Raw genomic sequence first — 72,089 nt, 5'->3', positions numbered from 1 at the left:
CGTTCTTACAGTAGGTACTGTAGGTTTAGCACACACACACACGTTGTACCTACAGTAGGTACTGTAGGTTTAGCACACACACACACACGTTGTACCTACAGTAGGTACTGTAAGTTTACTGTAGGTACTGTAGGTTTAGCACACACACGTTGTACCTACAGTAGGTACTGTAGGTTTAGCACACACACGTTGTACCTACAGTAGGTACTGTAGGTTTAGCACAAACACGTTGTACCTACAGTAGGTACTGTAGGTTTAGCACACACACGTTGTAGCTACAGTAGGTACTGTAGGTTTAGCAAACACACGTTGTACCGACAGTAGGTAATGTAGGTTTAGCACACACACGTTGTACCTACAGTAGGTACTGTAGGTTTAGCACATACACGTTGTACCTACAGTAGGTACTGTAGGTTTAGCACACACACGTTGTACCTACAGTAGGTACTGTAGGTTTAGCACACACACGTTGTGCCTACAGTAGGTACTGTAGGTTTAGCACACACACGTTCTTACAGTAGGTACTGTAGGTTTAGCACACACACGTTGTACCTACAGTAGGTACTGTAGGTTTAGCACACACACGTACCTACAGTAGGTACTGTAGGTTTAGCACACACACGTTGTACCTACAGTAGGTAATGTAGGTTTAGCACACACACGTTGTACCTACAGTAGGTACTGTAGGTTTAGCACACACACGTTGTACCTACAGTAGGTACTGTAGGTTTAGCACACACACGTTGTAGCTACAGTAGGTACTGTAGGTTTAGCAAACACACGTTGTACCGACAGTAGGTAATGTAGGTTTAGCACACACACGTTGTACCTACAGTAGGTACTGTAGGTTTAGCACATACACGTTGTACCTACAGTAGGTACTGTAGGTTTAGCACACACACGTTGTACCTACAGTAGGTACTGTAGGTTTAGCACACACACGTTGTGCCTACAGTAGGTACTGTAGGTTTAGCACACACACGTTCTTACAGTAGGTACTGTAGGTTTAGCACACACACGTTGTACCTACAGTAGGTACTGTAGGTTTAGCACACACACGTACCTACAGTAGGTACTGTAGGTTTAGCACACACACGTTGTACCTACAGTAGGTAATGTAGGTTTAGCACACACACGTTGTACCTACAGTAGGTACTGTAGGTTTAGCACACACACGTTGTATCTACAGTAGGTACTGTAGTAGGTACTGTAGGTTTAGCACACACACGTTGTGCCTATAGTAGGTACTGTAAGTTTAGCACACACACGTTCTTACAGTAGGTACTGTAGGTTTAGCACACACACGTTGTACCTACAGTAGGTACTGTAGGTTTAGCACACACACGTTGTACCTACAGTAGGTACTGTAGGTTTAGCACACACACACACGTTGTACCTACAGTAGGTACTGTAGGTTTAGCACACACACGTTGTACCTACAGTAGGTACTGTAGGTTCAGCACACACACGTTGTACATACAGTAGGTACTTTAGGTTTAGCACACACACGTTGTACCTACAGTAGGTACTGTAGGTTTAGCACACACACGTTCTTACAGTAGGTACTGTAGGTTTAGCACACACACGTTGTACCTACAGTGGGTACTGTAGGTTTAGCACACACACGTTGTACCTACAGTGGGTACTGTAGGTTTAGCACACAAACGTTGTACCTACAGTGGGTACTGTAGGTTTAGCACACACACGTTGTACCTACAGTAGGTACTGTAGGTTTAGCACACACACGCTGTACCTACAGTAGGTACTGTAGGTTTAGCACACACACGCTGTACCTACAGTAGGTACTGTAGGTTTAGCACACACACGTTGTGCCTACAGTAGGTACTGTAGGTTTAGCACACACACGTTGTGCCTACAGTAGGTACTGTAGGTTTAGCACATACACGTTGTACCTACAGTAGGTACTGTAGGTTTAGCACACACACGTTGTACCTACAGTAGGTACTGTAGGTTTAGCACACACACGTTGTGCCTACAGTAGGTACTGTAGGTTTAGCACACACACGTTCTTACAGTAGGTACTGTAGGTTTAGCACACACACGTTGTACCTACAGTAGGTACTGTAGGTTTAGCACACACACGTACCTACAGTAGGTACTGTAGGTTTAGCACACACACGTTGTACCTACAGTAGGTAATGTAGGTTTAGCACACACACGTTGTACCTACAGTAGGTACTGTAGGTTTAGCACACACACGTTGTATCTACAGTAGGTACTGTAGTAGGTACTGTAGGTTTAGCACACACACGTTGTGCCTATAGTAGGTACTGTAAGTTTAGCACACACACGTTCTTACAGTAGGTACTGTAGGTTTAGCACACACACGTTGTACCTACAGTAGGTACTGTAGGTTTAGCACACACACGTTGTACCTACAGTAGGTACTGTAGGTTTAGCACACACACACACGTTGTACCTACAGTAGGTACTGTAGGTTTAGCACACACACGTTGTACCTACAGTAGGTACTGTAGGTTCAGCACACACACGTTGTACATACAGTAGGTACTTTAGGTTTAGCACACACACGTTGTACCTACAGTAGGTACTGTAGGTTTAGCACACACACGTTCTTACAGTAGGTACTGTAGGTTTAGCACACACACGTTGTACCTACAGTGGGTACTGTAGGTTTAGCACACACACGTTGTACCTACAGTGGGTACTGTAGGTTTAGCACACAAACGTTGTACCTACAGTGGGTACTGTAGGTTTAGCACACACACGTTGTACCTACAGTAGGTACTGTAGGTTTAGCACACACACGCTGTACCTACAGTAGGTACTGTAGGTTTAGCACACACACGCTGTACCTACAGTAGGTACTGTAGGTTTAGCACACACACGTTGTGCCTACAGTAGGTACTGTAGGTTTAGCACACACACGTTGTGCCTACAGTAGGTACTGTAGGTTTAGCACACACACGTTGTGCCTACAGTAGGTACTGTAGGTTTAGCACACACACGTTGTGCCTACAGTAGGTACTGTAGGTTTAGCACACACACGTTGTGCCTACAGTAGCTACTGTAGGTTTAGCACACATACGTTGTACCTACAGTAGGTACTGTAGGTTTAGCTCACACACTTTATACCTACAGTAGGTACTCTAGGTTTAGCACACACACGTTGTACCTACAGTAGGTACTGTAGGTTTAGCACACACGTTGTACCTACAGTAGGTACTGTAGGTTTAGCACACACACACACACGTTGTGCCTACAGTAGGTACTGTAGGTTTAGCACACACACGTTGTACCTACAGTAGGTACTGTAGGTTTAGCACACACACGTTGTGCCTACAGTAGGTACTGTAGGTTTAGCACACACACACGTTCTTACAGTAGGTACTGTAGGTTTAGCACACACACTTTGTACCTACAGTAGGTACTGTAGGTTTAGCACACACACACACGTTGTGCCTACAGTAGGTACTGTAGGTTTAGCACACACACGTTGTACCTACAGTAGGTACTGTAGGTTTAGCACACACACGTTGTACCTACAGTAGGTACTGTAGGTTTAGCACACACACGTTCTTACAGTAGGTACTGTAGGTTTAGCACACACACGTTGTACCTACAGTAGGTACTGTAGGTTTAGCACACACACACACGTTGTGCCTACAGTAGGTACTGTAGGTTTAGCACACACACACACGTTGTGCCTACAGTAGGTACTGTAGGTTTAGCACACACACGTTGTACCTACAGTAGGTACTGTAGGTTTAGCACACACACGTTGTGCCTACAGTAGGTACTGTAGGTTTAGCACACTCACGTTCTTACAGTAGGTACTGTAGGTTTAGCACACACACGTTGTGCCTACAGTAGGTACTGTAGGTTTAGCACACACACGTTGTGCCTACAGTAGGTACTGTAGGTTTAGCACACACACGTTGTGCCTACAATAGGTAATGTAGGTTTAGCACACACACACACGTTGTACCTACAGTAGGTACTGTAGGTTTAGCACACACACACTTTGTACCTACAGTAGGTACTGTAGGTTTAGCACACACACACACACATTGTACCTACAGTAGGTACTGTAGGTTTACTGTAGGTACTGTAGGTTTAGCACACACACGTTGTACCTACAGTAGGTACTGTAGGTTTAGCACACACACGTTGTACCTACAGTAGGTACTGTAGGTTTAGCACAAACACGTTGTACCTACAGTAGGTACTGTAGGTTTAGCACACACACGTTGTACCTACAATAGGTACTGTAGGTTTAGCACACACACGTTCTTACAGTAGGTACTGTAGGTTTAGCACACACACGTTGTACTTACAGTACGTACTGTAGGTTTAGCACACACACGTTGTAGCTACAGTAGGTACTGTAGGTTTAGCAAACACACGTTGTACCGACAGTAGGTAATGTAGGTTTAGCACACACACGTTGTACCTGCAGTAGGTACTGTAGGTTTAGCACATACACGTTGTACCTACAGTAGGTACTGTAGGTTTAGCACACACACGTTGTACCTACAGTAGGTACTGTAGTTTTAGCAGCACACACGTTGTGCCTACAGTAGGTACTGTAGGTTTAGCACACACACGTTCTTACAGTAGGTACTGTAGGTTTAGCACACACACGTTGTACCTACAGTAGGTACTGTAGGTTTAGCACACACACGTACCTACAGTAGGTACTGTAGGTTTAGCACACACACGTTGTACCTACAGTAGGTAATGTAGGTTTAGCACACACACGTTGTACCTACAGTACGTACTGTAGGTTTAGCACACACACGTTGTACCTACAGTAGGTACTGTAGGTTTAGAACAAACACGTTGTACCTACAGTAGGTACTGTAGGTTTAGCACACACAAGTTGTACCTACAATAGGTACTGTAGGTTTAGCACACACACGTTCTTACAGTAGGTACTGTAGGTTTAGCACACACACGTTGTACCTACAGTAGGTACTGTAGGTTTAGCACACACACAAACGTTGTGCCTACAGTAGGTACTGTAGGTTTAGCACACACACACACGTTGTACCTACAGTAGGTACTGTAGGTTTAGCACACACACGTTGTACCTACAGTAGGTACTGTAGGTTTAGCACACACACGTTGTACCTACAGTAGGTACTGTAGGTTTAGCACACACACGTTGTACCTACAGTAGGTACTGTAGGTTTAGCACACACACGTTGTACCTACAGTAGGTACTGTAGGTTTAGCACACACACGTTCTTACAGTAGGTACTGTAGGTTTAGCACACACACGTTGTACCTACAGTGGGTACTGTAGGTTTAGCACACACACGTTGTACCTACAGTGGGTACTGTAGGTTTAGCACACACACGTTGTACCTTCAGTGGGTACTGTAGGTTTAGCACACACACGTTGTACCTACAGTAGGTACTGTAGGTTTAGCACACACACGCTGTACCTACAGTAGGTACTGTAGGTTTAGCACACACACGCTGTACCTACAGTAGGTACTGTAGGTTTAGCACACACACGTTGTGCCTACAGTAGGTACTGTAGGTTTAGGACACACACGTTGTGCCTACAGTAGGTACTGTAGGTTTAGCACACACACGTTGTGCCTACAGTAGGTACTGTAGGTTTAGCACACACACGTTCTTACAGTAGGTACTGTAGGTTTAGCACACACACACACGTTGTACCTACAGTAGGTAATGTAGGTTTCGCACACACACACACGTTGTATCTACAGTAGGTACTGTAGGTTTAGCACACATACACACCTTGTACCTACAGTAGGTACTGTAGGTTTAGCTCACACACGTTGTACCTACAGTAGGTACTGTAGGTTTAGCACACACACGTTGTACCTACAGTAGGTACTGTAGGTTTAGCTCACACACGTTGTACCTACAGTAGGTACTGTAGGTTTAGCACACACACGTTGTACCTACAGTAGGTACTGTAGGTTTAGCACACACACGTTGTGCCTACAGTAGGTACTGTAGGTTTAGCACACACACGTTCTTACAGTAGGTACTGTAGGTTTAGCACAAACACGTTGTACCTACAGTAGGTACTGTAGGTTTAGCACACACACGTTGTACCTACAGTAGGTACTGTAGGTTTAGCACACACACACACGTTGTACCTACAGTAGGTACTGTAGGTTTCGCACACACACACACGTTGTACCTACAGTAGGTACTGTAGGTTTAGCACACATACACACCTTGTACCTACAGTAGGTACTGTAGGTTTAGCTCACACACGTTGTACCTACAGTAGGTACTGTAGGTTTAGCACACACACGTTGTAACTACAGTAGGTACTGTAGGTTTAGCACACACACGTTGTGCCTACAGTAGGTACTGTAGGTTTAGCACACACACGTTCTTACAGTAGGTACTGTAGGTTTAGCACAAACACGTACCTAGAGTAGGTACTGTAGGTTTAGCACACACACGTTGTACCTACAGTAGGTACAGTAGGTTTAGCACACACACGTTCTTACAGTAGGTACTGTAGGTTTAGCACACACACGTTGTACCTACAGTAGGTACTGTAGGTTTAGCACACACACGTTGTACCTACAGTAGGTACTGTAGGTTTAGCACACACACGTTGTACCTACAGTAGGTACTGTAGGTTTAGCACACACACGTTGTACCTACAGTAGGTACTGTAGGTTAAGCACACACACGTTGTGCCTATAGTAGGTACTGTAGGTTTAGCACACACAAGTGGTGCCTACAGTAGGTACTGTAGGTTTAGCACACACACGTTGTACCTACAGTAGGACCTGTAGGTTTAGCACACACACGTTGTGCCTACAGTAGGTACTGTAGGTTTAGCACACACACACACGTTGTGCCTACAGTAGGTACTGTAGGTTTAGCACACACACACACGTTGTGCCTACAGTAGGTACTGTAGGTTTAGCACACACACACACGTTGTGCCTACAGTAGGTACTGTAGGTTTAGCACACACACGTTGTACCTACAGTAGGTACTGTAGGTTTAGCACACACACGTTGTACCTACAGTAGGTACTGTAGGTTTAGCACACACACGTTGTACCTACAGTAGGTACTGTAGGTTTAGCACACACACGTTGTACCTACAGTAGGTACTGTAGGTTTAGCACACACACGTTGTACCTACAGTAGGTACTGTAGGTTTAGCACACACACGTTGTACCTACAGTAGGTACTGTAGGTTTAGCACACACACGTTGTACCTACAGTAGGTACTGTAGGTTTAGCACACACACGTTCTTACAGTAGGTACTGTAGGTTTAGCACACACACGTTGTACCTACAGTAGGTACTGTAGGTTTAGCACACACACGTTGTACCTACAGTGGGTACTGTAGGTTTAGCACACACACGTTGTACCTACAGTAGGTACTGTAGGTTTAGCACACACACGTTGTACCTACAGTAGGTACTGTAGGTTTAGCACACACACGTTCTTACAGTAGGTACTGTAGGTTTAGCACACACACGTTGTACCTACAGTAGGTACTGTAGGTTTAGCACACACACGTTCTTACAGTAGGTACTGTAGGTTTAGCACACACACGTTGTACCTACAGTAGGTACTGTAGGTTTAGCACACACACGTTGTGCCTACAGTAGGTACTGTAGGTTTAGCACACACACGTTGTGCCTACAGTAGCTCCTGTAGGTTTAGCACACACACGTTCTTACAGTAGGTACTGTAGGTTTAGCACACACACACACGTTGTACCTACAGTAGGTACTGTAGGTTTCGCACACACACACACGTTGTACCTACAGTAGGTACTGTAGGTTTAGCACACATACACACCTTGTACCTACAGTAGGTACTGTAGGTTTAGCTCACACACGTTGTACCTACAGTAGGTACTGTAGGTTTAGCACACACACGTTGTACCTACAGTAGGTACTGTAGGTTTAGCTCACACACGTTGTACCTACAGTAGGTACTGTAGGTTTAGCACACACACGTTGTACCTACAGTAGGTACTGTAGGTTTAGCACACACACGTTGTGCCTACAGTAGGTACTGTAGGTTTAGCACACACACGTTCTTACAGTAGGTACTGTAGGTTTAGCACAAACACGTTGTACCTACAGTAGGTACTGTAGGTTTAGCACACACACGTTGTACCTACAGTAGGTACTGTAGGTTTAGCACACACACACACGTTGTACCTACAGTAGGTACTGTAGGTTTCGCACACACACACACGTTGTACCTACAGTAGGTACTGTAGGTTTAGCACACATACACACCTTGTACCTACAGTAGGTACTGTAGGTTTAGCTCACACACGTTGTACCTACAGTAGGTACTGTAGGTTTAGCACACACACGTTGTACCTACAGTAGGTACTGTAGGTTTAGCACACACACGTTGTGCCTACAGTAGGTACTGTAGGTTTAGCACACACACGTTCTTACAGTAGGTACTGTAGGTTTAGCACAAACACGTTGTACCTACAGTAGGTACTGTAGGTTTAGCACACACACGTTCTTACAGTAGGTACTGTAGGTTTAGCACACACACGTTGTACCTACAGTAGGTACTGTAGGTTTAGCACACACACGTTGTACCTACAGTAGGTACTGTAGGTTTAGCACACACACGTTGTACCTACAGTAGGTACTGTAGGTTTAGCACACACACGTTGTACCTACAGTAGGTACTGTAGGTTTAGCACACACACGTTGTACCTACAGTAGGTACTGTAGGTTAAGCACACACACGTTGTGCCTATAGTAGGTACTGTAGGTTTAGCACACACAAGTGGTGCCTACAGTCGGTACTGTAGGTTTAGCACACACACGTTGTACCTACAGTAGGACCTGTAGGTTTAGCACACACACGTTGTGCCTACAGTAGGTACTGTAGGTTTAGCACACACACACACGTTGTGCCTACAGTAGGTACTGTAGGTTTAGCACACACACACACGTTGTGCCTACAGTAGGTACTGTAGGTTTAGCACACACACACACGTTGTGCCTACAGTAGGTACTGTAGGTTTAGCACACACACGTTGTACCTACAGTAGGTACTGTAGGTTTAGCACACACACGTTGTACCTACAGTAGGTACTGTAGGTTTAGCACACACACGTTGTACCTACAGTAGGTACTGTAGGTTTAGCACACACACGTTGTACCTACAGTAGGTACTGTAGGTTTAGCACACACACGTTGTACCTACAGTAGGTACTGTAGGTTTAGCACACACACGTTGTACCTACAGTAGGTACTGTAGGTTTAGCACACACACGTTGTACCTACAGTAGGTACTGTAGGTTTAGCACACACACGTTGTACCTACAGTAGGTACTGTAGGTTTAGCACACACACGTTGTACCTACAGTAGGTACTGTAGGTTTAGCACACACACGTTGTACCTACAGTGGGTACTGTAGGTTTAGCACACACACGTTGTACCTACAGTAGGTACTGTAGGTTTAGCACACACACGTTGTACCTACAGTAGGTACTGTAGGTTTAGCACACACACGTTCTTACAGTAGGTACTGTAGGTTTAGCACACACACGTTGTACCTACAGTAGGTACTGTAGGTTTAGCACACACACAGACACGTTGTGCCTACAGTAGGTACTGTAGGTTTAGCACACACACACACGTTGTGCCTACAGTAGGTACTGTAGGTTTAGCACACACACGTTGTACCTACAGTAGGTACTGTAGGTTTAGCACACACACGTTGTACCTACAGTAGGTACTGTAGGTTTAGCACAAACACGTTGTACCTACAGTAGGTACTGTAGGTTTAGCACACACACGTTGTACCTACAATAGGTACTGTAGGTTTAGCACACACACGTTCTTACAGTAGGTACTGTAGGTTTAGCACACACACGTTGTACCTACAGTAGGTACTGTAGGTTTAGCACACACACGTCGTAGCTACAGTAGGTACTGTAGGTTTAGCAAACACACGTTGTACCGACAGTAGGTAATGTAGGTTTAGCACACACACGTTGTACCTACAGTAGGTACTGTAGGTTTAGCACACACACGTTGTACCTACAGTAGGTACTGTAGGTTTAGAACAAACACGTTGTACCTACAGTAGGTACTGTAGGTTTAGCACACACACGTTGTACCTACAATAGGTACTGTAGGTTTAGCACACACACGTTCTTACAGTAGGTACTGTAGGTTTAGCACACACACGTTGTACCTACAGTAGGTACTGTAGGTTTAGCACACACACGTTGTAGCTACAGTAGGTACTGTAGGTTTAGCAAACACACGTTGTACCGACAGTAGGTAATGTAGGTTTAGCACACACACGTTGTACCTACAGTAGGTACTGTAGGTTTAGCACATACACGTTGTACCTACAGTAGGTACTGTAGGTTTAGCACACACACGTTGTACCTACAGTAGGTACTGTAGGTTTAGCACACACACGTTGTGCCTACAGTAGGTACTGTAGGTTTAGCACACACACGTTCTTACAGTAGGTACTGTAGGTTTAGCACACACTCGTTGTACCTACAGTAGGTACTGTAGGTTTAGCACACACACGTTGTACCTACAGTAGGTACTGTAGGTTTAGCACACACACGTTCTTACAGTAGGTACTGTAGGTTTAGCACACACACGTTGTGCCTATAGTAGGTACTGTAGGTTTAGCACACACACGTTGTGCCCACAGTAGGTACTGTAGGTTTAGCACACACACGTTCTTACAGTAGGTACTGTAGGTTTAGCACACACACGTTGTACCTACAGTAGGTACTGTAGGTTTAGCACACACACTTTGTACCTACAGTAGGTACTGTAGGTTTAGCACACACAGATACGTTGTGCCTACAGTAGGTACTGTAGGTTTAGCACACACACACACGTTGTACCTACAGTAGGTACTGTAGGTTTAGCACACACACGTTGTACCTACAGTAGGTACTGTAGGTTTAGCACACACACGTTCTTACAGTAGGTACTGTAGGTTTAGCACACACACGCTGTACCTACAGTAGGTACTGTAGGTTTAGTACACACACGCTGTACCTACAGTAGGTACTGTAGGTTTAGCACACACACGTTGTGCCTACAGTAGGTACTGTAGGTTTAGCACACACACGTTGTGCCTACAGTAGGTACTGTAGGTTTAGCACACACACGTTGTGCCTACAGTAGGTACTGTAGGTTTAGCACACACACGTTCTTACAGTAGGTACTGTAGGTTTAGCACACACACACACGTTGTACCTACAGTAGGTACTGTAGGTTTCGCACACACACACACGTTGTACCTACAGTAGGTACTGTAGGTTTAGCACACATACACACCTTGTACCTACAGTAGGTACTGTAGGTTTAGCTCACACACGTTGTAACTACAGTAGGTACTGTAGGTGTAGCACACACACGTTGTACCTACAGTAGGTACTGTAGGTTTAGCACACACACGTTGTGCCTACAGTAGGTACTGTAGGTTTAGCACACACACGTTCTTACAGTAGGTACTGTAGGTTTAGCACAAACACGTTGTACCTACAGTAGGTACTGTAGGTTTAGCACACACACGTTGTACCTACAGTAGGTACTGTAGGTTTAGCACACACACGTTCTTACAGTAGGTACTGTAGGTTTAGCACACACACGTTGTACCTACAGTAGGTACTGTAGGTTTAGCACACACACGTTGTACCTACAGTAGGTACTGTAGGTTTAGCACACACACGTTGTACCTACAGTAGGTACTGTAGGTTTAGCACACACACGTTGTACCTACAGTAGGTACTGTAGGTTTAGCACACACACGTTGTACCTACAGTAGGTACTGTAGGTTTAGCACACACACGTTGTACCTACAGTAGGTACTGTAGGTTTAGCACACACACACACGTTGTGCCTACAGTAGGTACTGTAGGTTTAGCACACACACACACGTTGTGCCTACAGTAGGTACTGTAGGTTTAGCACACACACGTTGTACCTACAGTAGGTACTGTAGGTTTAGCACACACACGTTGTACCTACAGTAGGTACTGTAGGTTTAGCACACACACGTTGTACCTACAGTAGGTACTGTAGGTTTAGCACACACACGTTGTACCTACAGTAGGTACTGTAGGTTTAGCACACACACGTTGTACCTACAGTAGGTACTGTAGGTTTAGCACACACACGTTCTTACAGAAGGTACTGTAGGTTTAGCACACACACGTTGTACCTACAGTAGGTACTGTAGGTTTAGCACACACACGTTGTACCTACAGTGGGTACTGTAGGTTTAGCACACACACGTTGTACCTACAGTAGGTACTGTAGGTTTAGCACACACACGTTGTACCTACAGTAGGTACTGTAGGTTTAGCACACACACGTTCTTACAGTAGGTACTGTAGGTTTAGCACACACACGTTGTACCTACAGTAGGTACTGTAGGTTTAGCACACACACACACACGTTGTGCCTACAGTAGGTACTGTAGGTTTAGCACACACACACACGTTGTGCCTACAGTAGGTACTGTAGGTTTAGCACACACACGATGTACCTACAGTAGGTACTGTAGGTTTAGCACACACATGTTGTGCCTACAGTAGGTACTGAAGGTTTAGCACACAGACGTTCTTACAGTAGGTACTGTAGGTTTAGCACACACACGTTGTGCCTACAGTAGGTACTGTAGGTTTAGCACACACACGTTGTGCCTACAGTAGGTACTGTAGGTTTAGCACACACACGTTGTGCCTACAATAGGTAATGTAGGTTTAGCACACACAAACGTTGTACCTACAGTAGGTACTGTAGGTTTAGCACACACACGTTGTACCTACAGTAGGTACTGTAGGTTTAGCACACACACACACATGTTGTACCTACAGTAGGTACTGTAGGTTTACTGTAGGTACTGTAGGTTTAGCACACACACGTTGGACCTACAGTAGGTACTGTAGGTTTAGCACACACACGTTGTACCTACAGTAGGTACTGTAGGTTTAGCACAAACACGTTGTACCTACAGTAGGTACTGTAGGTTTAGCACACACACGTTGTACCTACAATAGGTACTGTAGGTTTAGCACACACACGTTCTTACAGTAGGTACTGTAGGTTTAGCACACACACGTTGTACCTACAGTAGGTACTGTAGGTTTAGCACACACACGTCGTAGCTACAGTAGGTACTGTAGGTTTAGCAAACACACGTTGTACCGACAGTAGGTAATGTAGGTTTAGCACACACACGTTGTACCTACAGTAGGTACTGTAGGTTTAGCACATACACGTTGTACCTACAGTAGGTACTGTAGGTTTAGCACACACACGTTGTACCTACAGTAGGTACTGTAGGTTTAGCACACACACGTTGTGCCTACAGTAGGTACTGTAGATTTAGCACAAACACGTTGTACCTACAGTAGGTACTGTAGGTTTAGCACACACACGTTGTACCTACAGTAGGTACTGTAGGTTTAGCACACACACGTTCTTACAGTAGGTACTGTAGGTTTAGCACACACACGTTGTACCTACAGTAGGTACTGTAGGTTTAGCACACACACGTTGTGCCTACAGTAGGTACTGTAGGTTTAGCACACACACGTTCTTACAGTAGGTACTGTAGGTTTAGCACAAACACGTTGTACCTACAGTAGGTACTGTAGGTTTAGCACACACACACACGTTGTGCCTACAGTAGGTACTGTAGGTTTAGCACACACACGTTCTTACAGTAGGTACTGTAGGTTTAGCACACACACGTTGTACCTACAGTAGGTACTGTAGGTTTAGCACACACACGTTGTACCTACAGTAGGTACTGTAGGTTTAGCACACACACATTGTACCTACAGTAGGTACTGTAGGTTTAGCACACACACGTTGTACCTACAGTAGGTACTGTAGGTTTAGCACACACACGTTGTACCTACAGTAGGTACTGTAGGTTTAGCACACACACGTTGTACCTACAGTAGGTACTGTAGGTTTAGCACACACACGTTGTGCCTACAGTAGGTACTGTAGGTTTAGTACACACAAGTGGTGCCTACAGTAGGTACTGTAGGTTTAGCACACACACGTTGTACCTACAGTAGGAACTGTAGGTTTAGCACACACACGTTGTGCCTACAGTAGGTACTGTAGGTTTAGCACACACACACACGTTGTGCCTACAGTAGGTACTGTAGGTTTAGCACACACACACGTTGTGCCTACAGTAGGTACTGTAAGTTTAGCACACACACACACGTTGTGCCTACAGTAGGTACTGTAGGTTTAGCACACACACGTTGTACCTACAGTAGGTACTGTAGGTTTAGTACACACACGTTGTACCTACAGTAGGTACTGTAGGTTTAGCACACACACGTTGTGCCTACAGTAGGTACTGTAGGTTTAGCACACACACGTTCTTACAGTAGGTACTGTAGGTTTAGCACAAACACGTTGTACCTACAGTAGGTACTGTAGGTTTAGCACACACACGTTGTACCTACAGTAGGTACTGTAGGTTTAGCACACACACGTTCTTACAGTAGGTACTGTAGGTTTAGCACACACACGTTGTACCTACAGTAGGTACTGTAGGTTTAGCACACACACGTTGTGCCTACAGTAGGTACTGTAGGTTTAGCACACACACGTTGTGCCTACAGTAGGTACTGTAGGTTTAGCACACACAAGTGGTGCCTACAGTAGGTACTGTAGGTTTAGCACACACACGTTGTACCTACAGTAGGAACTGTAGGTTTAGCACACACACACACGTTGTGCCTACAGTAGGTACTGTAGGTTTAGCACACACACACACGTTGTGCCTACAGTAGGTACTGTAGGTTTAGCACACACACACACGTTGTGCCTACAGTAGGTACTGTAGGTTTAGCACACACACGTTGTACCTACAGTAGGTACTGTAGGTTTAGCACACACACGTTGTACCTACAGTAGGTAATGTAGGTTTAGCACACACACGTTGTGCCTACAGTAGGTACTGTAGGTTTAGCACACACACGTTCTTACAGTAGGTACTGTAGGTTTAGCACACACACACACGTTGTACCTACAGTAGGTACTGTAGGTTTCGCACACACACACACGTTGTACCTACAGTAGGTACTGTAGGTTTAGCACACATACACACCTTGTACCTACAGTAGGTACTGTAGGTTTAGCTCACACACGTTGTAACTACAGTAGGTACTGTAGGTGTAGCACACACACGTTGTACCTACAGTAGGTACTGTAGGTTTAGCACACACACGTTGTGCCTACAGTAGGTACTGTAGGTTTAGCACACACACGTTCTTACAGTAGGTACTGTAGGTTTAGCACAAACACGTTGTACCTACAGTAGGTACTGTAGGTTTAGCACACACACGTTGTACCTACAGTAGGTACTGTAGGTTTAGCACACACACGTTCTTACAGTAGGTACTGTAGGTTTAGCACACACACGTTGTACCTACAGTAGGTACTGTAGGTTTAGCACACACACGTTGTACCTACAGTAGGTACTGTAGGTTTAGCACACACACGTTGTACCTACAGTAGGTACTGTAGGTTTAGCACACACACGTTGTACCTACAGTAGGTACTGTAGGTTTAGCACACACACGTTGTACCTACAGTAGGTACTGTAGGTTTAGCACACACACGTTGTACCTACAGTAGGTACTGTAGGTTTAGCACACACACACACGTTGTGCCTACAGTAGGTACTGTAGGTTTAGCACACACACACACGTTGTGCCTACAGTAGGTACTGTAGGTTTAGCACACACACGTTGTACCTACAGTAGGTACTGTAGGTTTAGCACACACACGTTGTACCTACAGTAGGTACTGTAGGTTTAGCACACACACGTTGTACCTACAGTAGGTACTGTAGGTTTAGCACACACACGTTGTACCTACAGTAGGTACTGTAGGTTTAGCACACACACGTTCTTACAGTAGGTACTGTAGGTTTAGCACAAACACGTTGTACCTACAGTAGGTACTGTAGGTTTAGCACACACACACACGTTGTGCCTACAGTAGGTACTGTAGGTTTAGCACACACACGTTCTTACAGTAGGTACTGTAGGTTTAGCACACACACGTTGTACCTACAGTAGGTACTGTAGGTTTAGCACACACACGTTGTACCTACAGTAGGTACTGTAGGTTTAGCACACACACGTTGTACCTACAGTAGGTACTGTAGGTTTAGCACACACACACACGTTGTGCCTACAGTAGGTACTGTAGGTTTAGCACACACACACACGTTGTGCCTACAGTAGGTACTGTAGGTTTAGCACACACACGTTGTACCTACAGTAGGTACTGTAGGTTTAGCACACACACGTTGTACCTACAGTAGGTACTGTAGGTTTAGCACACACACGTTGTACCTACAGTAGGTACTGTAGGTTTAGCACACACACGTTCTTACAGTAGGTACTGTAGGTTTAGCACAAACACGTTGTACCTACAGTAGGTACTGTAGGTTTAGCACACACACACACGTTGTGCCTACAGTAGGTACTGTAGGTTTAGCACACACACGTTCTTACAGTAGGTACTGTAGGTTTAGCACACACACGTTGTACCTACAGTAGGTACTGTAGGTTTAGCACACACACGTTGTACCTACAGTAGGTACTGTAGGTTTAGCACACACACGTTGTACCTACAGTAGGTACTGTAGGTTTAGCACACACACGTTGTACCTACAGTAGGTACTGTAGGTTTAGCACACACACGTTGTACCTACAGTAGGTACTGTAGGTTTAGCACACACACGTTGTACCTACAGTAGGTACTGTAGGTTTAGCACACACACGTTGTGCCTACAGTAGGTACTGTAGGTTTAGTACACACAAGTGGTGCCTACAGTAGGTACTGTAGGTTTAGCACACACACGTTGTACCTACAGTAGGAACTGTAGGTTTAGCACACACACGTTGTGCCTACAGTAGGTACTGTAGGTTTAGCACACACACACACGTTGTGCCTACAGTAGGTACTGTAGGTTTAGCACACACACACGTTGTGCCTACAGTAGGTACTGTAAGTTTAGCACACACACACACGTTGTGCCTACAGTAGGTACTGTAGGTTTAGCACACACACGTTGTACCTACAGTAGGTACTGTAGGTTTAGCACACACACGTTGTACCTACAGTAGGTACTGTAGGTTTAGTACACACACGTTGTGCCTACAGTAGGTACTGTAGGTTTAGCACACACACGTTCTTACAGTAGGTACTGTAGGTTTAGCACAAACACGTTGTACCTACAGTAGGTACTGTAGGTTTAGCACACACACGTTGTACCTACAGTAGGTACTGTAGGTTTAGCACACACACGTTCTTACAGTAGGTACTGTAGGTTTAGCACACACACGTTGTACCTACAGTAGGTACTGTAGGTTTAGCACACACACGTTGTACCTACAGTAGGTACTGTAGGTTTAGCACACACACGTTGTGCCTACAGTAGGTACTGTAGGTTTAGCACACACACGTTGTGCCTACAGTATGTACTGTAGGTTTAGCACACACAAGTGGTGCCTACAGTAGGTACTGTAGGTTTAGCACACACACGTTGTACCTACAGTAGGAACTGTAGGTTTAGCACACACACACACGTTGTGCCTACAGTAGGTACTGTAGGTTTAGCACACACACACACGTTGTGCCTACAGTAGGTACTGTAGGTTTAGCACACACACACACGTTGTGCCTACAGTAGGTACTGTAGGTTTAGCACACACACGTTGTACCTACAGTAGGTACTGTAGGTTTAGCACACACACGTTGTACCTACAGTAGGTACTGTAGGTTTAGCACACACACGTTGTGCCTACAGTAGGTACTGTAGGTTTAGCACACACACGTTCTTACAGTAGGTACTGTAGGTTTAGCACACACACACACGTTGTACCTACAGTAGGTACTGTAGGTTTCGCACACACACACACGTTGTACCTACAGTAGGTACTGTAGGTTTAGCACACATACACACCTTGTACCTACAGTAGGTACTGTAGGTTTAGCTCACACACGTTGTAACTACAGTAGGTACTGTAGGTGTAGCACACACACGTTGTACCTACAGTAGGTACTGTAGGTTTAGCACACACACGTTGTGCCTACAGTAGGTACTGTAGGTTTAGCACACACACGTTCTTACAGTAGGTACTGTAGGTTTAGCACAAACACGTTGTACCTACAGTAGGTACTGTAGGTTTAGCACACACACGTTGTACCTACAGTAGGTACTGTAGGTTTAGCACACACACGTTCTTACAGTAGGTACTGTAGGTTTAGCACACACACGTTGTACCTACAGTAGGTACTGTAGGTTTAGCACACACACGTTGTACCTACAGTAGGTACTGTAGGTTTAGCACACACACGTTGTACCTACAGTAGGTACTGTAGGTTTAGCACACACACGTTGTACCTACAGTAGGTACTGTAGGTTTAGCACACACACGTTGTACCTACAGTAGGTACTGTAGGTTTAGCACACACACGTTGTACCTACAGTAGGTACTGTAGGTTTAACACACACACACACGTTGTGCCTACAGTAGGTACTGTAGGTTTAGCACACACACACACGTTGTGCCTACAGTAGGTACTGTAGGTTTAGCACACACACGTTGTACCTACAGTAGGTACTGTAGGTTTAGCACACACACGTTGTACCTACAGTAGGTACTGTAGGTTTAGCACACACACGTTGTACCTACAGTAGGTACTGTAGGTTTAGCACACACACGTTGTACCTACAGTAGGTACTGTAGGTTTAGCACACACACGTTCTTACAGTAGGTACTGTAGGTTTAGCACACACACGTTGTACCTACAGTAGGTACTGTAGGTTTAGCACACACACGTTGTACCTACAGTGGGTACTGTAGGTTTAGCACACACACGTTGTACCTACAGTAGGTACTGTAGGTTTAGCACACACACGTTGTACCTACAGTAGGTACTGTAGGTTTAGCACACACACGTTCTTACAGTAGGTACTGTAGGTTTAGCACACACACGTTGTACCTACAGTAGGTACTGTAGGTTTAGCACACACACACACACGTTGTGCCTACAGTAGGTACTGTAGGTTTAGCACACACACACACGTTGTGCCTACAGTAGGTACTGTAGGTTTAGCACACACACGATGTACCTACAGTAGGTACTGTAGGTTTAGCACACACATGTTGTGCCTACAGTAGGTACTGAAGGTTTAGCACACAGACGTTCTTACAGTAGGTACTGTAGGTTTAGCACACACACGTTGTGCCTACAGTAGGTACTGTAGGTTTAGCACACACACGTTGTGCCTACAGTAGGTACTGTAGGTTTAGCACACACACGTTGTGCCTACAATAGGTAATGTAGGTTTAGCACACACAAACGTTGTACCTACAGTAGGTACTGTAGGTTTAGCACACACACGTTGTACCTACAGTAGGTACTGTAGGTTTAGCACACACACACACATGTTGTACCTACAGTAGGTACTGTAGGTTTACTGTAGGTACTGTAGGTTTAGCACACACACGTTGGACCTACAGTAGGTACTGTAGGTTTAGCACACACACGTTGTACCTACAGTAGGTACTGTAGGTTTAGCACAAACACGTTGTACCTACAGTAGGTACTGTAGGTTTAGCACACACACGTTGTACCTACAATAGGTACTGTAGGTTTAGCACACACACGTTCTTACAGTAGGTACTGTAGGTTTAGCACACACACGTTGTACCTACAGTAGGTACTGTAGGTTTAGCACACACACGTCGTAGCTACAGTAGGTACTGTAGGTTTAGCAAACACACGTTGTACCGACAGTAGGTAATGTAGGTTTAGCACACACACGTTGTACCTACAGTAGGTACTGTAGGTTTAGCACACACACGTTGTACCTACAGTAGGTACTGTAGGTTTAGCACACACACGTTGTGCCTACAGTAGGTACTGTAGATTTAGCACAAACACGTTGTACCTACAGTAGGTACTGTAGGTTTAGCACACACACGTTGTACCTACAGTAGGTACTGTAGGTTTAGCACACACACGTTCTTACAGTAGGTACTGTAGGTTTAGCACACACACGTTGTACCTACAGTAGGTACTGTAGGTTTAGCACACACACGTTGTGCCTACAGTAGGTACTGTAGGTTTAGCACACACACGTTCTTACAGTAGGTACTGTAGGTTTAGCACAAACACGTTGTACCTACAGTAGGTACTGTAGGTTTAGCACACACACGTTGTACCTACAGTAGGTACTGTAGGTTTAGCACACACACGTTCTTACAGTAGGTACTGTAGGTTTAGCACACACACGTTGTACCTACAGTAGGTACTGTAGGTTTAGCACACACACGTTGTACCTACAGTAGGTACTGTAGGTTTAGCACACACACGTTGTACCTACAGTAGGTACTGTAGGTTTAGCACACACACGTTGTACCTACAGTAGGTACTGTAGGTTTAGCACACACACGTTGTACCTACAGAAGGTACTGTAGGTTTAGCACACACACGTTGTGCCTACAGTAGGTACTGTAGGTTTAGCACACACACGTTGTGCCTACAGTAGGTACTGTAGGTTTAGTACACACAAGTGGTGCCTACAGTAGGTACTGTAGGTTTAGCACACACACGTTGTACCTACAGTAGGAACTGTAGGTTTAGCACACACACGTTGTGCCTACAGTAGGTACTGTAGGTTTAGCACACACACACACGTTGTGCCTACAGTAGGTACTGTAGGTTTAGCACACACACACGTTGTGCCTACAGTAGGTACTGTAAGTTTAGCACACACACACACGTTGTGCCTACAGTAGGTACTGTAGGTTTAGCACACACACGTTGTACCTACAGTAGGTACTGTAGGTTTAGCACACACACGTTGTGCCTACAGTAGGTACTGTAGGTTTAGCACACACACGTTCTTACAGTAGGTACTGTAGGTTTAGCACAAACACGTTGTACCTACAGTAGGTACTGTAGGTTTAGCACACACACGTTGTACCTACAGTAGGTACTGTAGGTTTAGCACACACACGTTGTGCCTACAGTAGGTACTGTAGGTTTAGCACACACACGTTGTACCTACAGTAGGTACTGTAGGTTTAGCACACACACGTTGTACCTACAGTAGGTACTGTAGGTTTAGCAAACACACATTGTACATACAGTAGGTACTGTAGGTTTAGCACACACACGTTGTGCCTACAGTAGGTACTGTAGGTTTAGCACACACACGTTGTGCCTACAGTAGGTACTGTAGGTTTAGCACACACAAGTGGTGCCTACAGTAGGTACTGTAGGTTTAGCACACACACGTTGTACCTACAGTAGGAACTGTAGGTTTAGCACACACACACACGTTGTGTCTACAGTAGGTACTGTAGGTTTAGCACACACACCCACGTTGTGCCTACAGTAGGTACTGTAGGTTTAGCACACACACACACGTTGTGCCTACAGTAGGTACTGTAGGTTTAGCACACACACGTTGTACCTACAGTAGGTACTGTAGGTTTAGCACACACACGTTGTACCTACAGTAGGTACTGTAGGTTTAGCACACACACGTTGTGCCTACAGTAGGTACTGTAGGTTTAGCACACACACGTTCTTACAGTAGGTACTGTAGGTTTAGCACAAACACGTTGTACCTACAGTAGGTACTGTAGGTTTAGCACACACACGTTGTACCTACAGTAGGTACTGTAGGTTTAGCACACACACGTTCTTACAGTAGGTACTGTAGGTTTAGCACACACACGTTGTACCTACAGTAGGTACTGTAGGTTTAGCACACACACGTTGTACCTACAGTAGGTACTGTAGGTTTAGCACACACACGTTGTACCTACAGTAGGTACTGTAGGTTTAGCACACACACGTTGTACCTACAGTAGGTACTGTAGGTTTAGCACACACACGTTGTACCTACAGTAGGTACTGTAGGTTTAGCACACACACGTTGTACCTACAGTAGGTACTGTAGGTTTAGCACACACACGTTGTGCCTACAGTAGGTACTGTAGGTTTAGCACACACAAGTGGTGCCTACAGTAGGTACTGTAGGTTTAGCACACACACGTTGTACCTACAGTAGGAACTGTAGGTTTAGCACACACACGTTGTGCCTACAGTAGGTACTGTAGGTTTAGCACACACACACACGTTGTGCCTACAGTAGGTACTGTAGGTTTAGCACACACACACACGTTGTGCCTACAGTAGGTACTGTAGGTTTAGCACACACACACACGTTGTGCCTACAGTAGGTACTGTAGGTTTAGCACACACACGTTGTACCTACAGTAGGTACTGTAGGTTTAGCACACACACGTTCTTACAGTAGGTACTGTAGGTTTAGCACACACACGTTGTACCTACAGTAGGTACTGTAGGTTTAGCACACACACGTTGTACCTACAGTAGGTACTGTAGGTTTAGCACACACACGTTGTACCTACAGTAGGTACTGTAGGTTTAGCACACACACGTTGTACCTACAGTAGGTACTGTAGGTTTAGCACACACACGTTGTACCTACAGTAGGTACTGTAGGTTTAGCACACACACGTTGTACCTACAGTAGGTACTGTAGGTTTAGCACACACACACACGTTGTGCCTACAGTAGGTACTGTAGGTTTAGCACACACACACACGTTGTGCCTACAGTAGGTACTGTAGGTTTAGCACACACACGTTGTACCTACAGTAGGTACTGTAGGTTTAGCACACACACGTTGTACCTACAGTAGGTACTGTAGGTTTAGCACACACACGTTGTACCTACAGTAGGTACTGTAGGTTTAGCACACACACGTTGTACCTACAGTAGGTACTGTAGGTTTAGCACACACACGTTGTACCTACAGTAGGTACTGTAGGTTTAGCACACACACGTTCTTACAGTAGGTACTGTAGGTTTAGCACACACACGTTGTACCTACAGTAGGTACTGTAGGTTTAGCACACACACGTTGTACCTACAGTGGGTACTGTAGGTTTAGCACACACACGTTGTACCTACAGTAGGTACTGTAGGTTTAGCACACACACGTTGTACCTACAGTAGGTACTGTAGGTTTAGCACACACACGTTCTTACAGTAGGTACTGTAGGTTTAGCACACACACGTTGTACCTACAGTAGGTACTGTAGGTTTAGCACACACACACACACGTTGTGCCTACAGTAGGTACTGTAGGTTTAGCACACACACACACGTTGTGCCTACAGTAGGTACTGTAGGTTTAGCACACACACGTTGTACCTACAGTAGGTACTGTAGGTTTAGCACACACATGTTGTGCCTACAGTAGGTACTGAAGGTTTAGCACACAGACGTTCTTACAGTAGGTACTGTAGGTTTAGCACACACACGTTGTGCCTACAGTAGGTACTGTAGGTTTAGCACACACACGTTGTGCCTACAGTAGGTACTGTAGGTTTAGCACACACACGTTGTGCCTACAATAGGTAATGTAGGTTTAGCACACACAAACGTTGTACCTACAGTAGGTACTGTAGGTTTAGCACACACACGTTGTACCTACAGTAGGTACTGTAGGTTTAGCACACACACGTTCTTACAGTAGGTACTGTAGGTTTAGCACACACACGTTGTACCTACAGTAGGTACTGTAGGTTTAGCACACACACGTTGTGCCTACAGTAGGTACTGTAGGTTTAGCACACACACGTTCTTACAGTAGGTACTGTAGGTTTAGCACAAACACGTTGTACCTACAGTAGGTACTGTAGGTTTAGCACACACACGTTGTACCTACAGTAGGTACTGTAGGTTTAGCACACACACGTTCTTACAGTAGGTACTGTAGGTTTAGCACACACACGTTGTACCTACAGTAGGTACTGTAGGTTTAGCACACACACGTTGTACCTACAGTAGGTACTGTAGGTTTAGCACACACACGTTGTACCTACAGTAGGTACTGTAGGTTTAGCACACACACGTTGTACCTACAGTAGGTACTGTAGGTTTAGCACACACACGTTGTACCTACAGTAGGTACTGTAGGTTTAGCACACACACGTTGTACCTACAGTAGGTACTGTAGGTTTAGCACACACACGTTGTGCCTACAGTAGGTACTGTAGGTTTAGTACACACAAGTGGTGCCTACAGTAGGTACTGTAGGTTTAGCACACACACGTTGTACCTACAGTAGGAACTGTAGGTTTAGCACACACACGTTGTGCCTACAGTAGGTACTGTAGGTTTAGCACACACACACACGTTGTGCCTACAGTAGGTACTGTAGGTTTAGCACACACACACGTTGTGCCTACAGTAGGTACTGTAAGTTTAGCACACACACACACGTTGTGCCTACAGTAGGTACTGTAGGTTTAGCACACACACGTTGTACCTACAGTAGGTACTGTAGGTTTAGCACACACACGTTGTACCTACAGTAGGTACTGTAGGTTTAGCACACACACGTTGTGCCTACAGTAGGTACTGTAGGTTTAGCACACACACGTTCTTACAGTAGGTACTGTAGGTTTAGCACAAACACGTTGTACCTACAGTAGGTACTGTAGGTTTAGCACACACACGTTGTACCTACAGTAGGTACTGTAGGTTTAGCACACACACGTTCTTACAGTAGGTACTGTAGGTTTAGCACACACACGTTGTACCTACAGTAGGTACTGTAGGTTTAGCACACACACGTTGTACCTACAGTAGGTACTGTAGGTTTAGCACACACACGTTGTACCTACAGTAGGTACTGTAGGTTTAGCACACACACGTTGTACCTACAGTAGGTACTCTAGGTTTAGCACACACACGTTGTGCCTACAGTAGGTACTGTAGGTTTAGCACACACACGTTGTGCCTACAGTAGGTACTGTAGGTTTAGCACACACAAGTGGTGCCTAGAGTAGGTACTGTAGGTTTAGCACACACACGTTGTACCTACAGTAGGAACTGTAGGTTTAGCACACACACACACGTTGTGCCTACAGTAGGTACTGTAGGTTTAGCACACACACACACGTTGTGCCTACAGTAGGTACTGTAGGTTTAGCACACACACACACGTTGTGCCTACAGTAGGTACTGTAGGTTTAGCACACACACGTTGTACCTACAGTAGGTACTGTAGGTTTAGCACACACACGTTGTACCTACAGTAGGTACTGTAGGTTTAGCACACACACGTTGTGCCTACAGTAGGTACTGTAGGTTTAGCACACACACGTTCTTACAGTAGGTACTGTAGGTTTAGCACAAACACGTTGTACCTACAGTAGGTACTGTAGGTTTAGCACACACACGTTGTACCTACAGTAGGTACTGTAGGTTTAGCACACACACGTTCTTACAGTAGGTACTGTAGGTTTAGCACACACACGTTGTACCTACAGTAGGTACTGTAGGTTTAGCACACACACGTTGTACCTACAGTAGGTACTGTAGGTTTAGCACACACACGTTGTACCTACAGTAGGTACTGTAGGTTTAGCACACACACGTTGTACCTACAGTAGGTACTGTAGGTTTAGCACACACACGTTGTACCTACAGTAGGTACTGTAGGTTTAGCACACACACGTTGTACCTACAGTAGGTACTGTAGGTTTAGCACACACACGTTGTGCCTACAGTAGGTACTGTAGGTTTAGCACACACAAGTGGTGCCTACAGTAGGTACTGTAGGTTTAGCACACACACGTTGTACCTACAGTAGGAACTGTAGGTTTAGCACACACACGTTGTGCCTACAGTAGGTACTGTAGGTTTAGCACACACACACACGTTGTGCCTACAGTAGGTACTGTAGGTTTAGCACACACACACACGTTGTGCCTACAGTAGGTACTGTAGGTTTAGCACACACACACACGTTGTGCCTACAGTAGGTACTGTAGGTTTAGCACACACACGTTGTACCTACAGTAGGTACTGTAGGTTTAGCACACACACGTTGTACCTACAGTAGGTACTGTAGGTTTAGCACACACACGTTGTACCTACAGTAGGTACTGTAGGTTTAGCACACACACGTTGTACCTACAGTAGGTACTGTAGGTTTAGCACACACACGTTCTTACAGTAGGTACTGTAGGTTTAGCACACACACGTTGTACCTACAGTAGGTACTGTAGGTTTAGCACACACACGTTGTACCTACAGTGGGTACTGTAGGTTTAGCACACACACGTTGTACCTACAGTAGGTACTGTAGGTTTAGCACACACACGTTGTACCTACAGTAGGTACTGTAGGTTTAGCACACACACGTTCTTACAGTAGGTACTGTAGGTTTAGCACACACACGTTGTACCTACAGTAGGTACTGTAGGTTTAGCACACACACACACACGTAGTGCCTACAGTAGGTACTGTAGGTTTAGCACACACACACACGTTGTGCCTACAGTAGGTACTGTAGGTTTAGCACACACATGTTGTACCTACATTAGGTACTGTAGGTTTAGCACACACATGTTGTGCCTACAGTAGGTACTGAAGGTTTAGCACACAGACGTTCTTACAGTAGGTACTGTAGGTTTAGCACACACACGTTGTGCCTACAGTAGGTACTGTAGGTTTAGCACACACACGTTGTGCCTACAGTAGGTACTGTAGGTTTAGCACACACACGTTGTGCCTACAATAGGTAATGTAGGTTTAGCACACACACACGTTGTACCTACAGTAGGTACTGTAGGTTTAGCACACACACACGTTGTACCTACAGTAGGTACTGTAGGTTTAGCACACACACACACACGTTGTACCTACAGTAGGTACTGTAGGTTTACTGTAGGTACTGTAGGTTTAGCACACACACGTTGGACCTACAGTAGGTACTGTAGGTTTAGCACACACACGTTGTACCTACAGTAGGTACTGTAGGTTTAGCACAAACACGTTGTACCTACAGTAGGTACTGTAGGTTTAGCACACACACGTTGTACCTACAATAGGTACTGTAGGTTTAGCACACACACGTTCTTACAGTAGGTACTGTAGGTTTAGCACACACACGTACCTACAGTAGGTACTGTAGGTTTAGCACACACACGTCGTAGCTACAGTAGGTACTGTAGGTTTAGCAAACACACGTTGTACCGACAGTAGGTAATGTAGGTTTAGCACACACACGTTGTACCTACAGTAGGTACTGTAAGTTTAGCACATACACGTTGTACCTACAGTAGGTACTGTAGGTTTAGCACACACACGTTGTACCTACAGTAGGTACTGTAGGTTTAGCACACACACGTTGTGCCTACAGTAGGTACTGTAGGTTTAGCACAAACATGTTGTACCTACAGTAGGTACTGTAGGTTTAGCACACACACGTTGTACCTACAGTAGGTACTGTAGGTTTAGCACACACACGTTCTTACAGTAGGTACTGTAGGCTTAGCACACACACGTTGTACCTACAGTAGGTACTGTAGGTTTAGCACACACACGTTGTACCTACAGTAGGTACTGTAGGTTTAGCACACACACGTTGTACCTACAGTAGGTACTGTAGGTTTAGCACACACACGTTGTACCTACAGTAGGTACTGTAGGTTTAGCACACACACGTTGTACCTACAGTAGGTACTGTAGGTTTAGCACACACACGTTGTACCTACAGTAGGTACTGTAGGTTTAGCACACACACGTTGTGCGTACAGTAGGTACTGTAGGTTTAGCACACACAAGTGGTGCCTACAGTAGGTACTGTAGGTTTAGCACACACACGTTGTACCTACAGTAGGAACTGTAGGTTTAGCACACACACGTTGTGCCTACAGTAGGTACTGTAGGTTTAGCACACACACACACGTTGTGCCTACAGTAGGTACTGTAGCTTTAGCACACACACACACGTTGTGCCTACAGTAGGTACTGTAGGTTTAGCACACACACACACGTTGTGCCTACAGTAGGTACTGTAGGTTTAGCACACACACGTTGTACCTACAGTAGTTACTGTAGGTTTAGCACACACACGTTGTACCTACAGTAGGTACTGTAGGTTTAGCACACACACGTTGTACCTACAGTAGGTACTGTAGGTTTAGCACACACACGTTGTACCTACAGTAGGTACTGTAGGTTTAGCACACACGTTCTTACAGTAGGTACTGTAGGTTTAGCACACACACGTTGTACCTACAGTAGGTACTGTAGGTTTAGCACACACACGTTGTACCTACAGTGGGTACTGTAGGTTTAGCACACACACGTTGTACCTACAGTAGGTACTGTAGGTTTAGCACACACACGTTGTACCTACAGTAGGTACTGTAGGTTTAGCACACACACGTTCTTACAGTAGGTACTGTAGGTTTAGCACACACACGTTGTACCTACAGTAGGTACTGTAGGTTTAGCACACACACACACACGTTGTGCCTACAGTAGGTACTGTAGGTTTAGCACACACACACACGTTGTGCCTACAGTAGGTACTGTAGGTTTAGCACACACACGTTGTACCTACAGTAGGTACTGTAGGTTTAGCACACACACGTTGTGCCTACAGTAGGTACTGTAGGTTTAGCACACACACGTTGTGCCTACAGTAGGTACTGTAGGTTTAGCACACACACGTTGTGCCTACAATAGGTAATGTAGGTTTAGCACACACACACACGTTGTACCTACAGTAGGTACTGTAGGTTTAGCACATACACACACACACGTTGTACCTACAGTAGGTACTGTAGGTTTACTGTAGGTACTGTAGGTTTAGCACACACACGTTGGACCTACAGTAGGTACTGTAGGTTTAGCACACACACGTTGTACCTACAGTAGGTACTGTAGGTTTAGCACAAACACGTTGTACCTACAGTAGGTACTGTAGGTTTAGCACACACACGTTGTACCTACAATAGGTACTGTAGGTTTAGCACACACACGTTCTTACAGTAGGTACTGTAGGTTTAGCACACACACGTCGTAGCTACAGTAGGTACTGTAGGTTTAGCAAACACACGTTGTACCGACAGTAGGTAATGTAGGTTTAGCACACACACGTTGTACCTACAGTAGGTACTGTAGGTTTAGCACATACACGTTGTACCTACAGTAGGTACTGTAGGTTTAGCACACACACGTTGTACCTACAGTAGGTACTGTAGGTTTAGCACACACACGTTGTGCCTACAGTAGGTACTGTAGGTTTAGCACACACACGTTCTTACAGTAGGTACTGTAGGTTTAGCACACACACGTTGTACCTACAGTAGGTACTGTAGGTTTAGCACACACACGTACCTACAGTAGGTACTGTAGGTTTAGCACACACACGTTGTACCTACAGTAGGTAATGTAGGTTTAGCACACACACGTTGTACCTACAGTAGGTACTGTAGGTTTAGCACACACACGTTGTACCTACAGTAGGTACTGTAGTAGGTACTGTAGGTTTAGCACACACACGTTGTGCCTATAGAGGGTACTGTAAGTTTAGCACACACACGTTGTGCCTACAGTAGGTACTGTAGGTTTAGCACACACACGTTCTTCCAGTAGGTACTGTAGGTTTAGCACACACACGTTCTTACAGTAGGTACTGTAGCTTTAGCACACACACGTTGTACCTACAGTAGGTACTGTAGGTTTAGCACACACACGTTGTACCTACAGTAGGTACTGTAGGATTAGCACACACACACAAGTTGTGACTACAGTAGGTACTGTAGGTTTAGCACACACACACACGTTGTACCTACAGTAGGTAATGTAGGTTTATCACACACACGTTGTACCTAAAGTAGGTACTGTAGGTTTAGCACACACACGTTCTTACAGTAGGTACTGTAGGTTTAGCACACACACGTTGTACCTACAGTGGGTACTGTAGGTTTAGCACACACACGTTGTACCTACAGTGGGTACTGTAGGTTTAGCACACACACGTTGTACCTACAGTAGGTACTGTAGGTTTAGCACACACACGCTGTACCTACAGTAGGTACTGTAGGTTTAGCACACACACGCTCTACTTACAGTAGGTACTGTAGGTTTAGCACACACACGTTGTGCCTACAGTAGGTACTGTAGGTTTAGCACACACACGTTGTGCCTACAGTAGGTACTGTAGGTTTAGCACACACACGTTGTGCCTACAGTAGGTACTTTAGGTTTAGCACACACACGTTCTTACAGTAGGTACTGTAGGTGTAGCACACCCACACACGTTGTACCTTCAGTAGGTACTGTAGGTTTCGCACACACACACACACGTTGTACCTACAGTAGGTACTGTAGGTTTAGCACACATACACACGTTGTACGTACAGTAGGTACTGTAGGTTTAGCTCACACACGTTGTACCTACAGTAGGTACTGTAGGTTTAGCACACACACGTTCTTCCAGTAGGTACTGTAGGCTTAGCACACACACGTTCTTACAGTAGGTACTGTAGCTTTAGCACACACACGTTGTACCTACAGTAGGTACTGTAGGTTTAGCACACACACGTTGTACCTACAGTAGGTACTGTAGGATTAGCACACACACACAAGTTGTGACTACAGTAGGTACTGTAGGTTTAGCACACACACACACGTTGTACCTACAGTAGGTAATGTAGGTTTATCACACACACGTTGTACCTACAGTAGGTACTGTAGGTTTAGCACACACACGTTCTTACAGTAGGTACTGTAGGTTTAGCACACACACGTTGTACCTACAGTGGGTACTGTAGGTTTAGCACACACACGTTGTACCTACAGTGGGTACTGTAGGTTTAGCACACACACGTTGTACCTACAGTAGGTACTGTAGGTTTAGCACACACACGCTGTACCTACAGTAGGTACTGTAGGTTTAGCACACACACGCTCTACTTACAGTAGGTACTGTAGGTTTAGCACACACACGTTGTGCCTACAGTAGGTACTGTAGGTTTAGCACACACACGTTGTGCCTACAGTAGGTACTGTAGGTTTAGCACACACACGTTGTGCCTACAGTAGGTACTTTAGGTTTAGCACACACACGTTCTTACAGTAGGTACTGTAGGTGTAGCACACCCACACACGTTGTACCTTCAGTAGGTACTGTAGGTTTCGCACACACACAAACACGTTGTACCTACAGTAGGTACTGTAGGTTTAGCACACATACACACGTTGTACGTACAGTAGGTACTGTAGGTTTAGCTCACACACGTTGTACCTACAGTAGGTACTGTAGGTTTAGCACACACACGTTGTACCTACAGTAGGTACTGTAGGTTTAGCACACACACGTTGTGCCTACAGTAGGTACTGTAGGTTTAGCACACACACGTTCTTACAGTAGGTACTGTAGGTTTAGCACAAACACGTTGTACCTACAGTAGGTACTGTAGGTTTAGCACACACACGTTGTACCTACAGTAGGTACTGTAGGTTTAGCACACACACGTTCTTACAGTAGGTACTGTAGGTTTAGCACACACACGTTGTACCTACAGTAGGTACTGTAGGTTTAGCACACACACGTTCTTACAGTAGGTACTGTAGGTTTAGCACACACACGTTGTACCTACAGTAGGTACTGTAGGTTTAGCACACACACGTTGTACCTACAGTAGGTACTGTAGGTTTAGCACACACACGTTCTTACAGTAGGTACTGTAGGTTTAGCACACACACGTTGTACCTACAGTAGGTACTGTAGGTTTAGCACACACACGTTGTACCTACAGTAGGTACTGTAGGTTTAGCACACACACGTTCTTACAGTAGGTACTGTAGGTTTAGCACACACACGTTGTACCTACAGTAGGTACTGTAGGTTTAGCACACACACGTTCTTACAGTAGGTACTGTAGGTTTAGCACACACACGTTGTACCTACAGTAGGTACTGTAGGTTTAGCACACACACGTTGTACCTACAGTAGGTACTGTAGGTTTAGCACACACACGTTGTGCCTACAGTAGGTACTGTAGGTTTAGCACACACACGTTGTACCTACAGTAGGTACTGTAGGTTTAGCACACACACGTTCTTACAGTAGGTACTGTAGGTTTAGCACACACACGTTGTACCTACAGTAGGTACTGTAGGTTTAGCACACACACGTTCTTACAGTAGGTACTGTAGGTTTAGCACACACACGTTGTGCCTACAGTAGGTACTGTAGGTATAGCACACACACGTTGTACCTACAGTAGGTACTGTAGGTTTAGCACACACACGTTGTGCCTACAGTAGGTACTGTAGGTTTAGCACACACACGTTCTTACAGTAGGTACTGTAGGTTTAGCACAAACACGTTGTACCTACAGTAGGTACTGTAGGTTTAGCACACACACGTTGTACCTACAGTAGGTACTGTAGGTTTAGCACACACACGTTCTTACAGTAGGTACTGTAGGTTTAGCACACACACGTTGTACCTACAGTAGGTACTGTAGGTTTAGCACACACACGTTGTACCTACAGTAGGTACTGTAGGTTTAGCACACACACGTTGTACCTACAGTAGGTACTGTAGGTTTAGCACACACACGTTGTACCTACAGTAGGTACTGTAGGTTTAGCACACACACGTTGTACCTACAGTAGGTACTGTAGGTTTAGCACACACACGTTGTGCCTACAGTAGGTACTGTAGGTTTAGCACACACACGTTGTGCCTACAGTAGGTACTGTAGGTTTAGCACACACAAGTGGTGCCTACAGTAGGTACTGTAGGTTTAGCACACACACGTTGTACCTACAGTAGGAACTGTAGGTTTAGCACACACACACACGTTGTGCCTACAGTAGGTACTGTAGGTTTAGCACACACACACACGTTGTGCCTACAGTAGGTACTGTAGGTTTAGCACACACACACACGTTGTGCCTACAGTAGGTACTGTAGGTTTAGCACACACACGTTGTACCTACAGTAGGTACTGTAGGTTTAGCACACACACGTTGTACCTACAGTAGGTACTGTAGGTTTAGCACACACACGTTGTGCCTACAGTAGGTACTGTAGGTTTAGCACACACACGTTCTTACAGTAGGTACTGTAGGTTTAGCACAAACACGTTGTACCTACAGTAGGTACTGTAGGTTTAGCACACACACGTTGTACCTACAGTAGGTACTGTAGGTTTAGCACACACACGTTCTTACAGTAGGTACTGTAGAATTAGCACACACACGTTGTACCTACAGTAGGTACTGTAGGTTTAGCACACACACGTTGTACCTACAGTAGGTACTGTAGGTTTAGCACACACACGTTGTACCTACAGTAGGTACTGTAGGTTTAGCACACACACGTTGTACCTACAGTAGGTACTGTAGGTTTAGCACACACACGTTGTACCTACAGTAGGTACTGTAGGTTTAGCACACACACGTTGTACCTACAGTAGGTACTGTAGGTTTAGCACACACACGTTGTGCCTACAGTAGGTACTGTAGGTTTAGCACACACAAGTGGTGCCTACAGTAGGTACTGTAGGTTTAGCACACACACGTTGTACCTACAGTAGGAACTGTAGGTTTAGCACACACACGTTGTGCCTACAGTAGGTACTGTAGGTTTAGCACACACACACACGTTGTGCCTACAGTAGGTACTGTAGGTTTAGCACACACACACACGTTGTGCCTACAGTAGGTACTGTAGGTTTAGCACACACACACACGTTGTGCCTACAGTAGGTACTGTAGGTTTAGCACACACACGTTGTACCTACAGTAGGTACTGTAGGTTTAGCACACACACGTTGTACCTACAGTAGGTACTGTAGGTTTAGCACACACACGTTGTACCTACAGTAGGTACTGTAGGTTTAGCACACACACGTTGTACCTACAGTAGGTACTGTAGGTTTAGCACACACACGTTCTTACAGTAGGTACTGTAGGTTTAGCACACACACGTTATACCTACAGTAGGTACTGTAGGTTTAGCACACACACGTTGTACCTACAGTGGGTACTGTAGGTTTAGCACACACACGTTGTACCTACAGTAGGTACTGTAGGTTTAGCACACACACGTTGTACCTACAGTAGGTACTGTAGGTTTAGCACACACACGTTCTTACAGTAGGTACTGTAGGTTTAGCACACACACGTTGTACCTACAGTAGGTACTGTAGGTTTAGCACACACACACACATGTAGTGCCTACAGTAGGTACTGTAGGTTTAGCACACACACACACACGTTGTGCCTACAGTAGGTACTGTAGGTTTATCACACACACGTTGTACCTACAGTAGGTACTGTAGGTTTAGCACACACACGTTGTACCTACAAGGGTACTGTAGGTTTAGCACACACACGTTGTACCTACAGTAGGTACTGTAGGTTTAGCACACACACGTTCTTACAGTAGGTACTGTAGGTTTAGCACACACACGTTGTACCTACAGTGGGTACTGTAGGTTTAGCACACACACGTTGTACCTACAGTGGGTACTGTAGGTTTAGCACACACACGTTGTACCTACAGTAGGTACTGTAGGTTTAGCACACACACGCTGTACCTACAGTAGGTACTGTAGGTTTAGCACACACACGCTCTACTTACAGTAGGTACTGTAGGTTTAGCACACACACGTTGTGCCTACAGTAGGTACTGTAGGTTTAGCACACACACGTTGTGCCTACAGTAGGTACTGTAGGTTTAGCACACACACGTTGTGCCTACAGTTGGTACTGTAGGTTTTGCACACACACGTTGTGCCTACAGTAGGTACTTTAGGTTTAGCACACACACGTTCTTACAGTAGGTACTGTAGGTGTAGCACACCCACACACGTTGTACCTACAGTAGGTACTGTAGGTTTCGCACACACACACACACGTTGTACCTACAGTAGGTACTGTAGGTTTAGCACACATACACACGTTGTACGTACAGTAGGTACTGTAGGTTTAGCTCACACACGTTGTACCTACAGTAGGTACTGTAGGTTTAGCACACACACGTTGTACCTACAGTAGGTACTGTAGGTTTAGCACACACACGTTGTGCCTACAGTAGGTACTGTAGGTTTAGCACACACACGTTCTTACAGTAGGTACTGTAGGTTTAGCACAAACACGTTGTACCTACAGTAGGTACTGTAGGTTTAGCACACACACGTTGTACCTACAGTAGGTACTGTAGGTTTAGCACACACACGTTCTTACAGTAGGTACTGTAGGTTTAGCACACACACGTTGTACCTACAGTAGGTACTGTAGGTTTAGCACACACACGTTCTTACAGTAGGTACTGTAGGTTTAGCACACACACGTTGTACCTACAGTAGGTACTGTAGGTTTAGCACACACACGTTGTGCCTACAGTAGGTACTGTAGGTTTAGCACACACACGTTCTTACAGTAGGTACTGTAGGTTTAGCACAAACACGTTGTACCTACAGTAGGTACTGTAGGTTTAGCACACACACGTTGTACCTACAGTAGGTACTGTAGGTTTAGCACACACACGTTCTTACAGTAGGTACTGTAGGTTTAGCACACACACGTTGTACCTACAGTAGGTACTGTAGGTTTAGCACACACACGTTGTACCTACAGTAGGTACTGTAGGTTTAGCACACACACGTTGTACCTACAGTAGGTACTGTAGGTTTAGCACACACACGTTGTACCTACAGTAGGTACTGTAGGTTTAGCACACACACGTTGTACCTACAGTAGGTACTGTAGGTTTAGCACACACACGTTGTGCCTACAGTAGGTACTGTAGGTTTAGCACACACACGTTGTGCCTACAGTAGGTACTGTAGGTTTAGCACACACAAGTGGTGCCTACAGTAGGTACTGTAGGTTTAAAACACACACGTTGTACCTACAGTAGGAACTGTAGGTTTAGCACACACACACACGTTGTGCCTACAGTAGGTACTGTAGGTTTAGCACACACACACACGTTGTGCCTACAGTAGGTACTGTAGGTTTAGCACACACACACACGTTGTGCCTACAGTAGGTACTGTAGGTTTAGCACACACACGTTGTACCTACAGTAGGTACTGTAGGTTTAGCACACACACGTTGTACCTACAGTAGGTACTGTAGGTTTAGCACACACACGTTGTGCCTACAGTAGGTACTGTAGGTTTAGCACACACACGTTCTTACAGTAGGTACTGTAGGTTTAGCACAAACACGTTGTACCTACAGTAGGTACTGTAGGTTTAGCACACACACGTTGTACCTACAGTAGGTACTGTAGGTTTAGCACACACACGTTCTTACAGTAGGTACTGTAGGTTTAGCACACACACGTTGTGCCTACAGTAGGTACTGTAGGTTTAGCACACACACGTTGTGCCTACAGTAGGTACTGTAGGTTTAGCACACACACGTTGTACCTACAGTAGGTACTGTAGGTTTAGCACACACACGTTCTTACAGTAGGTACTGTAGGTTTAGCACACACACGTTGTACCTACAGTAGGTACTGTAGGTTTAGCACACACACGTTGTACCTACAGTAGGTACTGTAGGTTTAGCACACACACGTTCTTACAGTAGGTACTGTAGGTTTAGCACACACACGTTGTACCTACAGTAGGTACTGTAGGTTTAGCACACACACGTTCTTACAGTAGGTACTGTAGGTTTAGCACACACACGTTGTACCTACAGTAGGTACTGTAGGTTTAGCACACACACGTTGTACCTACAGTAGGTACTGTAGGTTTAGCACACACACGTTGTGCCTACAGTAGGTACTGTAGGTTTAGCACACACACGTTCTTACAGTAGGTACTGTAGGTTTAGCACAAACACGTTGTACCTACAGTAGGTACTGTAGGTTTAGCACACACACGTTGTACCTACAGTAGGTACTGTAGGTTTAGCACACACACGTTCTTACAGTAGGTACTGTAGGTTTAGCACACACACGTTGTACCTACAGTAGGTACTGTAGGTTTAGCACACACACGTTGTACCTACAGTAGGTACTGTAGGTTTAGCACACACACGTTGTACCTACAGTAGGTACTGTAGGTTTAGCACACACACGTTGTACCTACAGTAGGTACTGTAGGTTTAGCACACACACGTTGTACCTACAGTAGGTACTGTAGGTTTAGCACACACACGTTGTGCCTACAGTAGGTACTGTAGGTTTAGCACACACACGTTGTGCCTACAGTAGGTACTGTAGGTTTAGCACACACAAGTGGTGCCTACAGTAGGTACTGTAGGTTTAGCACACACACGTTGTACCTACAGTAGGAACTGTAGGTTTAGCACACACACACACGTTGTGCCTACAGTAGGTACTGTAGGTTTAGCACACACACACACGTTGTGCCTACAGTAGGTACTGTAGGTTTAGCACACACACGTTGTACCTACAGTAGGTACTGTAGGTTTAGCACACACACGTTCTTACAGTAGGTACTGTAGGTTTAGCACACACACGTTGTACCTACAGTAGGTACTGTAGGTTTAGCACACACACGTTGTACCTACAGTAGGTACTGTAGGTTTAGCACACACACGTTCTTACAGTAGGTACTGTAGGTTTAGCACACACACGTTGTACCTACAGTAGGTACTGTAGGTTTAGCACACACACGTTCTTACAGTAGGTACTGTAGGTTTAGCACACACACGTTGTACCTACAGTAGGTACTGTAGGTTTAGCACACACACGTTGTACCTACAGTAGGTACTGTAGGTTTAGCACACACACGTTGTGCCTACAGTAGGTACTGTAGGTTTAGCACACACACGTTGTACCTACAGTAGGTACTGTAGGTTTAGCACACACACGTTCTTACAGTAGGTACTGTAGGTTTAGCACACACACGTTGTACCTACAGTAGGTACTGTAGGTTTAGCACACACACGTTCTTACAGTAGGTACTGTAGGTTTAGCACACACACGTTGTACCTACAGTAGGTACTGTAGGTATAGCACACACACGTTGTACCTACAGTAGGTACTGTAGGTTTAGCACACACACGTTGTGCCTACAGTAGGTACTGTAGGTTTAGCACACACACGTTCTTACAGTAGGTACTGTAGGTTTAGCACAAACACGTTGTACCTACAGTAGGTACTGTAGGTTTAGCACACACACGTTGTACCTACAGTAGGTACTGTAGGTTTAGCACACACACGTTCTTACAGTAGGTACTGTAGGTTTAGCACACACACGTTGTACCTACAGTAGGTACTGTAGGTTTAGCACACACACGTTGTACCTACAGTAGGTACTGTAGGTTTAGCACACACACGTTGTACCTACAGTAGGTACTGTAGGTTTAGCACACACACGTTGTACCTACAGTAGGTACTGTAGGTTTAGCACACACACGTTGTACCTACAGTAGGTACTGTAGGTTTAGCACACACACGTTGTGCCTACAGTAGGTACTGTAGGTTTAGCACACACACGTTGTGCCTACAGTAGGTACTGTAGGTTTAGCACACACAAGTGTTGCCTACAGTAGGTACTGTAGGTTTAGCACACACACGTTGTACCTACAGTAGGAACTGTAGGTTTAGCACACACACACACGTTGTGCCTACAGTAGGTACTGTAGGTTTAGCACACACACACACGTTGTGCCTACAGTAGGTACTGTAGGTTTAGCACACACACACACGTTGTGCCTACAGTAGGTACTGTAGGTTTAGCACACACACGTTGTACCTACAGTAGGTACTGTAGGTTTAGCACACACACGTTGTACCTACAGTAGGTACTGTAGGTTTAGCACACACACGTTGTGCCTACAGTAGGTACTGTAGGTTTAGCACACACACGTTCTTACAGTAGGTACTGTAGGTTTAGCACAAACACGTTGTACCTACAGTAGGTACTGTAGGTTTAGCACACACACGTTGTACCTACAGTAGGTACTGTAGGTTTAGCACACACACGTTCTTACAGTAGGTACTGTAGATTTAGCACACACACGTTGTACCTACAGTAGGTACTGTAGGTTTAGCACACACACGTTGTACCTACAGTAGGTACTGTAGGTTTAGCACACACACGTTGTACCTACAGTAGGTACTGTAGGTTTAGCACACACACGTTGTACCTACAGTAGGTACTGTAGGTTTAGCACACACACGTTGTACCTACAGTAGGTACTGTAGGTTTAGCACACACACGTTGTACCTACAGTAGGTACTGTAGGTTTAGCACACACACGTTGTGCCTACAGTAGGTACTGTAGGTTTAGCACACACAAGTGGTGCCTACAGTAGGTACTGTAGGTTTAGCACACACACGTTGTACCTACAGTAGGAACTGTAGGTTTAGCACACACACGTTGTGCCTACAGTAGGTACTGTAGGTTTAGCACACACACACACGTTGTGCCTACAGTAGGTACTGTAGGTTTAGCACACACACACACGTTGTGCCTACAGTAGGTACTGTAGGTTTAGCACACACACACACGTTGTGCCTACAGTAGGTACTGTAGGTTTAGCACACACACGTTGTACCGACAGTAGGTACTGTAGGTTTAGCACACACACGTTGTACCTACAGTAGGTACTGTAGGTTTAGCACACACACGTTGTACCTACAGTAGGTACTGTAGGTTTAGCACACACACGTTGTACCTACAGTAGGTACTGTAGGTTTAGCACACACACGTTGTACCTACAGTAGGTACTGTAGGTTTAGCACACACACGTTCTTACAGTAGGTACTGTAGGTTTAGCACACACACGTTGTACCTACAGTAGGTACTGTAGGTTTAGCACACACACGTTGTACCTACAGTGGGTACTGTAGGTTTAGCACACACACGTTGTACCTACAGTAGGTACTGTAGGTTTAGCACACACACGTTGTACCTACAGTAGGTACTGTAGGTTTAGCACACACACGTTCTTACAGTAGGTACTGTAGGTTTAGCACACACACGTTGTACCTACAGTAGGTACTGTAGGTTTAGCACACACACACACATGTAGTGCCTACAGTAGGTACTGTAGGTTTAGCACACACACACACACGTTGTGCCTACAGTAGGTACTGTAGGTTTATCACACACACGTTGTACCTACAGTAGGTACTGTAGGTTTAGCACACACACGTTGTACCTACAGTAGGTACTGTAGGTTTAGCACACACACGTTGTACCTACAGTAGGTACTGTAGGTTTAGCACACACACGTTCTTACAGTAGGTACTGTAGGTTTAGCACACACACGTTGTACCTACAGTGGGTACTGTAGGTTTAGCACACACACGTTGTACCTACAGTGGGTACTGTAGGTTTAGCACACACACGTTGTACCTACAGTAGGTACTGTAGGTTTAGCACACACACGCTGTACCTACAGTAGGTACTGTAGGTTTAGCACACACACGCTCTACTTACAGTAGGTACTGTAGGTTTAGCACACACACGTTGTGCCTACAGTAGGTACTGTAGGTTTAGCACACACACGTTGTGCCTACAGTAGGTACTGTAGGTTTAGCACACACACGTTGTGCCTACAGTTGGTACTGTAGGTTTTGCACACACACGTTGTGCCTACAGTAGGTACTTTAGGTTTAGCACACACACGTTCTTACAGTAGGTACTGTAGGTGTAGCACACCCACACACGTTGTACCTACAGTAGGTACTGTAGGTTTCGCACACACACACACACGTTGTACCTACAGTAGGTACTGTAGGTTTAGCACACATACACACGTTGTACGTACAGTAGGTACTGTAGGTTTAGCTCACACACGTTGTACCTACAGTAGGTACTGTAGGTTTAGCACACACACGTTGTACCTACAGTAGGTACTGTAGGTTTAGCACACACACGTTGTGCCTACAGTAGGTACTGTAGGTTTAGCACACACACGTTCTTACAGTAGGTACTGTAGGTTTAGCACAAACACGTTGTACCTACAGTAGGTACTGTAGGTTTAGCACACACACGTTGTACCTACAGTAGGTACTGTAGGTTTAGCACACACACGTTCTTACAGTAGGTACTGTAGGTTTAGCACACACACGTTGTACCTACAGTAGGTACTGTAGGTTTAGCACACACACGTTCTTACAGTAGGTACTGTAGGTTTAGCACACACACGTTGTACCTACAGTAGGTACTGTAGGTTTAGCACACACACGTTGTACCTACAGTAGGTACTGTAGGTTTAGCACACACACGTTGTGCCTACAGTAGGTACTGTAGGTTTAGCACACACACGTTCTTACAGTAGGTACTGTAGGTTTAGCACAATCACGTTGTACCTACAGTAGGTACTGTAGGTTTAGCACACACACGTTGTACCTACAGTAGGTACTGTAGGTTTAGCACACACACGTTCTTACAGTAGGTACTGTAGGTTTAGCACACACACGTTGTACCTACAGTAGGTACTGTAGGTTTAGCACACACACGTTGTACCTACAGTAGGTACTGTAGGTTTAGCACACACACGTTGTACCTACAGTAGGTACTGTAGGTTTAGCACACACACGTTGTACCTACAGTAGGTACTGTAGGTTTAGCACACACACGTTGTACCTACAGTAGGTACTGTAGGTTTAGCACACACACGTTGTGCCTACAGTAGGTACTGTAGGTTTAGCACACACACGTTGTGCCTACAGTAGGTACTGTAGGTTTAGCACACACAAGTGGTGCCTACAGTAGGTACTGTAGGTTTAAAACACACACGTTGTACCTACAGTAGGAACTGTAGGTTTAGCACACACACACACGTTGTGCCTACAGTAGGTACTGTAGGTTTAGCACACACACACACGTTGTGCCTACAGTAGGTACTGTAGGTTTAGCACACACACACACGTTGTGCCTACAGTAGGTACTGTAGGTTTAGCACACACACGTTGTACCTACAGTAGGTACTGTAGGTTTAGCACACACACGTTGTACCTACAGTAGGTACTGTAGGTTTAGCACACACACGTTGTGCCTACAGTAGGTACTGTAGGTTTAGCACACACACGTTGTGCCTACAGTAGGTACTGTAGGTTTAGCACACACACGTTGTGCCTACAGTAGGTACTGTAGGTTTAGCACACACAAGTGGTGCCTACAGTAGGTACTGTAGGTTTAAAACACACACGTTGTACCTACAGTAGGAACTGTAGGTTTAGCACACACACACACGTTGTGCCTACAGTAGGTACTGTAGGTTTAGCACACACACACACGTTGTGCCTACAGTAGGTACTGTAGGTTTAGCACACACACACACGTTGTGCCTACAGTAGGTACTGTAGGTTTAGCACACACACGTTGTACCTACAGTAGGTACTGTAGGTTTAGCACACACACGTTGTACCTACAGTAGGTACTGTAGGTTTAGCACACACACGTTGTGCCTACAGTAGGTACTGTAGGTTTAGCACACACACGTTCTTACAGTAGGTACTGTAGGTTTAGCACAAACACGTTGTACCTACAGTAGGTACTGTAGGTTTAGCACACACACGTTGTACCTACAGTAGGTACTGTAGGTTTAGCACACACACGTTCTTACAGTAGGTACTGTAGGTTTAGCACACACACGTTGTGCCTACAGTAGGTACTGTAGGTTTAGCACACACACGTTGTGCCTACAGTAGGTACTGTAGGTTTAGCACACACACGTTGTACCTACAGTAGGTACTGTAGGTTTAGCACACACACGTTCTTACAGTAGGTACTGTAGGTTTAGCACACACACGTTGTACCTACAGTAGGTACTGTAGGTTTAGCACACACACGTTGTGCCTACAGTAGGTACTGTAGGTTTAGCACACACACGTTCTTACAGTAGGTACTGTAGGTTTAGCACAAACACGTTGTACCTACAGTAGGTACTGTAGGTTTAGCACACACACGTTGTACCTACAGTAGGTACTGTAGGTTTAGCACACACACGTTCTTACAGTAGGTACTGTAGGTTTAGCACACACACGTTGTACCTACAGTAGGTACTGTAGGTTTAGCACACACACGTTGTACCTACAGTAGGTACTGTAGGTTTAGCACACACACGTTGTACCTACAGTAGGTACTGTAGGTTTAGCACACACACGTTGTACCTACAGTAGGTACTGTAGGTTTAGCACACACACGTTGTACCTACAGTAGGTACTGTAGGTTTAGCACACACACGTTGTGCCTACAGTAGGTACTGTAGGTTTAGCACACACACGTTGTGCCTACAGTAGGTACTGTAGGTTTAGCACACACAAGTGGTGCCTACAGTAGGTACTGTAGGTTTAGCACACACACGTTGTACCTACAGTAGGAACTGTAGGTTTAGCACACACACACACGTTGTGCCTACAGTAGGTACTGTAGGTTTAGCACACACACACACGTTGTGCCTACAGTAGGTACTGTAGGTTTAGCACACACACACACGTTGTGCCTACAGTAGGTACTGTAGGTTTAGCACACACACGTTGTACCTACAGTAGGTACTGTAGGTTTAGCACACACACGTTGTACCTACAGTAGGTACTGTAGGTTTAGCACACACACGTTGTGCCTACAGTAGGTACTGTAGGTTTAGCACACACACGTTCTTACAGTAGGTACTGTAGGTTTAGCACAAACACGTTGTACCTACAGTAGGTACTGTAGGTTTAGCACACACACGTTGTACCTACAGTAGGTACTGTAGGTTTAGCACACACACGTTCTTACAGTAGGTACTGTAGGTTTAGCACACACACGTTGTACCTACAGTAGGTACTGTAGGTTTAGCACACACACGTTGTACCTACAGTAGGTACTGTAGGTTTAGCACACACACGTTGTACCTACAGTAGGTACTGTAGGTTTAGCACACACACGTTGTACCTACAGTAGGTACTGTAGGTTTAGCACATACACGTTGTACCTACAGTAGGTACTGTAGGTTTAGCACACACACGTTGTACCTACAGTAGGTACTGTAGGTTTAGCACACACACGTTGTGCCTACAGTAGGTACTGTAGGTTTAGCACACACAAGTGGTGCCTACAGTAGGTACTGTAGGTTTAGCACACACACGTTGTACCTACAGTAGGAACTGTAGGTTTAGCACACACACGTTGTGCCTACAGTAGGTACTGTAGGTTTAGCACACACACACACGTTGTGCCTACAGTAGGTACTGTAGGTTTAGCACACACACACACGTTGTGCCTACAGTAGGTACTGTAGGTTTAGCACACACACACACGTTGTGCCTACAGTAGGTACTGTAGGTTTAGCACACACACGTTGTACCTACAGTAGGTACTGTAGGTTTAGCACACACACGTTGTACCTACAGTAGGTACTGTAGGTTTAGCACAAACACGTTGTACCTACAGTAGGTACTGTAGGTTTAGCACACACACGTTGTACCTACATTAGGTACTGTAGGTTTAGCACACACACGTTGTACCTACAGTAGGTACTGTAGGTTTAGCACACACACGTTCTTACAGTAGGTACTGTAGGTTTAGCACACACACGTTGTACCTACAGTAGGTACTGTAGGTTTAGCACACACACGTTGTACCTACAGTGGGTACTGTAGGTTTAGCACACACACGTTGTACCTACAGTAGGTACTGTAGGTTTAGCACACACACGTTGTACCTACAGTAGGTACTGTAGGTTTAGCACACACACGTTCTTACAGTAGGTACTGTAGGTTTAGCACACACACGTTGTACCTACAGTAGGTACTGTAGGTTTAGCACACACACACACATGTAGTGCCTACAGTAGGTACTGTAGGTTTAGCACAGACACACACACGTTGTGCCTACAGTAGGTACTGTAGGTTTAGCACACACACGTTGTACCTACAGTAGGTACTGTAGGTTTAGCACACACATGTTGTGCCTACAGTAGGTACTGAAGGTTTAGCACACAGACGTTCTTACAGTAGGTACTGTAGGTTTAGCACACACACGTTGTGCCTACAGTAGGTACTGTAGGTTTAGCACACACACGTTGTGCCTACAGTAGGTACTGTAGGTTTAGCACACACACGTTGTGCCTACAATAGGTAATGTAGGTTTAGCACACACACACGTTGTACCTACAGTAGGTACTGTAGGTTTAGCACACACACACGTTGTACCTACAGTAGGTACTGTAGGTTTAGCACACACACACACACGTTGTACCTACAGTAGGTACTGTAGGTTTACTGTAGGTACTGTAGGTTTAGCACACACACGTTGGACCTACAGTAGGTACTGTAGGTTTAGCACACACACGTTGTACCTACAGTAGGTACTGTAGGTTTAGCACAAACACGTTGTACCTACAGTAGGTACTGTAGGTTTAGCACACACACGTTGTACCTACAATAGGTACTGTAGGTTTAGCACACACACGTTCTTACAGTAGGTACTGTAGGTTTAGCACACACACGTACCTACAGTAGGTACTGTAGGTTTAGCACACACACGTCGTAGCTACAGTAGGTACTGTAGGTTTAGCAAACACACGTTGTACCGACAGTAGGTAATGTAGGTTTAGCACACACACGTTGTACCTACAGTAGGTACTGTAGGTTTAGCACATACACGTTGTACCTACAGTAGGTACTGTAGGTTTAGCACACACACGTTGTACCTACAGTAGGTACTGTAGGTTTAGCACACACACGTTGTGCCTACAGTAGGTACTGTAGGTTTAGCACAAACATGTTGTACCTACAGTAGGTACTGTAGGTTTAGCACACACACGTTGTACCTACAGTAGGTACTTTAGGTTTAGCACACACACGTTCTTACAGTAGGTACTGTAGGCTTAGCACACACACGTTGTACCTACAGTAGGTACTGTAGGTTTAGCACACACACGTTGTACCTACAGTAGGTTCTGTAGGTTTAGCACACACACGTTGTACCTACAGTAGGTACTGTAGGTTTAGCACACACACGTTGTACCTACAGTAGGTACTGTAGGTTTAGCACACACACGTTGTACCTACAGTAGGTACTGTAGGTTTAGCACACACACGTTGTACCTACAGTAGGTACTGTAGGTTTAGCACACACACGTTGTGCCTATAGTAGGTACTGTAGGTTTAGCACACACAAGTGGTGCCTACAGTAGGTACTGTAGGTTTAGCACACACACGTTGTACCTACAGTAGGAACTGTAGGTTTAGCACACACACGTTGTGCCTACAGTAAGTACTGTAGGTTTAGCACACACACACACGTTGTGCCTACAGTAGGTACTGTAGCTTTAGCACACACACACACGTTGTGCCTACAGTAGGTACTGTAGGTTTAGCACACACACACACGTTGTGCCTACAATAGGTACTGTAGGTTTAGCACACACACGTTGTACCTACAGTAGTTACTGTAGGTTTAGCACACACACGTTGTACCTACAGTAGGTACTGTAGGTTTAGCACACACACGTTGTACCTACAGTAGGTACTGTAGGTTTAGCACACACACGTTGTACCTACAGTAGGTACTGTAGGTTTAGCACACACGTTCTTACAGTAGGTACTGTAGGTTTAGCACACACACGTTGTACCTACAGTAGGTACTGTAGGTTTAGCACACACACGTTGTACCTACAGTGGGTACTGTAGGTTTAGCACACACACGTTGTACCTACAGTAGGTACTGTAGGTTTAGCACACACACGTTGTACCTACAGTAGGTACTGTAGGTTTAGCACACACACGTTCTTACAGTAGGTACTGTAGGTTTAGCACACACACGTTGTACCTACAGTAGGTACTGTAGGTTTAGCACACACACACACACGTTGTTCCTACAGTAGGTACTGTAGGTTTAGCACACACACACACGTTGTGCCTACAGTAGGTACTGTAGGTTTAGCACACACACGTTGTACCTACAGTAGGTACTGTAGGTTTAGCACACACACGTTGTGCCTACAGTAGGTACTGAAGGTTTAGCACACACACGTTCTTACAGTAGGTACTGTAGGTTTAGCACACACACGTTGTGCCTACAGTAGGTACTGTAGGTTTAGCACACACACGTTGTGCCTACAGTAGGTACTGTAGGTTTAGCACACACACGTTGTGCCTACAATAGGTAATGTAGGTTTAGCACACACACACACGTTGTACCTACAGTAGGTACTGTAGGTTTAGCACACACACACACACACGTTGTACCTACAGTAGGTACTGTAGGTTTACTGTAGGTACTGTAGGTTTAGCACACACACGTTGGACCTACAGTAGGTACTGTAGGTTTAGCACACACACGTCGTAGCTACAGTAGGTACTGTAGGTTTAGCAAACACACGTTGTACCGACAGTAGGTAATGTAGGTTTAGCACACACACGTTGTACCTACAGTAGGTACTGTAGGTTTAGCACATACACGTTGTACCTACAGTAGGTACTGTAGGTTTAGCACACACTCGTTGTACCTACAGTAGGTACTGTAGGTTTAGCACACACACGTTGTGCCTACAGTAGGTACTGTAGGTCTAGCACACACACGTTCTTACAGTCGGTACTGTAGGTTTAGCACACACACGTTGTACCTACAGTAGGTACTGTAGGTTTTGCACACACACGTACCTACAGTAGGTACTGTAGGTTTAGCACACACACGTTGTACCTACAGTAGGTAACGTAGGTTTAGCACACACACGTTGTACCTACAGTAGGTACTGTAGGTTTAGCACACACACGTTGTACCTACAGTAGGTACTGTAGTAGGTACTGTAGGTTTAGCACACACACGTTGTGCCTATAGAGGGTACTGTAAGTTTAGCACACACACGTTGTGCCTACAGTAGGTACTGTAGGTTTAGCACACACACGTTCTTCCAGTAGGTACTGTAGGTTTAGCACCGCACATTCGTTCTTACAGTAGGTACTGTAGGTTTAGCACACACACGTTGTACCTACAGTAGGTACTGTAGGTTTAGCACACACACGTTGTACCTACAGTAGGTACTGTAGGATTAGCACACACACACACGTTGTGCCTACAGTAGGTACTGTAGGTTTAGCACACACACACACGTTGTACCTACAGTAGGTACTGTAGGTTTATCACACACACGTTGTACCTACAGTAGGTACTGTAGGTTTAGCACACACACGTTGTACCTACAGTAGGTACTGTAGGTTTAGCACACACACGTTGTACCTACAGTAGGTACTGTAGGTTTAGCACACACACGTTCTTACAGTAGGTACTGTAGGTTTAGCACACACACGTTGTACCTACAGTGGGTACTGTAGGTTTAGCACACACACGTTGTACCTACAGTGGGTACTGTAGGTTTAGCACACACACGTTGTACCTACAGTAGGTACTGTAGGTTTAGCACACACACGCTGTACCTACATTAGGTACTGTAGGTTTAGCACACACACGCTGTACTTACAGTAGGTACTGTAGGTTTAGCACACACACGTTGTGCCTACAGTAGGTACTGTAGGTTTAGCACACACACGTTGTGCCTACAGTAGGTACTGTAGGTTTAGCACACACACGTTGTGCCTACAGTAGGTACTGTAGGTTTAGCACACACACGTTGTGCCTACAGTAGGTACTTTAGGTTTAGCACACACACGTTCTTACAGTAGGTACTGTAGGTGTAGCACACCCACACACGTTGTACCTACAGTAGGTACTGTAGGTTTCGCACACACACACACACGTTGTACCTACAGTAGGTACTGTAGGTTTAGCACACATACACACGTTGTACGTACAGTAGGTACTGTAGGTTTAGCTCACACACGTTGTACCTACAGTAGGTACTGTAGGTTTAGCACACACACGTTGTACCTACAGTAGGTACTGTAGGTTTAGCACACACACGTTCTTACAGTAGGTACTGTAGGTTTAGCACACACACGTTGTACCTACAGTAGGTACTGTAGGTTTAGCACACACACACACACGTTGTTCCTACAGTAGGTACTGTAGGTTTAGCACACACACACACGTTGTGCCTACAGTAGGTACTGTAGGTTTAGCACACACACGTTGTACCTACAGTAGGAACTGTAGGTTTAGCACACACACGTTGTGCCTACAGTAGGTACTGTAGGTTTAGCACACACACACACGTTGTGCCTACAATAGGTACTGTAGGTTTAGCACACACACACACGTTGTGCCTACAGTAGGTACTGTAGGTTTAGCACACACACACACGTTGTGCCTACAGTAGGTACTGTAGGTTTAGCACACACACGTTGTACCTACAGTAGGTACTGTAGGTTTAGCACACACACGTTGTACCTACAGTAGGTACTGTAGGTTTAGCACACACACGTTGTACCTACAGTAGGTACTGTAGGTTTAGCACACACACGTTGTACCTACAGTAGGTACTGTAGGTTTAGCACACACACGTTGTACCTACAGTAGGTACTGTAGGTTTAGCACACACACGTTCTTACAGTAGGTACTGTAGGTTTAGCACACACACGTTGTACCTACAGTAGGTACTGTAGGTTTAGCACACACACGTTGTACCTACAGTGGGTACTGTAGGTTTAGCACACACACGTTGTACCTACAGTAGGTACTGTAGGTTTAGCACACACACGTTGTACCTACAGTAGGTACTGTAGGTTTAGCACACACACGTTCTTACAGTAGGTACTGTAGGTTTAGCACACACACGTTGTACCTACAGTAGGTACTGTAGGTTTAGCACACACACACACATGTAGTGCCTACAGTAGGTACTGTAGGTTTAGCACACACACACACACGTTGTGCCTACAGTAGGTACTGTAGGTTTAGCACACACACGTTGTACCTACAGTAGGTACTGTAGGTTTAGCACACACATGTTGTGCCTACAGTAGGTACTGAAGGTTTAGCACACAGACGTTCTTACAGTAGGTACTGTAGGTTTAGCACACACACGTTGTGCCTACAGTAGGTACTGTAGGTTTAGCACACACACGTTGTGCCTACAGTAGGTACTGTAGGTTTAGCACACACACGTTGTGCCTACAATAGGTAATGTAGGTTTAGCACACACACACGTTGTACCTACAGTAGGTACTGTAGGTTTAGCACACACACACGTTGTACCTACAGTAGGTACTGTAGGTTTAGCACACACACACACACGTTGTACCTACAGTAGGTACTGTAGGTTTACTGTAGGTACTGTAGGTTTAGCACACACACGTTGGACCTACAGTAGGTACTGTAGGTTTAGCACACACACGTTGTACCTACAGTAGGTACTGTAGGTTTAGCACAAACACGTTGTACCTACAGTAGGTACTGTAGGTTTAGCACACACACGTTGTACCTACAATAGGTACTGTAGGTTTAGCACACACACGTTCTTACAGTAGGTACTGTAGGTTTAGCACACACACGTACCTACAGTAGGTACTGTAGGTTTAGCACACACACGTCGTAGCTACAGTAGGTACTGTAGGTTTAGCAAACACACGTTGTACCGACAGTAGGTAATGTAGGTTTAGCACACACACGTTGTACCTACAGTAGGTACTGTAGGTTTAGCACATACACGTTGTACCTACAGTAGGTACTGTAGGTTTAGCACACACACGTTGTACCTACAGTAGGTACTGTAGGTTTAGCACACACACGTTGTGCCTACAGTAGGTACTGTAGGTTTAGCACAAACATGTTGTACCTACAGTAGGTACTGTAGGTTTAGCACACACACGTTGTACCTACAGTAGGTACTGTAGGTTTAGCACACACACGTTCTTACAGTAGGTACTGTAGGCTTAGCACACACACGTTGTACCTACAGTAGGTACTGTAGGTTTAGCACACACACGTTGTACCTACAGTAGGTACTGTAGGTTTAGCACACACACGTTGTACCTACAGTAGGTACTGTAGGTTTAGCACACACACGTTGTACCTACAGTAGGTACTGTAGGTTTAGCACACACACGTTGTACCTACAGTAGGTACTGTAGGTTTAGCACACACACGTTGTACCTACAGTAGGTACTGTAGGTTTAGCACACACACGTTGTGCCTATAGTAGGTACTGTAGGTTTAGCACACACAAGTGGTGCCTACAGTAGGTACTGTAGGTTTAGCACACACACGTTGTACCTACAGTAGGAACTGTAGGTTTAGCACACACACGTTGTGCCTACAGTAAGTACTGTAGGTTTAGCACACACACACACGTTGTGCCTACAGTAGGTACTGTAGCTTTAGCACACACACACACGTTGTGCCTACAGTAGGTACTGTAGGTTTAGCACACACACACACGTTGTGCCTACAGTAGGTACTGTAGGTTTAGCACACACACGTTGTACCTACAGTAGTTACTGTAGGTTTAGCACACACACGTTGTACCTACAGTAGGTACTGTAGGTTTAGCACACACACGTTGTGCCTACAGTAGGTACTGTAGGTTTAGCACACACACGTTGTGCCTACAATAGGTAATGTAGGTTTAGCACACACACACGTTGTACCTACAGTAGGTACTGTAGGTTTAGCACACACACACGTTGTACCTACAGTAGGTACTGTAGGTTTAGCACACACACACACACGTTGTACCTACAGTAGGTACTGTAGGTTTACTGTAGGTACTGTAGGTTTAGCACACACACGTTGGACCTACAGTAGGTACTGTAGGTTTAGCACACACACGTTGTACCTACAGTAGGTACTGTAGGTTTAGCACAAACACGTTGTACCTACAGTAGGTACTGTAGGTTTAGCACACACACGTTGTACCTACAATAGGTACTGTAGGTTTAGCACACACACGTTCTTACAGTAGGTACTGTAGGTTTAGCACACACACGTACCTACAGTAGGTACTGTAGGTTTAGCACACACACGTCGTAGCTACAGTAGGTACTGTAGGTTTAGCAAACACACGTTGTGCCGACAGTAGGTAATGTAGGTTTAGCACACACACGTTGTACCTACAGTAGGTACTGTAGGTTTAGCACATACACGTTGTACCTACAGTAGGTACTGTAGGTTTAGCACACACACGTTGTGCCTACAGTAGGTACTGTAGGTTTAGCACACACACGTTCTTCCAGTAGGTACTGTAGGTTTAGCACCGCACATTCGTTCTTACAGTAGGTACTGTAGGTTTAGCACACACACGTTGTACCTACAGTAGGTACTGTAGGTTTAGCACACACACGTTGTACCTACAGTAGGTACTGTAGGATTAGCACACACACACACGTTGTGCCTACAGTAGGTACTGTAGGTTTAGCACACACACACACGTTGTACCTACAGTAGGTACTGTAGGTTTATCACACACACGTTGTACCTACAGTAGGTACTGTAGGTTTAGCACACACACGTTGTACCTACAGTAGGTACTGTAGGTTTAGCACACACACGTTGTACCTACAGTAGGTACTGTAGGTTTAGCACACACACGTTCTTACAGTAGGTACTGTAGGTTTAGCACACACACGTTGTACCTACAGTGGGTACTGTAGGTTTAGCACACACACGTTGTACCTACAGTGGGTACTGTAGGTTTAGCACACACACGTTGTACCTACAGTAGGTACTGTAGGTTTAGCACACACACGCTGTACCTACATTAGGTACTGTAGGTTTAGCACACACACGCTGTACTTACAGTAGGTACTGTAGGTTTAGCACACACACGTTGTGCCTACAGTAGGTACTGTAGGTTTAGCACACACACGTTGTGCCTACAGTAGGTACTGTAGGTTTAGCACACACACGTTGTGCCTACAGTAGGTACTGTAGGTTTAGCACACACACGTTGTGCCTACAGTAGGTACTTTAGGTTTAGCACACACACGTTCTTACAGTAGGTACTGTAGGTGTAGCACACCCACACACGTTGTACCTACAGTAGGTACTGTAGGTTTCGCACACACACACACACGTTGTACCTACAGTAGGTACTGTAGGTTTAGCACACATACACACGTTGTACGTACAGTAGGTACTGTAGGTTTAGCTCACACACGTTGTACCTACAGTAGGTACTGTAGGTTTAGCACACACACGTTGTACCTACAGTAGGTACTGTAGGTTTAGCACACACACGTTCTTACAGTAGGTACTGTAGGTTTAGCACACACACGTTGTACCTACAGTAGGTACTGTAGGTTTAGCACACACACACACACGTTGTTCCTACAGTAGGTACTGTAGGTTTAGCACACACACACACGTTGTGCCTACAGTAGGTACTGTAGGTTTAGCACACACACGTTGTACCTACAGTAGGAACTGTAGGTTTAGCACACACACGTTGTGCCTACAGTAGGTACTGTAGGTTTAGCACACACACACACGTTGTGCCTACAGTAGGTACTGTAGGTTTAGCACACACACACACGTTGTGCCTACAGTAGGTACTGTAGGTTTAGCACACACACACACGTTGTGCCTACAGTAGGTACTGTAGGTTTAGCACACACACGTTGTACCTACAGTAGGTACTGTAGGTTTAGCACACACACGTTGTACCTACAGTAGGTACTGTAGGTTTAGCACACACACGTTGTACCTACAGTAGGTACTGTAGGTTTAGCACACACACGTTGTATATACAGTAGGTACTGTAGGTTTAGCACACACACGTTGTACCTACAGTAGGTACTGTAGGTTTAGCACACACACGTTCTTACAGTAGGTACTGTAGGTTTAGCACACACACGTTGTACCTACAGTAGGTACTGTAGGTTTAGCACACACACGTTGTACCTACAGTGGGTACTGTAGGTTTAGCACACACACGTTGTACCTACAGTAGGTACTGTAGGTTTAGCACACACACGTTGTACCTACAGTAGGTACTGTAGGTTTAGCACACACACGTTCTTACAGTAGGTACTGTAGGTTTAGCACACACACACACATGTAGTGCCTACAGTAGGTACTGTAGGTTTAGCACACACACACACACGTTGTGCCTACAGTAGGTACTGTAGGTTTAGCACACACACGTTGTACCTACAGTAGGTACTGTAGGTTTAGCACACACATGTTGTGCCTACAGTAGGTACTGAAGGTTTAGCACACAGACGTTCTTACAGTAGGTACTGTAGGTTTAGCACACACACGTTGTGCCTACAGTAGGTACTGTAGGTTTAGCACACACACGTTGTGCCTACAGTAGGTACTGTAGGTTTAGCACACACACGTTGTGCCTACAATAGGTAATGTAGGTTTAGCACACACACACGTTGTACCTACAGTAGGTACTGTAGGTTTAGCACACACACACGTTGTACCTACAGTAGGTACTGTAGGTTTAGCACACACACACACACGTTGTACCTACAGTAGGTACTGTAGGTTTACTGTAGGTACTGTAGGTTTAGCACACACACGTTGGACCTACAGTAGGTACTGTAGGTTTAGCACACACACGTTGTACCTACAGTAGGTACTGTAGGTTTAGCACAAACACGTTGTACCTACAGTAGGTACTGTAGGTTTAGCACACACACGTTGTACCTACAATAGGTACTGTAGGTTTAGCACACACACGTTCTTACAGTAGGTACTGTAGGTTTAGCACACACACGTACCTACAGTAGGTACTGTAGGTTTAGCACACACACGTCGTAGCTACAGTAGGTACTGTAGGTTTAGCAAACACACGTTGTACCGACAGTAGGTAATGTAGGTTTAGCACACACACGTTGTACCTACAGTAGGTACTGTAGGTTTAGCACATACACGTTGTACCTACAGTAGGTACTGTAGGTTTAGCACACACACGTTGTACCTACAGTAGGTACTGTAGGTTTAGCACACACACGTTGTGCCTACAGTAGGTACTGTAGGTTTAGCACAAACATGTTGTACCTACAGTAGGTACTGTAGGTTTAGCACACACACGTTGTACCTACAGTAGGTACTGTAGGTTTAGCACACACACGTTCTTACAGTAGGTACTGTAGGCTTAGCACACACACGTTGTACCTACAGTAGGTACTGTAGGTTTAGCACACACACGTTGTACCTACAGTAGGTACTGTAGGTTTAGCACACACACGTTGTACCTACAGTAGGTACTGTAGGTTTAGCACACACACGTTGTACCTACAGTAGGTACTGTAGGTTTAGCACACACACGTTGTACCTACAGTAGGTACTGTAGGTTTAGCACACACACGTTGTACCTACAGTAGGTACTGTAGGTTTAGCACACACACGTTGTGCCTATAGTAGGTACTGTAGGTTTAGCACACACAAGTGGTGCCTACAGTAGGTACTGTAGGTTTAGCACACACACGTTGTACCTACAGTAGGAACTGTAGGTTTAGCACACACACGTTGTGCCTACAGTAAGTACTGTAGGTTTAGCACACACACACACGTTGTGCCTACAGTAGGTACTGTAGCTTTAGCACACACACACACGTTGTGCCTACAGTAGGTACTGTAGGTTTAGCACACACACACACGTTGTGCCTACAGTAGGTACTGTAGGTTTAGCACACACACGTTGTACCTACAGTAGTTACTGTAGGTTTAGCACACACACGTTGTACCTACAGTAGGTACTGTAGGTTTAGCACACACACGTTGTGCCTACAGTAGGTACTGTAGGTTTAGCACACACACGTTGTGCCTACAGTAGGTACTGTAGGTTTAGCACACACACACACGTTGTGCCTACAGTAGGTACTGTAGGTTTAGCACACACACACACGTTGTGCCTACAGTAGGTACTGTAGGTTTAGCACACACACACACGTTGTGCCTACAGTAGGTACTGTAGGTTTAGCACACACACGTTGTACCTACAGTAGGTACTGTAGGTTTAGCACACACACGTTGTACCTACAGTAGGTACTGTAGGTTTAGCACACACACGTTGTACCTACAGTAGGTACTGTAGGTTTAGCACACACACGTTGTACCTACAGTAGGTACTGTAGGTTTAGCACACACACGTTGTACCTACAGTAGGTACTGTAGGTTTAGCACACACACGTTCTTACAGTAGGTACTGTAGGTTTAGCACACACACGTTGTACCTACAGTAGGTACTGTAGGTTTAGCACACACACGTTGTACCTACAGTGGGTACTGTAGGTTTAGCACACACACGTTGTACCTACAGTAGGTACTGTAGGTTTAGCACACACACGTTGTACCTACAGTAGGTACTGTAGGTTTAGCACACACACGTTCTTACAGTAGGTACTGTAGGTTTAGCACACACACGTTGTACCTACAGTAGGTACTGTAGGTTTAGCACACACACACACATGTAGTGCCTACAGTAGGTACTGTAGGTTTAGCACACACACACACACGTTGTGCCTACAGTAGGTACTGTAGGTTTAGCACACACACGTTGTACCTACAGTAGGTACTGTAGGTTTAGCACACACATGTTGTGCCTACAGTAGGTACTGAAGGTTTAGCACACAGACGTTCTTACAGTAGGTACTGTAGGTTTAGCACACACACGTTGTGCCTACAGTAGGTACTGTAGGTTTAGCACACACACGTTGTGCCTACAGTAGGTACTGTAGGTTTAGCACACACACGTTGTGCCTACAATAGGTAATGTAGGTTTAGCACACACACACGTTGTACCTACAGTAGGTACTGTAGGTTTAGCACACACACACGTTGTACCTACAGTAGGTACTGTAGGTTTAGCACACACACACACACGTTGTACCTACAGTAGGTACTGTAGGTTTACTGTAGGTACTGTAGGTTTAGCACACACACGTTGGACCTACAGTAGGTACTGTAGGTTTAGCACACACACGTTGTACCTACAGTAGGTACTGTAGGTTTAGCACAAACACGTTGTACCTACAGTAGGTACTGTAGGTTTAGCACACACACGTTGTACCTACAATAGGTACTGTAGGTTTAGCACACACACGTTCTTACAGTAGGTACTGTAGGTTTAGCACACACACGTACCTACAGTAGGTACTGTAGGTTTAGCACACACACGTCGTAGCTACAGTAGGTACTGTAGGTTTAGCAAACACACGTTGTACCGACAGTAGGTAATGTAGGTTTAGCACACACACGTTGTACCTACAGTAGGTACTGTAGGTTTAGCACATACACGTTGTACCTACAGTAGGTACTGTAGGTTTAGCACACACACGTTGTACCTACAGTAGGTACTGTAGGTTTAGCACACACACGTTGTGCCTACAGTAGGTACTGTAGGTTTAGCACAAACATGTTGTACCTACAGTAGGTACTGTAGGTTTAGCACACACACGTTGTACCTACAGTAGGTACTGTAGGTTTAGCACACACACGTTCTTACAGTAGGTACTGTAGGCTTAGCACACACACGTTGTACCTACAGTAGGTACTGTAGGTTTAGCACACACACGTTGTACCTACAGTAGGTACTGTAGGTTTAGCACACACACGTTGTACCTACAGTAGGTACTGTAGGTTTAGCACACACACGTTGTACCTACAGTAGGTACTGTAGGTTTAGCACACACACGTTGTACCTACAGTAGGTACTGTAGGTTTAGCACACACACGTTGTACCTACAGTAGGTACTGTAGGTTTAGCACACACACGTTGTGCCTATAGTAGGTACTGTAGGTTTAGCACACACAAGTGGTGCCTACAGTAGGTACTGTAGGTTTAGCACACACACGTTGTACCTACAGTAGGAACTGTAGGTTTAGCACACACACGTTGTGCCTACAGTAAGTACTGTAGGTTTAGCACACACACACACGTTGTGCCTACAGTAGGTACTGTAGCTTTAGCACACACACACACGTTGTGCCTACAGTAGGTACTGTAGGTTTAGCACACACACACACGTTGTGCCTACAGTAGGTACTGTAGGTTTAGCACACACACGTTGTACCTACAGTAGTTACTGTAGGTTTAGCACACACACGTTGTACCTACAGTAGGTACTGTAGGTTTAGCACACACACGTTGTGCCTACAGTAGGTACTGTAGGTTTAGCACACACACGTTGTGCCTACAATAGGTAATGTAGGTTTAGCACACACACACGTTGTACCTACAGTAGGTACTGTAGGTTTAGCACACACACACGTTGTACCTACAGTAGGTACTGTAGGTTTAGCACACACACACACACGTTGTACCTACAGTAGGTACTGTAGGTTTAGCACACACACACACACGTTGTACCTACAGTAGGTACTGTAGGTTTACTGTAGGTACTGTAGGTTTAGCACACACACGTTGTACCTACAGTAGGTACTGTAGGTTTAGCACAAACACGTTGTACCTACAGTAGGTACTGTAGGTTTAGCACACACACGTTGTACCTACAATAGGTACTGTAGGTTTAGCACACACACGTTCTTACAGTAGGTACTGTAGGTTTAGCACACACACGTACCTACAGTAGGTACTGTAGGTTTAGCACACACACGTCGTAGCTACAGTAGGTACTGTAGGTTTAGCAAACACACGTTGTACCGACAGTAGGTAATGTAGGTTTAGCACACACACGTTGTACCTACAGTAGGTACTGTAGGTTTAGCACATACACGTTGTACCTACAGTAGGTACTGTAGGTTTAGCACACACACGTTGTACCTACAGTAGGTACTGTAGGTTTAGCACACACACGTTGTGCCTACAGTAGGTACTGTAGGTTTAGCTAAAACATGTTGTACCTACAGTAGGTACTGTAGGTTTAGCACACACACGTTGTACCTACAGTAGGTACTGTAGGTTTAGCACACACACGTTCTTACAGTAGGTACTGTAGGCTTAGCACACACACGTTGTACCTACAGTAGGTACTGTAGGTTTAGCACACACACGTTGTACCTACAGTAGGTACTGTAGGTTTAGCACACACACGTTGTACCTACAGTAGGTACTGTAGGTTTAGCACACACACGTTGTACCTACAGTAGGTACTGTAGGTTTAGCACACACACGTTGTACCTACAGTAGGTACTGTAGGTTTAGCACACACACGTTGTACCTACAGTAGGTACTGTAGGTTTAGCACACACACGTTGTGCCTATAGTAGGTACTGTAGGTTTAGCACACACAAGTGGTGCCTACAGTAGGTACTGTAGGTTTAGCACACACACGTTGTACCTACAGTAGGAACTGTAGGTTTAGCACACACACGTTGTGCCTACAGTAAGTACTGTAGGTTTAGCACACACACACACGTTGTGCCTACAGTAGGTACTGTAGCTTTAGCACACACACACACGTTGTGCCTACAGTAGGTACTGTAGGTTTAGCACACACACACACGTTGTGCCTACAGTAGGTACTGTAGGTTTAGCACACACACGTTGTACCTACAGTAGTTACTGTAGGTTTAGCACACACACGTTGTACCTACAGTAGGTACTGTAGGTTTAGCACACACACGTTGTACCTACAGTAGGTACTGTAGGTTTAGCACACACACGTTGTACCTACAGTAGGTACTGTAGGTTTAGCACACACGTTCTTACAGTAGGTACTGTAGGTTTAGCACACACACGTTGTACCTACAGTAGGTACTGTAGGTTTAGCACACACACGTTGTACCTACAGTGGGTACTGTAGGTTTAGCACACACACGTTGTACCTACAGTAGGTACTGTAGGTTTAGCACACACACGTTGTACCTACAGTAGGTACTGTAGGTTTAGCACACACACGTTCTTACAGTAGGTACTGTAGGTTTAGCACACACACGTTGTACCTACAGTAGGTACTGTAGGTTTAGCACACACACACACACGTTGTTCCTACAGTAGGTACTGTAGGTTTAGCACACACACACACGTTGTGCCTACAGTAGGTACTGTAGGTTTAGCACACACACGTTGTACCTACAGTAGGTACTGTAGGTTTAGCACACACACGTTGTGCCTACAGTAGGTACTGAAGGTTTAGCACACACACGTTCTTACAGTAGGTACTGTAGGTTTAGCACACACACGTTGTGCCTACAGTAGGTACTGTAGGTTTAGCACACACACGTTGTGCCTACACCAGGTACTGTAGGTTTAGCACACACACGTTGTGCCTACAATAGGTAATGTAGGTTTAGCACACACACACACGTTGTACCTACAGTAGGTACTGTAGGTTTAGCACACACACACACACACGTTGTACCTACAGTAGGTACTGTAGGTTTACTGTAGGTACTGTAGGTTTAGCACACACACGTTGGACCTACAGTAGGTACTGTAGGTTTAGCACACACACGTTGTACCTACAGTAGGTACTGTAGGTTTAGCACAAACACGTTGTACCTACAGTAGGTACTGTAGGTTTAGCACACACACGTTTTACCTACAATAGGTACTGTAGGTTTAGCACACACACGTTCTTACAGTAGGTACTGTAGGTTTAGCACACACACGTTGTACCTACAGTAGGTACTGTAGGTTTAGCACACACACGTCGTAGCTACAGTAGGTACTGTAGGTTTAGCAAACACACGTTGTACCGACAGTAGGTAATGTAGGTTTAGCACACACACGTTGTACCTACAGTAGGTACTGTAGGTTTAGCACATACACGTTGTACCTACAGTAGGTACTGTAGGTTTAGCACACACACGTTGTACCTACAGTAGGTACTGTAGGTTTAGCACACACACGTTGTGCCTACAGTAGGTACTGTAGGTTTAGCACACACACGTTCTTACAGTAGGTACTGTAGGTTTAGCACACACACGTACCTACAGTAGGTACTGTAGGTTTAGCACACACACGTTGTACCTACAGTAGGTAACGTAGGTTTAGCACACACACGTTGTACCTACAGTAGGTACTGTAGGTTTAGCACACACACGTTGTACCTACAGTAGGTACTGTAGTAGGTACTGTAGGTTTAGCACACACACGTTGTGCCTATAGAGGGTACTGTAAGTTTAGCACACACACGTTGTGCCTACAGTAGGTACTGTAGGTTTAGCACACACACGTTCTTCCAGTAGGTACTGTAGGTTTAGCACACACACGTTCTTACAGTAGGTACTGTAGGTTTAGCACACACACGTTGTACCTACAGTAGGTACTGTAGGTTTAGCACACACACGTTGTACCTACAGTAGGTACTGTAGGATTAGCACACACACACACGTTGTGCCTACAGTAGGTACTGTAGGTTTAGCACACACACACACGTTGTACCTACAGTAGGTACTGTAGGTTTATCACACACACGTTGTACCTACAGTAGGTACTGTAGGTTTAGCACACACACGTTGTACCTACAGTAGGTACTGTAGGTTTAGCACACACACGTTGTACCTACAGTAGGTACTGTAGGTTTAGCACACACACGTTCTTACAGTAGGTACTGTAGGTTTAGCACACACACGTTGTACCTACAGTGGGTACTGTAGGTTTAGCACACACACGTTGTACCTACAGTGGGTACTGTAGGTTTAGCACACACACGTTGTACCTACAGTAGGTATTGTAGGTTTAGCACACACACGCTGTACCTACAGTAGGTACTGTAGGTTTAGCACACACACGCTGTACTTACAGTAGGTACTGTAGGTTTAGCACACACACGTTGTGCCTACAGTAGGTACTGTAGGTTTAGCACACACACGTTGTGCCTACAGTAGGTACTGTAGGTTTAGCACACACACGTTGTGCCTACAGTAGGTACTGTAGGTTTAGCACACACACGTTGTGCCTACAGTAGGTACTTTAGGTTTAGCACACACACGTTCTTACAGTAGGTACTGTAGGTGTAGCACACCCACACACGTTGTACCTACAGTAGGTACTGTAGGTTTCGCACACACACACACACGTTGTACCTACAGTAGGTACTGTAGGTTTAGCACACATACACACGTTGTACGTACAGTAGGTACTGTAGGTTTAGCTCACACACGTTGTACCTACAGTAGGTACTGTAGGTTTAGCACACACACGTTGTACCTACAGTAGGTACTGTAGGTTTAGCACACACACGTTCTTACAGTAGGTACTGTAGGTTTAGCACACACACGTTGTACCTACAGTAGGTACTGTAGGTTTAGCACACACACACACACGTTGTTCCTACAGTAGGTACTGTAGGTTTAGCACACACACACACGTTGTGCCTACAGTAGGTACTGTAGGTTTAGCACACACACGTTGTACCTACAGTAGGTACTGTAGGTTTAGCACACACACGTTGTGCCTACAGTAGGTACTGAAGGTTTAGCACACACACGTTCTTACAGTAGGTACTGTAGGTTTAGCACACACACGTTGTGCCTACAGTAGGTACTGTAGGTTTAGCACACACACGTTGTGCCTACAGTAGGTACTGTAGGTTTAGCACACACACGTTGTGCCTACAATAGGTAATGTAGGTTTAGCACACACACACACGTTGTACCTACAGTAGGTACTGTAGGTTTAGCACACACACACACACACGTTGTACCTACAGTAGGTACTGTAGGTTTACTGTAGGTACTGTAGGTTTAGCACACACACGTTGGACCTACAGTAGGTACTGTAGGTTTAGCACACACACGTTGTACCTACAGTAGGTACTGTAGGTTTAGCACAAACACGTTGTACCTACAGTAGGTACTGTAGGTTTAGCACACACACGTTGTACCTACAATAGGTACTGTAGGTTTAGCACACACACGTTCTTACAGTAGGTACTGTAGGTTTAGCACACACACGTTGTACCTACAGTAGGTACTGTAGGTTTAGCACACACACGTCGTAGCTACAGTAGGTACTGTAGGTTTAGCAAACACACGTTGTACCGACAGTAGGTAATGTAGGTTTAGCACACACACGTTGTACCTACAGTAGGTACTGTAGGTTTAGCACATACACGTTGTACCTACAGTAGGTACTGTAGGTTTAGCACACACACGTTGTACCTACAGTAGGTACTGTAGGTTTAGCACACACACGTTGTGCCTACAGTAGGTACTGTAGGTTTAGCACACACAAGTTCTTACAGTAGGTACTGTAGGTTTAGCACACACACGTTGTACCTACAGTAGGTACTGTAGGTTTAGCACACACACGTACCTACAGTAGGTACTGTAGGTTTAGCACACACACGTTGTACCTACAGTAGGTAACGTAGGTTTAGCACACACACGTTGTACCTACAGTAGGTACTGTAGGTTTAGCACACACACGTTGTACCTACAGTAGGTACTGTAGTAGGTACTGTAGGTTTAGCACACACACGTTGTGCCTATAGAGGGTACTGTAAGTTTAGCACACACACGTTGTGCCTACAGTAGGTACTGTAGGTTTAGCACACACACGTTCTTCCAGTAGGTACTGTAGGTTTAGCACACACACGTTCTTACAGTAGGTACTGTAGGTTTAGCACACACACGTTGTACCTACAGTAGGTACTGTAGGTTTAGCACACACACGTTGTACCTACAGTAGGTACTGTAGGATTAGCACACACACACACGTTGTGCCTACAGTAGGTACTGTAGGTTTAGCACACACACACACGTTGTACCTACAGTAGGTACTGTAGGTTTATCACACACACGTTGTACCTACAGTAGGTACTGTAGGTTTAGCACACACACGTTGTACCTACAGTAGGTACTGTAGGTTTAGCACACACACGTTGTACCTACAGTAGGTACTGTAGGTTTAGCACACACACGTTCTTACAGTAGGTACTGTAGGTTTAGCACACACACGTTGTACCTACAGTGGGTACTGTAGGTTTAGCACACACACGTTGTACCTACAGTGGGTACTGTAGGTTTAGCACACACACGTTGTACCTACAGTAGGTACTGTAGGTTTAGCACACACACGCTGTACCTACAGTAGGTACTGTAGGTTTAGCACACACACGCTGTACTTACAGTAGGTACTGTAGGTTTAGCACACACACGTTGTGCCTACAGTAGGTACTGTAGGTTTAGCACACACACGTTGTGCCTACAGTAGGTACTGTAGGTTTAGCACACACACGTTGTGCCTACAGTAGGTACTGTAGGTTTAGCACACACACGTTGTGCCTACAGTAGGTACTTTAGGTTTAGCACACACACGTTCTTACAGTAGGTACTGTAGGTGTAGCACACCCACACACGTTGTACCTACAGTAGGTACTGTAGGTTTCGCACACACACACACACGTTGTACCTACAGTAGGTACTGTAGGTTTAGCACACATACACACGTTGTACGTACAGCAGGTACTGTAGGTTTAGCTCACACACGTTGTACCTACAGTAGGTACTGTAGGTTTAGCACACACACGTTGTACCTACAGTAGGTACTGTAGGTTTAGCACACACACGTTGTACCTACAGTAGGTACTGTAGGTTTAGCACACACACGTTGTGCCTATAGAGGGTACTGTAAGTTTAGCACACACACGTTGTGCCTACAGTAGGTACTGTAGGTTTAGCACACACACGTTCTTCCAGTAGGTACTGTAGGTTTAGCACACACACGTTCTTACAGTAGGTACTGTAGGTTTAGCACACACACGTTGTACCTACAGTAGGTACTGTAGGTTTAGCACACACACGTTGTACCTACAGTAGGTACTGTAGGATTAGCACACACACACACGTTGTGCCTACAGTAGGTACTGTAGGTTTAGCACACACACACACGTTGTACCTACAGTAGGTACTGTAGGTTTATCACACACACGTTGTACCTACAGTAGGTACTGTAGGTTTAGCACACACACGTTGTACCTACAGTAGGTACTGTAGGTTTAGCACACACACGTTGTACCTACAGTAGGTACTGTAGGTTTAGCACACACACGTTCTTACAGTAGGTACTGTAGGTTTAGCACACACACGTTGTACCTACAGTGGGTACTGTAGGTTTAGCACACACACGTTGTACCTACAGTGGGTACTGTAGGTTTAGCACACACACGTTGTACCTACAGTAGGTACTGTAGGTTTAGCACACACACGCTGTACCTACAGTAGGTACTGTAGGTTTAGCACACACACGCTGTACTTACAGTAGGTACTGTAGGTTTAGCACACACACGTTGTGCCTACAGTAGGTACTGTAGGTTTAGCACACACACGTTGTGCCTACAGTAGGTACTGTAGGTTTAGCACACACACGTTGTGCCTACAGTAGGTACTGTAGGTTTAGCACACACACGTTGTGCCTACAGTAGGTACTTTAGGTTTAGCACACACACGTTCTTACAGTAGGTACTGTAGGTTTAGCACACACACGTTGTACCTACAGTAGGTACTGTAGGTTTAGCACACACACGTTCTTACAGTAGGTACTGTAGGTTTAGCACACACACGTTGTACCTACAGTAGGTACTGTAGGTTTAGCACACACACGTTGTAACTACAGTAGGTACTGTAGGTTTAGCACACACACGTTGTACCTACAGTAGGTACTGTAGGTTTAGCACACACACGTTGTACCTACAGTAGGTACTGTAGGTTTAGCACACACACGTTGTACCTACAGTAGGTACTGTAGGTTTAGCACACACACGTTGTACCTACAGTAGGTACTTTAGGTTTAGCACACACACACACGTTGTGCCTACAGTAGGTACTGTAGGTTTAGCACACACACACACGTTGTGCCTACAGTAGGTACTGTAGGTTTAGCACACACACGTTGTACCTACAGTAGGTACTGTAGGTTTAGCACACACACGTTGTACCTACAGTAGGTACTGTAGGTTTAGCACACACACGTTGTACCTACAGTAGGTACTGTAGGTTTAGCACACACACGTTGTACCTACAGTAGGTACTGTAGGTTTAGCACACACACGTTGTACCTACAGTAGGTACTGTAGGTTTAGCACACACACGTTGTACCTACAGTAGGTACTGTAGGTTTAGCACACACACGTTGTACCTACAGTAGGTACTGTAGGTTTAGCACACACACGTTGTGCCTACAGTAGGTACTGTAGGTTTAGCACACACACGTTGTGCCTACAGTAGGTACTGTAGGTTTAGCACACACACGTTGTACCTACAGTGGGTACTGTAGGTTTAGCACACACACGTTGTACCTACAGTAGGTACTGTAGGTTTAGCACACACACGTTCTTACAGTAGGTACTGTAGGTTTAGCACACACACGTTGTACCTACAGTAGGTACTGTAGGTTTAGCACACACACACACGTTGTGCCTACAGTAGGTACTGTAGGTTTAGCACACACACACACGTTGTGCCTACAGTAGGTACTGTAGGTTTAGCAAACACACGTTGTACCTACAGTAGGTACTGTAGGTTTAGCACACACACGTTGTGCCTACAGTAGGTACTGAAGGTTTAGCACACACACGTTCTTACAGTAGGTACTGTAGGTTTAGCACACACACGTTGTGCCTACAGTAGGTACTGTAGGTTTAGCACACACACGTTGTGCCTACAGTAGGTACTGTAGGTTTAGCACACACACGTTGTGCCTACAATAGGTAATGTAGGTTTAGCACACACACACGTTGTACCTACAGTAGGTACTGTAGGTTTAGCACACACACACGTTGTACCTACAGTAGGTACTGTAGGTTTAGCACACACACACACACGTTGTACCTACAATAGGTACTGTAGGTTTAGCACACACACGTTCTTACAGTAGGTACTGTAGGTTTAGCACACACACGTTGTACCTACAGTAAATACTGTAGGTTTAGCACACACACGTCGTAGCTACAGTAGGTACTGTAGGTTTAGCAAACACACGTTGTACCGACAGTAGGTAATGTAGGTTTAGCACACACACGTTGTACCTACAGTAGGTACTGTAGGTTTAGCACATACACGTTGTACCTACAGTAGGTACTGTAGGTTTAGCACACACACGTTGTGCCTACAGTAGGTACTGTAGGTTTAGCACACACACGTTCTTACAGTAGGTACTGTAGGTTTAGCACACACACGTTGTACCTACAGTAGGTACTGTAGGTTTAGCACACACACGTACCTACAGTAGGTACTGTAGGTTTAGCACACACACGTTGTACCTACAGTAGGTAATGTAGGTTTAGCACACACACGTTGTACCTACAGTAGGTACTGTAGGTTTAGCACACACACGTTGTACCTACAGTAGGTACTGTAGTAGGTACTGTAGGTTTAGCACACACACGTTGTGCCTATAGTAGGTACTGTAAGTTTAGCACACACACGTTGTGCCTACAGTAGGTACTGTAGGTTTAGCACACACACGTTGTACCTACAGTAGGTACTGTAGGTTTAGCACACACACACACGTTGTGCCTACAGTAGGTACTGTAGGTTTAGCACACACACACACGTTGTACCTACAGTAGGTACTGTAGGTTTAGCACACACACGTTGTACCTACAGTAGGTACTGTAGGTTTAGCACACACACGTTGTACCTACACTGGGTACTGTAGGTTTAGCACACACACGTTGTACCTAAAGTGGGTACTGTAGGTTTAGCACACACACGTTGTACCTACAGTAGGTACTGTAGGTTTAGCACACACACGCTGTACCTACAGTAGGTACTGTAGGTTTAGCACACACACGCTGTACCTACAGTAGGTACTGTGGGTTTAGCACACACACGTTGTGCCTACAGTAGGTACTGTAGGTTTAGCAGACACACGTTGTGCCTACAGTAGGTACTGTAGGTTTAGCACACACACGTTGTGCCTACAGTAGGTACTTTAGGTTTAGCACACACACGTTCTTACAGTAGGTACTGTAGGTGTAGCACACACACACACGTTGTACCTACAGTAGGTACTGTAGGTTTCGCACACACACACACGTTGTACCTACAGTAGGTACTGTAGGTTTAGCTCACACACGTTGTACCTACAGTAGGTACTGTAGGTTTAGCACACACACGTTGTACCTACAGTAGGTACTGTAGGTTTAGCACACACACGTTGTGCCTACAGTAGGTACTGTAGGTTTAGCACACACACGTTCTTACAGTAGGTACTGTACGTTTAGCACACACACGTTGTACCTACAGTAGGTACTGTAGGTTTAGCACACACACGTTGTACCTACAGTAGGTACTGTAGGTTTAGCACACACACGTTCTTACAGTAGGTACTGTAGGTTTAGCACACACACGTTGTACCTACAGTAGGTACTGTAGGTTTAGCTCACACACGTTGTACCTACAGTAGGTACTGTAGGTTTAGCACACACACGTTGTACCTACAGTAGGTACTGTAGGTTTAGCACACACACGTTGTGCCTACAGTAGGTAATGTAGGTTTAGCACACACACACGTTGTACCTACAGTAGGTACTGTAGGTTTAGCACACACACACGTTGTACCTACAGTAGGTACTGTAGGTTTAGCACACACACACACACGTTGTACCTACAGTAGGTACTGTAGGTTTACTGTAGGTACTGTAGGTTTAGCACACACACGTTGTACCTACAGTAGGTACTGTAGGTTTAGCACACACACGTTGTAACTACAGTAGGTACTGTAGGTTTAGCACACACACGTTGTACCTACAGTAGGTACTGTAGGTTTAGCACACACACGTTGTACCTACAGTAGGTACTGTAGGTTTAGCACACACACGTTGTACCTACAGTAGGTACTTTAGGTTTAGCACACACACACACGTTGTGCCTACAGTAGGTACTGTAGGTTTAGCACACACACACACGTTGTGCCTACAGTAGGTACTGTAGGTTTAGCACACACACGTTGTACCTACAGTAGGTACTGTAGGTTTAGCACACACACGTTGTACCTACAGTAGGTACTGTAGGTTTAGCACACACACGTTGTACCTACAGTAGGTACTGTAGGTTTAGCACACACACGTTGTACCTACAGTAGGTACTGTAGGTTTAGCACACACACGTTGTACCTACAGTAGGTACTGTAGGTTTAGCACACACACGTTGTACCTACAGTAGGTACTGTAGGTTTAGCACACACGTTCTTACAGTAGGTACTGTAGGTTTAGCACACACACGTTGTACCTACAGTAGGTACTGTAGGTTTAGCACACACACGTTGTACCTACAGTGGGTACTGTAGGTTTAGCACACACACGTTGTACCTACAGTAGGTACTGTAGGTTTAGCACACACACGTTCTTACAGTAGGTACTGTAGGTTTAGCACACACACGTTGTACCTACAGTAGGTACTGTAGGTTTAGCACACACACACACGTTGTGCCTACAGTAGGTACTGTAGGTTTAGCACACACACACACGTTGTGCCTACAGTAGGTACTGTAGGTTTAGCAAACACACGTTGTACCTACAGTAGGTACTGTAGGTTTAGCACACACACGTTGTGCCTACAGTAGGTACTGAAGGTTTAGCACACACACGTTCTTACAGTAGGTACTGTAGGTTTAGCACACACACGTTGTGCCTACAGTAGGTACTGTAGGTTTAGCACACACACGTTGTGCCTACAGTAGGTACTGTAGGTTTAGCACACACACGTTGTGCCTACAATAGGTAATGTAGGTTTAGCACACACACACGTTGTACCTACAGTAGGTACTGTAGGTTTAGCACACACAAATGTTGTACCTACAGTAGGTACTGTAGGTTTAGCACACACACACACACGTTGTACCTACAGTAGGTACTGTAGGTTTACTGTAGGTACTGTAGGTTTAGCACACACACGTTGGACCTACAGTAGGTACTGTAGGTTTAGCACACACACGTTGTACCTACAGTAGGTACTGTAGGTTTAGCACAAACACGTTGTACCTACAGTAGGTACTGTAGGTTTAGCACACACACGTTGTAGCTACAATAGGTACTGTAGGTTTAGCACACACACGTTCTTACAGTAGGTACTGTAGGTTTAGCACACACACGTTGTACCTACAGTAAATACTGTAGGTTTAGCACACACACGTCGTAGCTACAGTAGGTACTGTAGGTTTAGCAAACACACGTTGTACCGACAGTAGGTAATGTAGGTTTAGCACACACACGTTGTACCTACAGTAGGTACTGTAGGTTTAGCACATACACGTTGTACCTACAGTAGGTACTGTAGGTTTAGCACACACACGTTGTGCCTACAGTAGGTACTGTAGGTTTAGCACACACACGTTCTTACAGTAGGTACTGTAGGTTTAGCACACACACGTTGTACCTACAGTAGGTACTGTAGGTTTAGCACACACACGTACCTACAGTAGGTACTGTAGGTTTAGCACACACACGTTGTACCTACAGTAGGTAATGTAGGTTTAGCACACACACGTTGTACCTACAGTAGGTACTGTAGGTTTAGCACACACACGTTGTACCTACAGTAGGTACTGTAGTAGGTACTGTAGGTTTAGTACACACACGTTGTGCCTATAGTAGGTACTGTAAGTTTAGCACACACACGTTGTGCCTACAGTAGGTACTGTAGGTTTAGCACACACACGTTCTTACAGTAGGTACTGTAGGTTTAGCACACACACGTTCTTACAGTAGGTACTGTAGGTTTAGCACACACACGTTGTACCTACAGTAGGTACTGTAGGTTTAGCACACACACGTTGTACCTACAGTAGGTACTGTAGGTTTAGCACACACACACACGTTGTGCCTACAGTAGGTACTGTAGGTTTAGCACACACACACACGTTGTACCTACAGTAGGTACTGTAGGTTTAGCACACACACGTTGTACCTACAGTAGGTACTGTAGGTTTAGCACACACACGTTGTACCTACAGTGGGTACTGTAGGTTTAGCACACACACGTTGTACCTACAGTGGGTACTGTAGGTTTAGCACACACACGTTGTACCTACAGTGGGTACTGTAGGTTTAGCACACACACGTTGTACCTACAGTAGGTACTGTAGGTTTAGCACACACACGCTGTACCTACAGTAGGTACTGTAGGTTTAGCACACACACGCTGTACCTACAGTAGGTACTGTGGGTTTAGCACACACACGTTGTGCCTACAGTAGGTACTGTAGGTTTAGCAGACACACGTTGTGCCTACAGTAGGTACTGTAGGTTTAGCACACACACGTTGTGCCTACAGTAGGTACTTTAGGTTTAGCACACACACGTTCTTACAGTAGGTACTGTAGGTGTAGCACACACACACACGTTGTACCTACAGTAGGTACTGTAGGTTTCGCACACACACACACGTTGTACCTACAGTAGGTACTGTAGGTTTAGCACACATACACACGTTGTACGTACAGTAGGTACTGTAGGTTTAGCTCACACACGTTGTACCTACAGTAGGTACTGTAGGTTTAGCACACACACGTTGTACCTACAGTAGGTACTGTAGGTTTAGCACACACACGTTGTGCCTACAGTAGGTACTGTAGGTTTAGCACACACACGTTCTTACAGTAGGTACTGTAGGTTTAGCACACACACGTTGTACCTACAGTAGGTACTGTAGGTTTAGCACACACACGTTGTACCTACAGTAGGTACTGTAGGTTTAGCACACACACGTTCTTACAGTAGGTACTGTAGGTTTAGCACACACACGTTGTACCTACAGTAGGTACTGTAGGTTTAGCTCACACACGTTGTACCTACAGTAGGTACTGTAGGTTTAGCACACACACGTTGTACCTACAGTAGGTACTGTAGGTTTAGCACACACACGTTGTGCCTACAATAGGTAATGTAGGTTTAGCACACACACACGTTGTACCTACAGTAGGTACTGTAGGTTTAGCACACACACACGTTGTACCTACAGTAGGTACTGTAGGTTTAGCACACACACACACACGTTGTACCTACAGTAGGTACTGTAGGTTTACTGTAGGTACTGTAGGTTTAGCACACACACGTTGTACCTACAGTAGGTACTGTAGGTTTAGCACACACACGTTGTACCTACAGTAGGTACTGTAGGTTTAGCACAAACACGTTGTACCTACAGTAGGTACTGTAGGTTTAGCACACACACGTTCTTACAGTAGGTACTGTAGGTTTAGCACACACACGTTGTACTTACAGTAAGTACTGTAGGTTTAGCACACACACGTCGTAGCTACAGTAGGTACTGTAGGTTTAGCTAACACACGTTGTACCGACAGTAGGTAATGTAGGTTTAGCACACACACGTTGTACCTACAGTAGGTACTGTAGGTTTAGCACATACACGTTGTACCTACAGTAGGTACTGTAGGTTTAGCACACACACGTTGTACCTACAGTAGGTACTGTAGGTTTAGCACACACACGTTGTGCCTACAGTAGGTACTGTAGGTTTAGCACACACACGTT

Source organism: Antennarius striatus, chromosome 15 (assembly GCF_040054535.1).
Source record: "Antennarius striatus isolate MH-2024 chromosome 15, ASM4005453v1, whole genome shotgun sequence".
Classification (NCBI taxonomy): Eukaryota; Metazoa; Chordata; class Actinopteri; order Lophiiformes; family Antennariidae; genus Antennarius; species Antennarius striatus.
The sequence above is the reverse complement of the archived record's forward strand: the minus strand, read 5'-3'. Positions refer to the sequence as shown.